The sequence below is a fragment of the Camellia sinensis genome, chromosome 3 (assembly GCF_055761805.1).
Source record: "Camellia sinensis isolate YWXY chromosome 3, ASM5576180v1, whole genome shotgun sequence".
Taxonomy (NCBI): Eukaryota; Viridiplantae; Streptophyta; class Magnoliopsida; order Ericales; family Theaceae; genus Camellia; species Camellia sinensis.
Genome location: NC_138963.1, coordinates 99,514,188 through 99,586,276, shown reverse-complemented (window position 1 = coordinate 99,586,276; position 72,089 = coordinate 99,514,188). Strand labels below are relative to the sequence as shown.

General features: G+C 36.6%; 1 protein-coding gene across 1 annotated transcript; it reads left to right on the top strand.

The window, feature by feature from the left end:
* The first annotated feature begins 49,836 nt into the window (after positions 1-49,836).
* Positions 49,837-66,564, top strand: LOC114262800 (glucan endo-1,3-beta-D-glucosidase). The gene is made up of 6 exons (XM_082920465.1): positions 49,837-50,690; positions 51,315-51,689; positions 53,653-53,942; positions 58,590-58,913; positions 64,235-64,526; positions 66,097-66,564. Exons 1-6 carry the CDS (start codon positions 50,615-50,617, stop codon positions 66,270-66,272), a joined length of 1,533 nt encoding a protein of 510 aa, XP_082776591.1. The 5' UTR covers positions 49,837-50,614; the 3' UTR covers positions 66,273-66,564.
* Positions 66,565-72,089: the final 5,525 nt, after the last annotated feature.

The window sequence follows — 72,089 nt, the reverse complement described above, 5'->3', positions numbered from 1 at the left end:
AACCACGGTCGCTCCAAAAGTAGGTTAAAGGTTGCGGGAACGTCCAAGATATGAAATTCAATGCTGTGTTGTCCTGGACCAACCTTGGTTTGAATTTTAACAGTCCCCATCACTTCTCTGCTGGTATTGTCGTATGCTCTGATCACTTGGGTAGTTGGGACGAAGTCCACGGGCTTCAACCCGATTGCATATGCCGTTCTGGTCGGGCAGACATTAATCGCAGACCCGGTATCAACAAGTACCACCGGTATCCACTTATCTCTACATTCCACAGAAATATAGAGAGGTTTGTTATGATTTGTGCCTTCAGGCGGTAGTTCCTTGTCCGAAAAGGTTAATGCCGGGGAACCTCCTCCCGGAAAAACCAGCCCAACCAGCTGTTCAGGCGTGGTGTCTATGGAGAGTTTGGACTTGTCCATAGCAGATAGGACAGCTTCCCTATGTACTCGTGATGCCATTAGCAGTCCCCAGATGGAGATGTCTGCTTGTATCTTTTTTAACTGTTTCAGCACAGCTTCCTCTTCAATCTGCTTCTCCTTCTGTTTCTCCGCTTCTCTATCCTTCCCGGATGCCTCGGGTTGGTCCAGGTGTGGGGGTTTGAAGTACCGCCCACTTCTCGTCATATGGTCAACCTCATCGAGGTACCAAGTGTCATCCGGTTGATTATTCCCCCAGTCTTCATCCGTGTGGGCAAGACATAAGTCATCGTCTTCCCACCACATTCCGTCGGCAGCCAACAGATACTTGTCTGGCTCCGATTTAGTTGTACTTGCAGTACTCTCTGTCCACATGCTCGCAGCATTCTCCATCTTCGTGCACACAGCACTTTCAGTCCCCTCAGGGTCCTTAGCTTTCCTAATTCTCTCGGCATCCTCAAACTTTTCTCGTTCCAGCTGCATCAGTACAGCTGGTTGTTCAACAATTCCTGTATCCATAATGCCCAAGTCTCGAGTGGAATTCTTAACACCGGCGCTCTCCGGCGATACAACTTGACTTTCGGCCATTCCGGCCACAGCTGATACCTCTGCCCCTGCCGGGCTCTGTTTTGGTTGGGCTTCCCCCACTTCATCTGGTTGATCCTCGAGCCATCCAGTGGCCTCTGCCGATTCCTCATAGTCGAACCAGTTGATTGCCGAATCCCCCGGTTCCTGGTCATCGAAAAATTGCAGGTTGGCAAAGTCCTCCTCTACGGCTGTCAGATCATCTGCCCCTGACCCAGATCCATCCCCCCGGATCATGCATAGCTCTCCTGTCTCTGGCAATTCTATACCTAGCCCAATTCGGCTCGTTGATAGGATGTACTCGCTTGGATCATAGGCTCCCCCAGCAAAACTTTGTCCGGTCCCGGATTCAACAACCCCATTCTCTCCCGAAATCTGCCCTGCCCCATCTTCGACGGTCACCACCATCGGCTCTGGTTGGGTTTTGGAGATGTCCACCATGCACAAGAAGTCAGTGCAATCGGGGAGGAACACCTCCGGCTTGGGTAGGTGGGCGGGAGTAATATAGATGCTAGGATCGTAAGACACGACCCCAGTCTGGATAAAATTGATTCTATTGGGAGGGGGAGCTTGGTTATGTGGTGAGAGAGGGTTGGTTGTGACATTGGGTTTATCGGAAGGCGCGATCACCTGTTTGTCGATAAGGTCTTGGATCTCATGATGCAATCTGAAACAACGGTCGGTGTCATGACCGTGTTGTTGGTGATACGCGCAGTACTTTGCTGGGTCATGAGAGGGAGGGAGTGGATTCGGTAGTGGCTTCGGCTCCAGGGGTTTCAAATGCTTTTTCCTGATCAATACCCCTAGAGCTTTGGACAGGGGCATATATAGTGGGGTAAAGGTTCTTTGGCCTCGCGGTTGGAATCTGTTGGTTTGTGTGTTGCTTCCGGACGCGCCGGAGAAAGATGTGGCAGCCATGGGCCTTGGAGGGGGAGGGGGAATGGTGGTGACCATACTGACTTCCGAGGCTCTTGTATTTGCAGCGCCACTCAGGCCCGCATTGTTGTTACGGTTGAAAGTCCTCCTCGGTTGTTCCCTGTCGTGGTCAAACAGACCTTGTTTCATTGCATCTTCGATTTGCACCCCTATCTCGTGTAAATCTGAGAAAGTAGGAAAGGGGATTACAATCATTCTCTGCATCAACTTTGGGTGGAGATTGCGCACAATCATCCGGATTTGGTCCTTATCCGCGGGCCTTAGAGTCATCATTGATGCCTTTGCCCTCCATCGGATTACAAAGTCCGAGAAAGTTTCCTTGGGCTCTTGCCTTGTCGTTTCAAGATCACGAGTTGTAATCTCGATCTGAGTGTTGTACGAATATTGCGCGACAAAGGCCTCAGCCATTTCATCCCAATTCTTCTTCACTTCATCCTCTAACTTTGCGTACCAGTGGGCGGCCACACCCGATAGGGTTCGGCCGAATAGTGAAAGCTTCTGTGGTCGTGTTAGGCCCATTGGCCGCAAGATGTTTGCGAACAGTCGGAGATGGACCATGGGGTCGCCAGACCCGTCAAAGCGGTCGATTTGTGGCATTTTGAACCTATCGGGGAGTGTCACGGCCTCCTCGGTATATCCGTCTTCGATATCCGGCATAGCCTTGACCCCTTGGGATTTCTTGAAGAGCTTCTCAAGTTTGCTCAATTTCAGAGCTGTATGATCAACCTCGAACTCGAAGGGAGAGTCGGGGCGATTCGGTGCATGGACCTTGGACAATTGTGGTAGAAGCGGGGGCGGAGCTGGCCCCGTTGGAAGATTCGTGTCCTCTTGTAAGTTTTGGAGATTTGGCACAGCGTTCTGGGTGTTTGGCGGAGCGTTCTGAACAGTAGGCGTTTGCTCAGGTAATGGAGCCCCTGCCGGAGGAGGAATTTGGTGTGAAGCAGATGCCGCATTCTGCTGTTGCAGTCTGGTGATTAGTTCGGCCTGTTGGGCCATGATCGCGGCCTGCTATTTGGAGAACTCCGTTTGACGGGCGGCATCATCATGCATCTGTCTCATGCTCTCCTGCATCTGGCGCATTAGAGCCTCCATCCCTGATGTATTTTGTTGATCCATCTGTCTAACTGGTATGTCTATTTCTACAGCAGTAATTAAGACCTCAGTCCTATAGTCCTCTGACGAAGTAAGCCACTGCTCTGACGACCTCTGTTCTGACACACTGCGTTTTTTCGGCTTTCTCTTGGTAACGGGGGGTAGAGAATGGAACACTGGCTGTCCGTCGATTAGATCCTCAGATCGATTGAGTCGACGACCTCGTGTCCAAAGTGCTTGGGGAATGCCTGCTGGGTTGGAAGCAATTGTGCTAGAACTGACCTAGTAAAAGATAAATAAAGCGAAAAGGAAATAAATAAACAGATAAACGGACAGCATAACAGCTTAAAATAAAATGCATGATACACAGCCGGGCATAACAACACACAGTCAATAAGCTAAATACACACTGTCCTCAAACACTGATTATTATCCTTGTATCACTGTCCCCTAAAACAGAATCTGATACCCGCAGATGACTAATTCTCAAATACTGGCTGATGCCCGCAGGCCTGATACCCATAATACTGAACTGATGCCGCAGGCCTGATGCCCAAACTCATATACTGAACTGATGCCCGCAGGCCTGATGCTGACAATACCGAACTGATGCCCGCAGGCCTGATGCCCAAACTCATATACTGATACATGCATTCCTGTAGAGACGCACTCTAAAGCACATAACAGATAAGTGAGAGCCAAAACACCCCTATGTTGGGGTAGGGTTTCCCTGTCCTATTTTGTCAGGAGCTAGGGTTTCACTACGCACACAGCGGTTTCAAACAACCTATAAACGGGTAAGCAACTTGTCCTAGTTTGGAATGGTCACTATGGATCCGAATATGCACTAGGTCGAATGGTCAAAGAGGGTGCCCCGGTAAAACCGGGGTTTGTGTTCCCATACTGGCAGAGCCCACAATCGGTCAGCCTTATGGTCATGCCTTGACAAGACAAGCCTCCGGCAAACCGTTCAGGAATAGCAGATGGCAAACACGGTGTCCTAGGCGCACCAATGCAAATGCAATGCAAAGAAACACACAAGTGTAGTCAAAAACAGATATCACGAGTTCGAGTCAAGTTCTCTAAATCCCCAGCAGAGTCGCCAGAAACTGTAACAAGCCCGCGGGGGACCTCGCTACAGCTCGGACTCGATTTGTGTCACGGTTCTAAGTCTGAACCAAAGAGTCCAAATCCGGCAAATCGTTTTGAGAAAAATAGATTTTTTTGAAAGAAGTGCCAAACATGGACTGCTTTGCCAGATACAGAGTCGCCACCTAAATGTTTTTTTTTAATGGGAAATTTAGGAAACCCTGACTCGATGCCAAAGGCCACGTGTCCGTCATCACCAAAGTTGCCTCGGCTCGGGAACTTGGGTACGATTGGGGAAGGTCACTTCGTTAGCACCCCCGCTCGCCCGATCAAAGATCGGCCTCTACTAACCATGATATCTATTTTTGAAAACATTGTGTGTTCTTATTCTGGTTATTAGCCTAGGTTACTATGTGATGCGCACAGCATACAAGTATAGACTGGGTTGCCTGAATTGGAACAAAACATTTCATGTTTGTTTTTTTGAAAGATGGTTTGCTACTCGCAAGTAGGCTTAAAATGCAGATTTTGCCACCCTCGGGTGGGCTTAGAAAAGATGGTTTTGCCACTATCTAGTGGGCTTAAAACAAATATTTGATGAATTGTCCCGGTCCAAACAACCCAACCTTCACCCACAGGCATTCAGGCAGTTATATCATATAAGCAATTAGCCTCATGGTAAGCATGCTATTCATGGCAGTCACTCACACGCATGCAAGGATGCTAAAGCATAAAACTCACCGAGTACTCCAAGCCAAAACAAAAACTCATTAGAAATCATGCATGAATCCTAAGTATACAGAAATGCCTAATGCAACACATGCAAGAATGCAAACTATAGTAGGCTCAGCTACTCTAAACATGGCATATGGAATGCTACAGCTAACACGTATTCAATTTTGAAATTGAAATACAATGCAGTTAGTATGATGCGCCGAGCCCGGTGCATGCAAAACAGATGAATGATGCAAACATGCTGTCATACTGTATGCTAATTAAAATATGCCCTAATCTAAACACCATAAGCGGGTAAATAAAAGGGAAGAAAGACGTGGGGTTGGAAGACATACAACACACACACGCACACTTATTACAATTGTGCCCTCGCGCAGAGGGTCCGAATAAATAATACAGTTCCAAATGAAAGAATATTACAGTCCAAATAATATACAAATTCCTAATTAATTAACAAATTAACTAAGAAAATAAATAAAACTGGCATGCAAGCCAGGGACTGCCTTGCTTCTGATGAATGATGTACATTTAGGCTGCCTTGCGCGGAAATCCACCGGGATGCCCCAATTAGCCTCTGTTTAGCAGTTATTCTTGAAAAGCGTGCCAAGTCCCGAAAAGTTACTGATTCTTCATTTTGCTGCAACAGAGAGCAGGAAAGGGGCATAGCAATGTATTTTCACAAATATATGCATGCCTCGATCCTCGTGCCACCAATCACGCATACCGAGGCATGATGGCCGAGGAGTCGAATTGCACAACTCAATATAGAATGAATGCACATGAAAACACAACAAGACCTAACTCCATCATGGATGATCCGGAGTGTCGGTGACTGGGGAATTGAGACACGTTCCGTCACTCGGAGTACGAAACGCACCTCGTTTCCCGTGCCCGGGCTAATTCCTATTCCGAACACAATGCAATATGCATGACATGCATGAAATGCGACTAAGATACAGCCTAACATGCACAATGCTATGAAAATGAGATGTCTCGAAATGCGTGCACACGGGCACGCAAACCGAGAAAATGACAGAATGCAATGCAAATGACATGGAAATAGGATATGGGCTTACACTAACATGAGAGAGCCTCAGCCGCACTCACATAAGAGGTCGATGGATGAAAATGAAGTGCCTCGAAATGCGTGCACACGGGCACGCAAACCGAGGCGATGACATACGCAATGCAATGGCATGGAAATGACATATAGAATGCAACATGGACTTATACTAACATGAGAGAGCCTCAGCCACACTCACATAAGAGGCCGATGGATGAAAATGAAGTGCCTCGAAATGCGTGCACACGGGCACGCAAACCGAGGCAATGGCATACGCAATGCACTATGGCTAAAATGGCATGGAAAATGCAACATGGACTTATACTAACATGAGAGAGCCTCAGCCGCACTCACATAAGAGGCCGATAGACGAAAATGAAGTGCCTCGAAATGCGTGCACACGGGCACGCATACCGAGGCAATGGCATACGCAATGCAATGGCATGGAAATGACATATGCAAACATGCTAATGGATTTTCAGCAATGAAAAGTGGGGGAAAACAGCCCCGAAATGAGGCGAAAACACACCCGATGCAGGGAATAGTCCCGAAATATGGATTTTGGCACCCGAAATGGCCTATAGCTATACCAAACATACAAAATTGGCACATACAATGAATAGACAGAAGCAAGGCAGCCCCTAAATATGCACTTTTCCAGTTTATAGCATGGCCAAACAGCAAACCAAGACAGGGCAAAACTAGCATGCAAGAAATGGCCCTAAACATGAGATTAAGAAGCAACTCACATCTGCTGTCCTCAAACAGGTTAGGGCCCTTCAACAAAGTTGAAGAGGGGCCCAAAATATGATGTTTTCCAGAACTGTAAAAACCCCAAAAACAAACACAGGTATGGCTGCACTCCCATGCAAGAAAAAGGGCCAAAAGGTGGCCAAAGAGGCAAGTGGTATATGCAAAGCCCAAACTGAAAAATTCCCTTCTACAACATTGAAGAGGGACCAAAAATATGACTATTTTCAGAACTGTAAAAACTCCAAAACAGTATACAAACATGCTAGAAATGCGATGCAAAATGAGGCTCAAAAGTGGCTATAACACAAAGTATGCAAAGCATTCACCAAAAATCCAAAGACCCTTAATAAAACATGTTAAGAAGGTCAAAATAAGACTATTTCTAGGCCTGTAAAAAGGCCAAAAACCGAAGCAAGATAGGCTAACAAATCATGCAAAAATGGGGATTAAAAGAGGGATATAACATGAAGTGTATAAAATATGCCTCAAACCATGAAAGGCCCTTAATGAAACATGAAGAATGGACCAAAATAATAACTTTTCTAGCTCTGTAAAATGACCAAAAATGGAACCAAGATAGGCTGCCAAGTCATACAAGAATAGGGGACCAAAGATGGATATAACATGAAGTAGCACATGGAAGTCCCAAACAAGGATGAGCCCTTCTTTAATGTTGAAGAGGGGCTCAAAATAAGCCTACTTACAGTTTACCTCATGCTCCAAAACAGATCATACACAAGCTAAAAATATCACGCAAGAAAATGACATTTTAGAGGGATAATGAAGCAAGTGCAAGATAGAGGGCTCAAACAGGGTTGAGCCCTTAATGAGACATGAAAATGAGCTCAAAAAAATGACCTTTTCAGTTTTGGTCGGAGCTCAAATATACAAGAAAGAGAGGCTAAGAAATGATACCAAAATAAGCTTAAAAAATGAGAAATGTTACTCACCCTTGAAGACTTGACTTTGGTTGCCTCTTGACTTGAGTTTGTGGCTCTTTAGGCCTTGGAGAATACCTTCAAACTTCTGGAATGGAGGATGGAAGGGTGGGGGGTGGTGGTGTAGAAGAAATGGTGGTGTAGGACTTGAAGGTTTTCAAGGAAATGAGAGAGATGGAGGAGGAATTTGTCTATCAAGCTTGAAGACCAAATTTTCTAACCCCTAAACTCTATGTTGCCTGCTGATTATATGGACCAAAAAGGGGGAGTAAAGGAGGGGCAAAAGGTGGGGGGAAAATAGGCAAGTTTTCCCCCACAAAATATCCCCCGGATTGGGATATTTTCTGGGGGAAACAGCTATACAGCTGTAAAGTGGATGTTGTAAGGATCATGGCCGGCTGGTTATTTTTGTTTCAGGTGGCCGGCCGGCCACATCCCCTAGCCGGCCGGCTAGGGGTCAAAAGGGTCAAGTTGATTTAGTGGCCGGCCACCACATAATGGTGTCCTCCCATGTGCCCTCAACACAACCCTGTGGTTAAAAGTCCAAGAAAGTGGCTCAAGGGTGTTCAACATTGGCCCGGAAGGAGGGGTTCAAAAGGGTCAAGCAACATTAGTGGCCGGCCACCAACTTTTAGGGTCCTCCCATGTGTGTACATCACAAGTATGTGGTTCAAAGTTCAAGAAAGTGGCCCCAAGGTATTCAACATTAGCCCGGAAGTGTGAAAAACGGGCATCGGAGGGCGTCGGAGGATATATAACTGGTTGCTGCAACAATTACTGGCCTCCCACCCTTCTACGGCCTTCCCAGTGATAAAACAGAGGTACCTGCCAAAAATGAACGAAAACCGTTGCAAAACGAATGTTCGGGGGCCAAAACGCGCAGTTCTGGGTCCCGAAAATGGGCTGTTAAGCACCGAAAGTGGCATTCGGCCACGAAGTGGGTTTCTCAGACCCCAGTGTCCCTCAAAAGGGAGAAAATAAGATGTATGCCAAAAATCGGAGCAAATGGAGATGGTTAAGCGGTCCCGAACCGGGGCACAGGACCAACGGTCCCGAAAAACCGGAAACCGGACTCCGAAATGGGCAAAATGGCCTACGGCCACCAAATGTAGCCCAAGGCCACTGAGAGATGGTCTACGGGACCTCTCCCTCCCCTCAGGAAAAGAAACAAAGAAAACCGAGCCTAGTTCGCAAACCGAGGCAAAGCACAAAAGAGGGTTCGGAAGTCCGGAGGCAGGGCTCACGGCCGCAACTCTGAAACTTCTGAACGAGCACATTATGCAACATCACCAAGCGCTCAATCAGTGACGTCTGAGTCTTAAGGTCGGTCAAAAATGGGGTGTCTACACACGGCCATAGCAAATGCACCACACTTATCTAAGGGTAATAATGATGTTTATGCAAATGTCGCAGGTTCGTGTAATCATCCCTTTATTAATTCTAAGTTCTCAAATTGCTGGATTTTAGACAGTGGTGCCACGAACCATATTACTTATGATTCTTTTTTATTTGTTAATTCTTATCCACCTCACATACCTTTTGTTAATTTACCCATTGGTTCCACCGTACCCATCAACTCTACTAGTACACTCCTATTCAATAAAGATGTTGTTTTAAAAGATGTTTTTTATGTGCCTTCTTTTTTATTAAATCTTTTGTCTGCCAGTAAGGTTACCAAATCCTTAAATTGTTGTGTGATTTTGTTTCTGGATTTCTGTGTTTTGCAGGACTTGGCTAAAAGGAAGATGATTGGTTGGGGTAAGCAAAGTGGTGGCCTCTATTACATGTCACCAGATCACACCTTGCCTACTACTTGCCATACTACCCATCCTGATGCTACCTGGCACTATTGCTTTGGCCACTCATCACCTGTCTGTCTGCATCTCATTTCTAAGTCAAATTCTAATGTTTATGTTCCTTTTGAAAATTTTTGTAATATTTGTCCTCTGGCCAAACAAACTAGATTACCATTTCCATCAAGTTCTATTTCTTCTACATTTCCTTTTCAATTAATTCATTGTAATATTTGGGGTCCACATAGACATCAAACACATTCTCGTGCTCGTTATTTTTTAACCATTGTGAATGATTTTACTTACTGTACTTGGTTATTTCTTATAAATATGATGCTCCTCTCTTACTTAAATCTTTTTTCACCTTTGTTCACAACCAATTTGACACACACATTACAATATTTCGAAGTGACAATGATAGTAAATTTCTTTCTCTACAATCATTTTTTATAACTCAAGGTGTTGAATTTCAAAGCTCTTGTGTCTCCACTCCACAACAAAATGGAGTTGTAGAGCATAAGCATGGTCATATCTTGCAAGTTGCTCGGGCTCTTCTTTTCCAGTCTAATCTGCCCATTCATTTTTGGTGTGACAGTGCTACCACAGCTGTTTATTTAATCAATCATTTGCTTACTCGACTCCTTTCTTTCGTTACACCTTTTGAATTTTTGTATGGTCATCCACCTACTTATGACCATCTTCGTGTTTTTGGATGTCTATATTATGCTACTATTGTCAAACATGTTTCTAAACTCGCTCCTCGAGCTAGGTGTTGCATTTTTTTGGGCTATCATACTGGACAAAAGGGTTACAAACTATTAGATCTAGATTCCCACAAAATTTTTGTTAGTAGGGATATCTGTTTTCATGAACATATTTTTCCCTATCAAGGGACTTCTTCTCTGGATTTTATCCCCATTTCTATACCAGTACCTAACCTCCACTACACTACACTTTTACCCAATTTTATTGACCCACTTACCCACAATAGACCAACCCCTCCACTAGCCCCAATCAATCTCCCCACCGATTCCGCAATCGATTCCTCATCCGATCAGTCTACCAATACTCCACCAATTATTCAACAACTTACAGTACCAGACCCACTCCTTTCTACTATTACTTCCACTCCAACCAATGCTCTTCGTCACTCAACCCAACCTTGTACCCAACCTGCGTGGCATGCCGACTATCAAATGCACTTTGCCTAGACTACTTCCCCACCATCATCCCTTCCGTCACTATTTCGAACCCAAGGTAGAAGGCACCCTCTCTCTAATTTTCTCTCTTATTCACGTATTTCTCTTGCTCATTATTCTTTTCTTGCTTTTATTTCTGGTCTCCATGAGCCTAACAACTATGATCAGGCCATTCTTGACCCGAAATGGAGAGATGCTATGCATGCTAAACTTGATGCCCTTGCTCGCAATAATACTTGGTCTATTGTTTCTTTACCTGTTGGTCATTGTAGACGCACCTCGAGGGCTTCATACTACTACAGTTTGGACTCAAATGTCACGGTTCTGAATCTAATCCCGCAAAGTGCAATGCGAGACCGATAAATCACCAAAGAGTCCAAATCCGACAAATCATTTTGGAAAACTGATTTTTAAGAAAGAAGTGCCAAACATGGACTGCTTTGCCAGATACAGAGTCGCCACCTAAATATTTTATTTTGGGGGAATTTAGGAAACCCTGACTCGTTGCCTAAGGCCACGTGTCTGTCATCACCAAAGTTGCCTCGGCTCGGGAACTTGGGTACGATTGGGGAAGGTCATCTATGAGCACCCCCGCTCGCCCAATCAAACATCGGCCTGTACTAAACTTGATATCTTATTTTTGAAAATACATGTGTTTTTATTCCGATTAATTAGCTAGAATTATTATGTGATGCACACAACACACAAGTATAGACTAGATCGCCTAATTTGGAACAAAGCATCGCATAATGGTTTGAATGTGCTACTCGCAAGTAGGCTAAGATGTGGATTTTTCCACCCTTGGGTGGGCTTAAGAAAACATGATTTTGCCACAATCAAGTGGGCTTAAAGCTCACATTTCAATGAATTGTTCCAATTCAAATAATCTAACCTTCACCCACAGGCATTCAGGCAGTTATATCATATAAGCAGTTAGCCTCATGGCGAGCATGCTGTCATATTAACACTCACACTCATGCAAGATGCTAAAACATAAAAGCTTACCTAGTACTCCGAGCCAAAACAATAGCTAGTTAGTAATCAATGCATGATCCTAGCTATGTTAAGATGGCTAATGCAACACATGCAAAATGCAACTAGAAATAGGCTCGGCTATTCTAAAATGGGATATGAAATGCAACACTTGATAACATGTATTCAAGTAGGAATTGAAATACGATGCAGTTAGTATGATGCGTCGAGCCCGGTGCATACGAATGAATGTATGCAAACATGCTATCATAAGTATGCTAATTGAAATATGACCTAGAACTAACCATTGAAAGCAGGTAAGTAAAAAGAAGAAAGATGTGGGGTTGGAAGACATTCACACACTCACGCACACTTATTACAAAATTCGCCCTTTTGACGGAGGGTCCGAATAAATAATACAAGCCCAAATGATTAATCAACTATCCTAGCTAATTAATTATTACAAACCCTTAATTAATTAACAAATTAATTACAAAAAAGAGGCCGCTGCAGCTCCACCTCAAAATGATTGAATGATGCATGCTCGATCGTCTCACTCGGAAACCCGTTGTCATGCCACATGTTGCCTCTGTTTGCACTGTTTTGCATCTCTGAAAATTGTGGAAATCCTTAAGATGCTTCTCAAACACTCCTTGAGCACTGTGGGAGGTCACCGGCCAAGAGATGAAGTCACCGGCAATGGGAAAATGATAATCAACCAAAAGTGGAGCTCTCGGCCAGGTTAAGTTAGCCGGCCGGCACTGAAGATGGTCGACCGATCATCCCTTCCTGTAGAATGCTGTTTTTGCTGCAGCAGAGGACAGACAGTGCATGGCAGGGCGTTTACAAGACAATGTGTGCACGACCACCCCCCTATCATACTATGAACTCAAGGGAGTATGGGGCTCGACCCTCGGGCCACCAATCACGCATTTCAATGCATGATGGCCAAAGGAGCCAAGTGTGCAAATTAATGTGGAATGAATGTAACAAAATGCATGAATGCCTAGAACTCTATCATGTTTGATCATGAGCGTCGACGATCGAGGATTGAGGTACGTTTCGTCACTTCAAGTACGAACGTCCCTCATTCCTCATGTTTGGTTTGACACCCCAAACCAAACACAATGTGTGGACGTGCCCCGAGGGCTTTATGCTTTTCCACAGTTCGGACTCAATATGTCACGGTTCTGAATTTAATCTCACAATGTGCGATGTGAGATTGATAAATCACCAAAGAGTCCAAATTCGGCAAATCATTTTGGAAAACTGATTTTTAAGAAAGAAGTGCCAAACATGAACTGCTTTGCCAGATACAGAGTCGCTACCTAAATATTTATTTTGGGAGAATTTAGGAAACCCTGACCCGTTGCCTAAGGCCACGTGTCCGTCATCACCAAAATTGCCTCGGCTCGGGAACTTGGGTACGATTGGAGAAGGTCAGCTATGAGAACCTCTACTCGCCCGATCAAAGATCGGCCTCTACTAACCATGATATCGAGTTTTGAAAACATTATGTGCTCTTATTCCGGTTATTAGCCTAGAATTACTATGTGATGCGCACAGCACACAAGTATAGACTAGATCGCCTAATTTGGAACAAAGCATCGCATATACGTTTTGTTTTGGAAAATGGTTTGAAGTTTGCTAGAATCATGTATAGCAATGCAATATTGTTAGAAACATATATAGCAACGCAAGTGAAAAGTGTGTGACAACACGAGTGAGAGGGTGCATGACAATGCGAGTGGAAGGGGTGCATAACAACGCAACTCGAGTGTGTGCATAACAATGCGATTTGAAACAAACATAACAATGCAAGGAGGGCATGCGCGACAACGCGAGCCGAGTAGTGCATAACAATGCAAACCGAGTAGTGTATAAACACATGTAAGTAAAGCATGCGTGACAACGCATACAATATGTGTAGGTGAGGAAAAGTATGAACACATGTAAGTAAAGCATACGTGACAACGTATACAATATGTAAAGCAAGGAATAAATATACACATGTAAGTAAAGCACGCGCGGAAACGGATGCAATGTGTACAGCAGGAAAGAACACATGCAAGTAAAGCATGCGCGCTAACGCAAGCAATATGTATAGCAGGAATGAACACATGTAAGTAAAGCAAGCGCGCTAACGCAAGCAATGTGTAACCTCCTAAAAAATGCATGAACATATGTATGTAAAGCACACGCGGAAACGCATGCAATGTGTAAAGCAAAACAAACATACACATGTAAGTAAAGCACACGCGAAAATGTATGCAATATGTATAGCAGGAATGAACACATGTAAGTAAAGCGAGCGCGCTAACGCAAGCAATGTGTAACCTCCTGAAAAATGCATGAACACATGTAAGTAAAGCACACACGAAAACGCATGCAATGTGTGTAACAATGCGAAAAGGGGAAAAAGGTGCATAAACACATGTAAGTAAAGCATACGCGAAAACGCATGCAATGTGTGTAACAATGTGAGAAGGGTGCATAAACACATGTAAGTAAAGCATACGCGAAAACGCATGCAATGTGTGTAACAATGCGAGAAGGTGAGAAAGGGGTTAGTAAGGGTTAGTTACGTCCATACGCGGCACGCAAATGGAGAAAAGTTAGATACGTCCACACCCGACATGCGAGTGGAGAAAAGTTAGATACGTCCACACGCGGCACGTGAGTGGAGAAAAGTTAGAGTTGTGTGAGACAATGCACATGAAATACATGACAATGCGAGAGATCGACGTGCATGATAATGCAAATGGAAGATGCATGACAATGCACGTTATTGGAATGCAAAACAATGAATATACTGAATTGCATAATAATGCAGAAGAGACATGCATGATAATGCGTAAACTGAAATGCATGACAATGCAAACTTTTGGAATGCATGACAATGCAAATAAGACATGCATGACAATGCATGAACGAGAATGCATGACAATGCATGAACTGAAATGTAGATGAAAGATGCATGACAATGCGTGTAATTGAAGTGTATGACAATGCATGACTTATTAAAATGTATGACAATGCATACTATTGGGATGCACGACAATGCAAATGAGACACGCATGACAATGCATGAACGAGAATGCATGACAATGCATGAACTAAAATGTAGATGAAAGATGCATGACAATGCGCGTAATTGAAGTGCATGACAATGCATGACTTATTGAAATGCATGACAATGCATACTATTGGGATGCACGACAATGCAAATGAGATACGCATGACAATGCATGAACAAGAATGCATGACAATGCATGAACTATTGGAATGCACGACAATGCAAATGAAACACGCATGACAATGCATGAATGAGAATGCATGACAATGCATGAACTATTGGAATGCATGACAATGCGAATGAGACACGCATGACAATGCATGAACGAGAATGCATGACAATGCATGAACTATTGGAATGCACGACAATGCGTGTAATTGAAGTGCATGACAATGCATGATTTATTGCAATGCATGACAATGCAAATGAATTCAAATGCGTGACAACGCACGTTTGTTTTTTGAAATGCATGACAATGCAAATGAACTCGAATGCGCGACAACGCTCGTTTTTTTTTGAAATGTATGACAATGCAAATGAACTCAAATGCGTGACAACGCACGTATTGTTTTTGAAATGCATGGCAATGCAAATGAACAGTGCATAACAATGCAAGTTGTGTGTGTTACAATGCGTGTAGTTGTACATAACGATACAGCCTATGTATGTTTATCGTAATCAAGGCAAAACATTGTAGTGCAACGCATTTAAAGCAGTTATTGAATCTCGCAAGATACCAAAGGATACGAAAATGATACACCTCGCGCACACTGAGCATCGCATACAGGGAGCATGGTTCGAGGTCAACACGAAGGCCGGTCAAGCTTCAAAAATGAACTTTCTTGCACTGTCTTGACTGTCTTGAGTAATGAAGGTGCCAAACCACATAATCGACCCAACCAAGGGTGTAGGAGATGCACCGGCCACCGGGGAAGACCATCGGCCATCCATTAGCCACAAAATGAGGTCACCGGCCAAATATTTGGCCGATCGGCTAACAATTTGGCCGACCGGCCAAAATTGCTATATCGGGACAGTTTTGTCCTTTGGCCACGGGTCTTTAAATATGGGGTTCCAAACCCCATATTTTCACTTCTAACAAGCTCAAAAACCCTTCCCCCTTCTCTCTAGGTGATTTTCTCGCCTTCGATCCATGTTTTTACAGTGTTTTAGCGCCCTTTTCATCGTTCGATTCGTGAAAACCTCCTCGTTTCGCACGTTTTGAACCGAACAAATCTCAGTTTCAGTGTACTTTTTTCGATTTCCACCACTTGGGGTTTGTTTCTCCCGAGTTTACCTTGATCTTTGTGCCTTTTTGGACTTCGACCTTTCTGTCCATTTTTCATCCTCTCGGGGTTGACTTTTGGGTTGACTTTTCACATTCTTGCCCGGTTTTCACACTTTCGGCCATTTTCACATTATTCTTGAGATGGCAGACGACATTCCAGGCAGTGGGGCTCCTCCGGAGTTGGACATGGACCCTGAGGCTGAGCTCCTGCCTCTTCACATCTGGCTGTTCGATTCGGCGGCCTACAGGCCGGCGATACACGTGCTTCTTCCTGACAGCCTCCGTCACTTTAGGAGCTATGAGCGACGCATGCCACTGGAGCTTTTGCTGCGCGAGCCAGAGTCACATCTGTCCTATGGCGCTTTTGAGGTACACTCTTCCCTGTTTCATTTTTCGCAAAGTAGAATACATAACTGCAATAGTTGATTCTGTTCTTTAACTGCTTGGCTCGGATACACTGATACATCGCATGTTGTAGTTCACTGCGAGCACACTCGCACCTGATATCTGTTTGAATTTGAACACGTGTACACACGCTGTATTTTCCACTGAACCACTCAAACACACTGATACATCACATGCTGTAGTTCACTGAGAGCACACCCGCACCTGATATCTGTTTAAATCTGAACACGTGTACACACGCTGTATTTTCATCAATTCTGAGTGCACTCAAACGCACTGCATTTGTAACACTGCTTCGCAAATGTTTGTTTTGACCATAGGGAGATTCCCATGCCTTCCGGGGGTATGGGAATGTTATCGCCAGAGGTTGGTACATGGAGCTACCTGATGCGGTTCGTCGCATTGTTGACCGAGCCGGATTTGGGACCTTTTGCATGGGACTCTCGCACCTCACTACGAGCAGGCCCCTTCTTGCTGTTCTGGTGGAGAGGTGGTGGGACACCACCAACTCCCTCCACCTTTCTGCCACCGGGGAGATGACGATGACTCCTTTCGACTTCTCCATGCTCACAGGCATCAAAATGGGGGGTGATCCGATCCCCTTTGATACAGACATGGACGAGTGGGACGCCACTCAGATGTACCTGCTCGGTGCTCAACCACCTCTCGCTCGGACAGGGTTCGTGCGATACTCATGGTTCGAGGATCATTTCTGGATCCAGGCGCCTACTACCCAGGAGGAGGAGGAGTAGTACGCTCGTGGCTTTATCATGTTTCTGCTAGGGACCACACTTTTCGCCGACCAAGCGAACACTGGCGCCCTCTACCTACTGAGCGCGCTCGTAGATGTGATGTGGATCCGCCTTTATGACTGGGGTGGCGCCGGCTTGGCCACTCTCTATGGGTACATGAGCTCATTTTCCTGCCTCAACGAGCAGTTACTTGGAAGCTATTGGCGAGCCTGGAAGGTACATGTTCCCTTTTCTGTCTTTTCAATTATGCATTTCATTATTTATACGCCATGCACACTGCGCACATGCAGTCTGTTTTACACCGACTGTACATTGCACACACTGCACAACACACCGCACACATTGCACAATACACTGCACACTGTTTTCTGATTTCTGCTTTTATTTGCATACCATTTTGTTTGATAAGCCTACTCCTGTCAGCTCTATTTCGTTCTGTAGTTGTGGGTATATGCCTACTTTCCGAGGCTTGCCCTAGGACCGGACGAGAAGATGCCCTCTATGGTCCAATTTTCTCACTATTTTGACGTGAGATGCGAGCGGAGGCCGCGGGAGCCCTTTATATTCTTCCACCGCTACTTTGACACCATCACTGCAGCCGAGATATGCCAAACATTTTAGTTTATTGGCTTTTCTTTGCAATGTACCTCAAATAACAGATAACGAACCGTATTTACTGCTATTTGCAGATCACTTGGCAGCCGTGGGCCTCGTTGCCCATTGTAGTTCGGGAGCGGTATGCCGGTGCTTAGGAGACTGCCCGATTCAGAGTCTTGTTAAAGGGCCTGGTTTGCCGTGCCTTGTACTTTGGGAAGCCCTTCTTGCGGTAGGCCTTGGGCATGCCAGAGCAGCCGGTTCCAGCACCTACTCCTACCTATACGAGGGACACTGAGAGGTATACCTTAGCGGAGATGATGAGTTACACCATCGGCTGGAGCCATGAGCGCTATGTAGACGAGGGCGACTACGCGGAGTTCATCCAGACCTATATCATGCGACCTCTGGCCGGTGCCGATCGAGTTGAGAGAGAGAGACCAGCGGTGCCCAACTGCGGGAGCAGGAGCATCGCGGGCACCTCGGGCCCGAGGTAAGAGTGGGCCCTGGAGAGGGCAGGGAGCTGGGTGGCCCGAGCTACCTACTATGATGACTTGCCGAGGGTAGGGTGGGGAGACTTACCAGATCCTCATCGCTTCCCCTCCGCTTGATCACGAGCTAGTCGGATTCTACGGCTTGCCTCCGGTATGCACTACTGCATTTTGCATCTTGTACAGTCATTTCATTTCATTTGTCTTGATGTTCTGCAGAATACTGATGTTTCTAACACTCTTGCAGACTTCCGTTGAGTACACTCGCCAGTCTTTAGAGTTGACTGCTTCCGTGATGGGGATGCTATAGCGGAGCCTCGACCTGCTGGCTATTTATAGTATCTCGGTAAGCTCTTTCAACCACAATCTTAAACTATGCATAATCTGTTTCACACATAATCTGATGCATCGCACTGTCAACATGGCACTTGATATGTGGCCCTCACGGCTTTGATACACTGTAACCATGGATTTGTTCACAGCATTGCTCATGGCATTCATACACTGCACTCATTCACTGCATTCTGTACTGACACACTACTCACAGCATTCATACCCTGCATTCTGTTCTGATACACTGCTCACAACATTCATACACTACATTCTGTATTCATACTCTGCTTTGCATAGCATAATTGATGTATCTACTATTTGTCCTTTTCAGCCCCCATTCTAGATCCCGACTGCAGGGGGTGCTCCAGCAGGACCATCCGTGTCTGCCCGCGGAGGAGGGAGAGCAGGGCGAGGGACCACAGTACCCCCTCACACCAAAGCAGGGCGCACCCATGTTGGGAGCAGCTCGCGGGCATCGATTCCAGATGATGATGAGTCTGAGACAGAGGCAGAGTCGTTTGAGGATGAGACTGGAGATGACTTGGGCTCAGGCTCAGATGGTGGGAACGGCGACGATGCTCCTGGACCTTCATCCAGGAAGAGGAAGAGGACGAGGACAGACTTTCATGCCTGAGACTAGTTGACATTGATCTAGACTTTTGCTGTTTTTCTTTCTTTTTGCTTTATTTTCCTTTTAGCTAGTAGTTTAAGCACTTTGTACTGCCTGAGGCAGGTTTTACTTTCCCAAAACTATGTATTTGAAAAGATGATGGAATGAAACAAGCTTTTTGCTGAAAAGTGTTGCATTTGTACATCGCATCACATCGCATCGCATCGTATCATACCATATCACATAACAATGTAATCGGATGGAAATTGAACATGCATGTACTACCAGGTCAGGTAGACCAACGTAACAAATAAAACAAATTAACTCAATAAGCAATAATGAGACCTTAACAAGTTTACAACTCGATAAGCAGGGAGCAACAACTCGATAAGCAAAATTGCGACAACTTGGTAATCAAATGAATAACAACTCAATAAGCAAATGAGTAACAATTTGATAAGCAAATGAGCAACAACTCGATAAGCAAATTGAAGTAATACAGGTGTGACTTTGCAAAATCAACACCGGAAGGCACTGGAAGTGGAACTAATCACAAGTTCTCAATATGTTCAACATATAGAGTGTTCGTTTTGAACACACAGCTCGTAACACAACACTCTATTTATTTTGGTCATATGGCTCATGCAGGACACTGTTGATTTTGAATACACAGCCCATTCTGAACATTGCTCATTCCGAACTCACAACCCATAACACAGCATTCGGTTTATTCAGCACATAGCTAATTCTGAACAAACAGTTCGATCCGAATAGACAGGATGCAAAGATGGGATTGGCAGAAGTTGAAACATACTTAGATGCTCCAAATGCAGAAGAACAAATGTGGAGAATGGCACAGCACTCTGAGCACAAAGCGATTCATTTTGAAAATTGAGAAATGAATTCTCAATCGGGTATTGAGCCTACGACTGTACACAGCGAAAAAAGGACTTAACAAAAGGTATACAACCTAAAAACAAACACAGACACCTGAAACAACTCAAGACAAGAATCGAGACAAACAAAACAAAAGACACGACACTCAGACGTGTTACAAAAGCGAGAGGCCTCTCAATTAGCGAGGGGCCAGTTTCTCCAGGTATTGTTTCCCACCCTTTCTCATTTGTGATTCTCATATCACTCTGGCACTCAATCTCTATTTTTTTTTTCTTCTAAAAAAACCCTTTTTCTCACTTTTTCTCAACGCACATCACTCTATTCTTCAATCTCTCATTTTTTTATCCCTTCCCTGGGTGGTTTGATGGATAAACAAAAGGTTGTGGGTTCATGCCCAACACTATTAGCTCGCGGCTATCTCCTCCGGTGTCATTTAGTCAAGGCCCCAGATGAGGGAGTGGAGTAACTTGATCCACTTGAATTTGTGCTTCGCACTTGGCTTGATACCTCATTGCTCGGAGGATGTTGAGAGCTTTTGGTCCTTTGTTGTTAGCTTCAGCTGTGCGCTTTTCTGGCAGGTAGAGTGCCCTTTCTGGCAAATGCATAGATAATGGAGAAAAGACAAGAAGCCTGACTCAAATGTGCCCTCTAGCTCATCATTTTGACCATTTTTTTTTTGGTTTTCTATTAAAAGAATTTTGACCAATATGAAAGTTAGATTAACACGCTTGTTCAATTTTCTGATTTGAAATCATGCAAGTTAGTTTGTGAGCACTGAAAATTTTCCTTTTTGGGTCCAAGAAAATGGTCCGATTTTTGGAAAAATTGGAATAATTTTTGAGAAAATTAGTCAACCTCAGTAAAAATTCTCAAAAACTGTTTTTACAAACGGTCACTGCTCAATGAGCACGGAACTTACTCTCAAGATGTGCAACCTCGAATCGGAAGCAATGAAAAATTGCCTCTTGTCCGAAGGACACTGCACGACAATGGCAAGTTGCCCCTTGTTTAAATGGCATTGCGGCGCATTGTATGGCAACGGAAAGTTGCCCCTTGTTTGGGTAACACCGCAGCACACTATAATCGGTCCTCAAAGTGACGATCACAACCAAACTCTCGGATACAGAGAAAACAAAGATGAGCAAAACCATTACATGGACATAATCAATTTGAAAGTGTTTGTGGCTAGACTTCGGAATAAAGTTGCCTACGTATCCCAAACATGGAAATCAAGCCATACGTAGTTCCGGCTAAGGTACACTCGGCTATTGACTTCTCCTTTTGCGTTCTAACTTTTGCCAAGGCCGCCCTTCTGGGTTTTCAACCTTGCGAGCTTTGTTCTTCTTTTCTTTTCAATTCTTTTTTTTTCTTCTTCTTTTTTCTGTTCATTTCTTTTCAGAATTTTTCATTTCTTTTTTTTTTCTTTTTTTTTGTTCTTGCTCTACCTTTTGCCTGGGTCGCCCTTCCGGATTTTCGGCCCAGCGAGCCTCTCAAGGGGAAAAATGTAGCTTTGTCCATGTCAAATGGTTTTGAGATCTCGAAGCCATCTGAATCCAGAAGAATGGCTGCTGTTTACTGATGATGTCGGAGTCCATCCAATGGGGGCTGAATTTGCCCCTAGTGTTGTGGATCAGAACTCAGTTGTTCTCCGGTAGTACTTTCTTTTTTCCTCCCTTTTGGGATTTGGCATTCTTGCCGATCTTCGTCTTGGACTCTTCAAGTGCATTATCTGACGTCTTTTGCCTCTTGTTCGAGAGGTGCTTCTGATCTGGCCATACAAGCCTCACATCGTGATTGACCGTTGAACATTCTGAACGCAGGTCTAACTGTTTGAAAGAAAAAGGGGGTCCAGTCTCAGGGCTGAGAGCGATCCTAAGCTGCACAATCTCAAGAGCGATTCCACATAGGTCTTCGCAGGACCACGCAAAACATTTTTTGAAATCTTTTAAGAAAGTGACTAGTCGCTTGCGCTGAAGACAGTGCGGAACCAATCTGGATCAAGCCAGGATCCTTCTCAGTACTCACATTAACGAACATGATTTCATTCATTAAGGGTTTAGCATGCCTCTCTTTCTCTCAATTTGATCAAATTTTACAAATCCCGAGGAATTCCTTCCTCTTCGTTTTCACTGCAGTGTTCGAAAAAGTTTTGAAAAAAACTTACGTCAATGCAACAATTTCAAGGCACAGAAGAGCAGGTGAAGAGCACTGCCGTTTCACTCAAATCTTCTGGCACAACTGATTCAACTGATTCAAGACAGAAATAAACACAAAACACGAAAACCACTACTGTTTCATTCAGATTTTCTGGTGTAACTGGCTCCCTGGCAGAAACAAACTCAAAAGAGTGTAAAAGACAAAAATCAAAACAAGCAAGTGATGTCCGAGGTAACACCTCCGAAATCACTCGACTCCAACGAAACAGGACTGACTCGATACAACAAGACAGACCTTAATAAAAAAGACTGACTCAAAACAAAGAGACAGACTCGGAATAAAACCACAGAGCTGACTCAACACTCGAGTTAGAAGCTACAAAAGTTAGCATTCGCAAACGCTCAAAATAGTGCGTGCCATACGCCACATCTGAAGTAAACCGAGCACCGCCTGTAGGTGGGCCAACCCCTGATCACATGCTTGTATATCTTCGAAGTCCACAAACTCAGTAGTAACGGACTTTGTTGAGCTAGGTGGGAGGATCACCTCATCATCGATCAAGTCTTGCATTTCGTGACGAAGACGAAAGCAATTGTCGGTGGTGTGACCAGCCTATTGATGGTACGCACAGTACTCAGTAGCATCATGTGAGAAAGGGAGACTACTAGGGAGAGGCTGAGGCTCAAGAGGTTTGAGACGACCTTTTTCAGTAAGGATTCGAAGAGCCTTGGACAAAGGCATGTAGAGGGCATGAAAAACCCTGCGCCCTCGGGGGCAGATACTTCGAAGTCTGTGGACCTTTGCTGGACGTGCTAGCAAAAGGATCGGCATGTGCTGCCTTGGCTCTCTGATCTTTTCCAGGTGCAGGATTAGGGTTGAAAGGAACGGTTCTGGTACGACGGTCCCTATCTCGATTTTCCCTTTGGCTAGAACTGCTCTTAGTCTGAGTGGGGAAGATGTCATCCACAGTCTTAGCCATAACTGCGAGTACTTGTTGCTTATTCAACCCCCCGGCTTTCAGAGCCTCGACAGCTTGCAAGAGTTGTTCGTAGGGATCAGCGTCCACCTTCATCTTGTTCTTTCCATTAGCCTTAGCTTGGTGGGAGGTTTGGGTTGTTACTTCAGTGCGAAGCCACGTTGTCGTTGATACGTCATTGCCGGAGTTTGAGACAGCATCAGGTTGGCTGAGCTCAATTACAATTCACCCCAGTAGTGGGGGCTCCTGCGGCATAAAGTTCCCGACATATGATGTGGTTGGTGGCGAAGTCGACATTCCATAGGCGGGGTTAGCACAGACCTTTGGAGGTCGCCAATCATTCCCATCAACTCAAACGTGGTGGGCTCACGAGTTTGAAACAACTGGGGCGTCCAGATCGGGTGCGCGACAGGCGACCTAGGCGGATGTGGTATTTCAACATTGGTCTCATCCTGCAAGATGATTCCTTGGTCCAATGCGACTGCTATAACCACAATTTCCTCTAAATTTTGTGTCATCATAAGTCTGCTGAACTGAACGGAGATGATGTAACCGGTGACTGAAGAAACAGGTGAATCGGTAAGCCTTGAGTGGTCTTGCCTCAACAAAGGAGAACGCTGGCTGCTCCAAACTGAATCTCTGAACTGAAAGAGAAAGTAGGCAACATCTCAGCCCAATTTTACTAGAACAGACATAAGTATAGCTAAATAACTGCACTTGACCACTGATCACTGTTCCTCAAAATTACTGCCCCGAATCTAAATCTGATACCCACAGATATAACTGATTCTCAAAACATTGATGCCCGCAGGCTTGATACCGAAACTTGCAAACTGATATGTGCATTCCTGTAGAGGTCAACTCAAAAAGCACATAACAAGCAAGTGAGAGCCAAAACACCCCTATGTTAGGGTAGCATTTCCCTGTCCAATTGGCAGGAGCTAGGGTTTTCACTACGCATACAGCGGTTTCAAACAACCTATAATCGGGTAAGCAACTTGTCCTAGTTTGAAATGGTCACTATGGATTCCGAATATGCACTAGCTCGAATGGTCAAAAGGGTGCCCCAATAAAAACCGGGGTTTGTGCTCCCATCGTGGCAGAGCCCGCAACCGGTCAGCCTTATAGCACGCTTTTCAAAGCGAGCCTCTAGCAAACCGTTCAAGAATAGCAGATGGCAAACACGGTGTCCTAGGCGCACCAATGCAAATGTAATGCAAAGAAACCCATCAGTGTAATCAAAACAAGATATCATGAGTTCGAGTCAAGTTCTCTAACTCCCCAGCGGAGTCACCAGAAACTGTGGACGCGCCCCGAGGGCTTTATGCTTTTCCACAGTTCGGACTTAATATGTCATGGTTCTGAATCTAATCTCACAATGTGCGATGTGAGATTGATAAATCACCAAAGAGTCCAAATTTGGCAAATCGTTTTGGAAAACTAATTTTTAAGAAAGAAGTGCCAAGCATGGACTGCTTTGCTAGATACAGAGTCGCCACCTAAATATTTATTTTGGAAGAATTTAGGAAACCCTGACTTGTTGCCTAAGGCCACGTGTCCGTCATCACCAAAGTTGCCTTGGCTCGGGAATTTGAGTACGATTGGGGAAGGTCAGCTATGAGCACCCCTGCTCGCCCGATCAAAGATCGGCCTCTACTAACCATGATATCGAGTTTTGAAAACATTGTGTGCTCTTATTCCGGTTATTAGCCTAGAATTATTATGTGATGCGCACAACACACAAGTATAGACTAAATCGCCTAATTTGGAACAAAGCATCGCATATCCGTTTTGTTTTGGAAAATGGTTTGAAGTTTGCTACTCGCAAATAGGCTAAAATGCGGATTTCATTGAATTGTCCCAATTCAAGTAATCCAACCTTCACCCACAGGCATTCAGGCAGTTATATCACATAAGCAATTAGCCTCATGGCAAGTATGCTGTCATGTTAACACTCACATACATGCAAGATGCTAAAGCATAAACACTCACAGTGTACTCTGAGCCAAAACAAGGAACATGTTAGTAATCAAATGCATGATCCAAGTCCATGTTAGGATGGCTAATGCAACGTATACAAAATGCAACTAGAATAGGCTTGGCCAAACTAAGAATGGCATGTGGAATGCGACAACTCGATACACGTATTCAAGTTGGAATCGAAATACTATGCAGTTAGTATGATGCGCCGAGCCCGGTGCATGCAATACAAATGAATGATGCAAACATGCGAGCATAAGTATGTTAATTGAAACATGCCCTAAACTAACCATCAAAAGCTAGTAAATAAAAAGGGAGAAAGACGTGGGGTTGGAAGACATTCACACATGTACGCACACTTATTACACAATTGCGCCCTCTCGAGGGAGGGACCGAAAGAATAATACAAATTAATTAACTAACAAGCTAACTAAATATTACACAATACTGAACTAATTAAATGAATTAATTAAGCTAGTAAAGCGGTAAAGCAGCCTCGGGAAGAGGGATGAATGCGTGCACGCTCGGTTCCGCTCATAAATCCATCGCCATACTCATGCTGCCTCTGTTTACACTGATTTGAACTTCTAAAAACTTCACAAGCCCCAAGGAAGCTTCAGAATCACTCCCTGAGCACTGTGGGATGTCACCGGCCATGGAAGTATGGTCATCGACCAAAAATGGGATCACCGGCACTATTTTGGTAGTCGGCCAGCACTGAAAGTTGCCGACCGGCCATTTCCTCCTGCAGGACACTGATTTGCTGCAACAGAGGGCAGACAAAACATGACGATGCATTTTCAAAGCAATTTATGCACCACCACCCTCATCAGTATGTTTGAGACTTAGAGGAGCATGGTTCTCGACCCTCGGGCCATCAATCACGCATTTCAATGCATGATGGCCCAAGGTGCCAAGTGTGCATTTCAATATGGAATGAAATGCAGATAACACATAAGGGACCCCAACCTCTATCATGATTGATTAAGAGGCAAGGGATGCATGCTCGATGCTATGCAACCTAAACAAGCATGCAAGATGCGACATGGACGTTCAAACATGCAAAGTGAACATGTGACAACATGTGAGGATAGGCAAGCATGTAACAATATGTTAGGCAACTTAATGAGAGGTGCATGCCAAATGCAATATCGCTTAAACATGCAACAACATGTTAATAGGCCAAGTATGCAATAACATGTCATGGATTAAGTACACAACGAGGCACAATTAAACTAGCATGCTACAACATGCAATTTACCAAATATGTAACAAGTATGTGACAACATACAAGGCAAGCATGCAATAACATGCGGGGATGGTCTTAAACCAAGATGGGCAGCTCTCGAATAAGCCTAAATCAGCGGCCAAAGTCAAGAATTGGAGGCATGAAAATATAAAACATTCATGCGCAAGTGAGTGGTCCAACACTTAGGCAATCATGCATAATCCTCAAGCATGAGCAAGATGTGATAAATGTGAGAAAATGACATCGCATTAAGCTCTGAAAATATGTGAGGAATGATGCCAAATCAACCAAATAAAGCAAGCAAAGCATGCAAGAAGGTCCAAGGCCTAAGGATAACCAAAGGGCTTAAACCATGGCCATACATGGGAAGTCCCAAAGGGTCAAAGGGACTCAAAATAGTCCCAATGCAGGTTGAGAGAAGGCCAAGAACACACCTAGATGGCATCCAAATGGCCTAAGCATGGAAGTATATGCAATGATCCGTTCAAGAAGCGTAAAACACAAACTTTTTAAGACATTAAAGGAGTGATAAGTGTAAGTTTATAGGCGTGAAATATGGACTGAAATAACATTCTAAGTGATGCCAAACCACTGAAATGATCCACATAGAGCATGCTAGCAACTTGGACACTCAAAGCTAACAAGCTAGATTGCATGGTGGCCATACAAAACAATGCAAGCATGACCAAGAAGACCAAAATCAGAGCTCAAGCATGCTATAACAAGCCTAAAAGCTTCATGGAGTTAGGCCAAAACATGTAAGCATAGTAGTCTAAATGCTAGGTACATATTAAGGCAAATCATGGGTTTACAAGACAAGTATACAAAGCAAGCATGGCATGTCTAAACCAAGGCAAAATAGTGCTATATCATGGCAAAACAAAGCCTAATATATACTGAAATGAAGCTAAAACAAGCTAGGCAAACATGCTACAACATAAGCCATTTATGCAAGCATTAAAGACAACAAGGAGAGGGGAAGACCCTCTCCTTTTTAGGACCTCAAAACCACCTCTCCACCACTGAAAATCCTCTGGATTTCAGTGGTAGAGAGGCCATGCAAAGACCAAAACAATGGCCAAAAGGTATGGCCTAAAACAAGGCCTAACAAGGCCTTGGAGGGGGGAGACAACGCCAAACCTCAAAGTGACCTTAAACAAAGTTCTAAAACACACAAAATCAGAACTTTTATCAGTTATAGTCGAAGCTTAAAACAATAAGCAAGATAGGCTAAAAGCTTGTGCAAAAATGGGGAATAAAAAAGTATGTTCTCACCTTTGAAGAACCTCTTCAAGAACACCACCCCAGCACCTTCCTTAGATCAAAACCAGCCTAAGAACCCTAACAACAACTCCTTAGAGCCTCAGCAACCAAGGATGGTGTAACACTAGGTGTTTGTGTGCAATAGTGTGAACAAAAGTCACTTTAGGGCACAAAACACACACACACAAAGGCAAAGAGAATGAATTATAGAGTTAGATAGATACAAACTTTCTAACCCTAATTCTCTGAACCTGGAGGAGAGAGGAGGGGCTCCCTCTTTATAGAGGTTCAAATCCTCAAGCTTCCAAGAGAAGCTAAACAAGAGGCAAATCCCTCCATACACGTGTATGGAGGGGGGGAAATGTGGATGCCAGATGTCATAGCTGGCATAAAATATCTGCCAAAAGCAGATGGAAAGGGGTCGGCTGGAAACTATGGCCGATTGACCAACAAAAATGGCCGGCCGACCAAAAACATTGCCGACCGACCAAAATATTTGGCCGGTAGCAAGAAAAAAGTGCCGGTGGCCTCAAGCCAAGGCCGGTGAGATGTGGGGGTGGCCAACAAGCCATTCCCTGCCCTCAGAAGTAAAAACACAAGTGTTTGGTATACAACCAAGCACAAAACAAACAAGTCGAGAGGTCTTGAGGCAAGGCGCGTGACCGAAGCCTCCGAGAACTCAAGACGAACACGAACATGGATGATCATCGAATGTTCAAATGATGACGTCCAAGTCTTAAGGACGGTCAAAAATGAGGTGTCTACACAATGCAATGCATGCATGTCAAACACAATGTGACTCAAGTATGCACACAAAGCTTAAGGTAGCAAACATGCCAAATGTAATGCAACCTAAATGTGTAAACATGCAACGTGCAAGACAAGCATGCAACAACATACGGAGATGGACTTAAACCGACATGGGGAGACCTCAGTCATACCCAAAACAGTGGCCAAAGTCATGAATTGAGAGCATGGAAATGCAAAATGAACATGCACATGCAAATGGTCCAACACTTAGGCAACAATGCACGATCTTCAAGCATGAGCAAGATATGATAAACATGAGAGTATGGCAATGCATTAAGCTCTAAAATCATGTGAGGAGTGATGCCAAACCATCCAAACAAAACAAATGTAGCATGCAAGGAGGCCTAAAGCTTAAGGCTAGTAAAGGGACTTGAACCAAAGCTACACAAAACAAAGGGCATATGACAAGCATGACCCAAAATAGTCCTAAAGCATGGCAAAGTAAGCCTAAAACATGCAATGACCAAAGCCAAAACAAGCTAAGACAAAGGGGCAAGAACATGAGGCATGTAAGGCTACCAAAGAGGTATTACACTACACTTAAGACAACCAAACATAACATGTTTTAAGACAATAAAAACAGAGTTATGGCATGTCAAAATGAGCCCAAAAATCCGCTTAGATGGCAACCCAAAGGCCTAAGCATGATGGCATACACAACGACACATTCACGAGGCACAACATTCCAACTCTTTAAACCATTAAAGGAGTCACAAGTGCAAGCATAGGAGCATACTATATGGACTAAAATATCATGACAAGTGATGCCAAACCACTGAAATGGTCGAAATAGAGCATGCTAATGACTTGAACACCCAAAGCTAACAAGTTAGATTGCATGGTGGCTATACAAAGCACGGCATATGTGACCCAAGCAACCAAAATCAGACCTCAAGCATGGTAAAACAAAGCTAAAAGCTTCTCAAAGTTAAGCCAAAACATGTAAGCATGGTGCTATAAACACAAGGTGCACGTTAAGGCCAATGAGGGGATTGCAAAGCAAGTATATGAAGCATGTAAGAGCCAACTAAACCCACCCAAAACAGAGTCATGGCATGCTAAAACAACACCAAAAATCCACTGAAATGAGGTCAACATAGGCTAGAAAGACATGCTCAAACATGAAGCATATAAGACTAGTTTGCAAAATTTTACACTACAAGTGTATAGACCATGCATGGAATGACCAAGATAGGCAAAAACAGTGGTATATCACAGCAAAATAACCACAAATACCAGCTAAGACATGGCCAACATGAACTTAACAAAGGTGCTCACATATGAGGCAAATATGACAAGTATTGAAGACAACAAGGAGAGGGGGTGACCCTTTCCTTCTTAGGACCTCAAAACAGGGATTTTAGTGGTGAGAAGACCAATATAAGGTGGTCCCGGAGCTCACAAAAAAGACACAAAAATGAGGCCAAACAAGGCCTAAGAGGGGGTAAATGACCCCAAACACAAAAGTGATCTTAAACAAAGATCAAAAGCATGTAAAAACAGAACTTTTTTCAGTTGGACACTAAGCTTAAAACAGTATGAAAGTATTGCTAAAAGCTTAAGCAAAAATGGGAATAAAAGAATAGTTTCTCACCCTTGAAGAACACTTCAAAGACACCAATTCCAGCACCTCCTTTTGATCAAAACCAATTAAAAAACTCTAAAATCAACTCCTTAGCACCTCAGTAACTAAAGGAAAGTGTAACACTAGGTGCCTTAATGCAAAAATATGAACAAAAACACTCTTTAGAACACTATTACACACAAATATAGAGAGAGAAGGAGATATAGAGAGAGAGTGATATATCTCTCATATATCAGATTGATCAACCTCTGGAAAAGGAGAGGAGGCCCTCTTCTTATAGGAAATCCAATTCCAAGCTTCCAAGGGAAGCTAAGTGTAAGGATGAATTCCCTCCATACACGTGTATGGAGGGCAGAGTCTGTGCTCATCAGCTGGCACAGCTGGCATGCATAATGCCTGAAAAAGGCAAAGAAAAGGCCTCGGCCAGAAAATGTGGCTGATCGACCAAAACAATGGCCGGCCGACCAAATACAGTGCCGATCGACCAATACATTTGGCCGGTGGCAAGAAAACAAGGCCGGTGGCCTCAGGCCATGGCCGATGGGTTGAGGGATGGCCAACAAGCCACTTTCTACCCTTAGGTGCAAAAATCACAAGTCCTTGGTCCTCAACGAAGCACAAAACAGTCAAGTTAAGAGATCCTAAGGCAAGGCGCACAACCGAGACTTTCGAGAACTCAAAACGAATACAAACATGGATGATCATCGAGTGTTCAAACGATAACGTCCAAGTCTTGAGGACGGTCAAAAATAGGGTGTCTACAATCACAAACCCATTGGATGCAAATGGGCCTACAAGATCAAATACAACTCTGATGGGTCTATTGAACGTTACAAGGCCTGCCTCGTTGCTAAAGGTTGCACTCAAATTGAAGGAGTTGATTATTTGGAGACTTTCTCTCATACTGCCAAGCTAACCACTATACGTTGTCCCTTCGCGGTGGCTACTTCCCGCAATTGGATCCTTCATCAAATGGATGTTCATAATGCCTTTCTACAAGGAAACCTTGATGAGATTGTCTATATGGCTATTCCTCATAGTCTTCGCCGCCAGGAGAGAATATGGTATGTCGGCTCAATAAGTCATTAGATGGTTTAAAGCAAACTTCCTGTAATTGGTTTGCCAAATTTTCTTGAGCTATTCAAAAGGCGGGCTTCACTCAACCAAAGACTGACTATTCTCCATTTACCAAATCCAAAGGCAATACATTCATTGCAGTACTTATTTATGTGAATGACATTCTTGTCACCGACAATAATGAACAGGCAATCAAGTCTCTCAAAGACTTCATTTTCCAACAATTTCACATCAAAGATCTTAGCAATCTAAAATATTTTCTTGGCATTGAAGTCTCCTGGTCCAAAAATGGAATTTTCATTTCCCAACGAAAATATGCATTGGATATTCTGAATGATGTGGGATTATTAGGATCTCGTCCTAATTCTTTCCCAATTGAGACATATTTGAAACTGAATCCTGACGATGGCGATCCATTACATGATCCAACCAAATACAAAAGATTGGTTGGGAGATTGATTTACTTAATAGTAACAACGCTAGATTTAGTATACTCTATGCAAATCCTAAGTCAATTGATGCAGAATCCTTGGAAACCACATTGGGAAGCTACTCTAAGAGTTTTACGTTTCATTAAAGGGAATCCTGGTCAAGGATTACTCATTCCTTCTTTCAATGATCCTATATTAAAGGCTTATTGTGATTCAGATCGGGTGGGTTGTGAGACAACTTGATGGTCAATTACAGGATTCTGTGTATTTTTGGGAAAAGAAACAAACCAATGTGGCTTGTTCTTCCGCCGAAGCCAAATATCGAGCCATGGCAGCAACATGTTTTAGAAATTAAATGCATATGGCACATTTTGGAAGATCTCAAAGTTCCACAAAGTCAACTAGCATCTTTATTTTGTGACAACCAAGCAGCTCTCCACATTGCAAAAAATCTCGTCTTTCACGAATGCACAAAACATATAGAGATTGATTGCCACATTGTTCGTGAAAAATTGCAAGCCGGAGTAATTGCACCATCCTATGTTCAGTCAAGATCTCAATTTGCAGACATCTTCACCAAACCTTTGGGAAATGAACAATTTCAATATTTAAGTGACAAGTTGAGACTTCATGATATTCACTCTCCAACTTGAGGGGGAGTATTAAAGGAAAATCTTGTTGATTAAATTGATTAAAGATCCTTGATTATTGATTGATTGAAGATCATTGATTATAGCATAGGAATATTTTCTAAGTTTAACATCTTAGTTTAGCTTCTTTGTACATAATATCCTAGTTTAGCTCTTTAGTATAAAATGGACTCTATCTTTGTATATAACATTGATAAAGGATTTTCTCCATATTTTTTTCTCCTAAAGTTCGACGGTTTGTTTACTTTTGTGTGTGTGTGTGTGTGTGTGTGTTTTTATATTTAAATTAAGGTCATGTTTGATTCTCTTTTAAAATCACAATTTTAATAAAAAAATTTCAAAACTTATAACTAAATACATAATTCAAAATTACTCAAAATTTAATTCAAAAATTATTTTCAAAACTTATAACCAAACACGCAACTCAAGACTCAATTCAAAACTCAAAACTAAACTCTTTTTAAAACTCTATTTTAAAAGAAAAAATTCAAAAAAATATTTTTTCATTTTAAAATTATTTTTAGAATCATGATTTGAATGTGGAGTCGTATTTTGAATTATGAGTTTTGAATTAGGTTTTAAAAAGAGAAAATTTGTTTAGTTATGAGTTTTGAAAAAAGTTTTGAATTGTATTTTGAATTTTGAGTTATATTTTGAATTTTTTTGGATTTATTTTTTTTAATATTTAAAAATTTTCTTAATTTTATTTTTTTAGGGTAAATATTTTATATTTTAAAAATTTATTTATTTATTTTAATATGCACTATATTTCATACATTTATGTGTTGTATTTTTTTTTAAATATTAAAAAAATTATTTTTTTATTTTTTGTTTTAAATAGTTTATTTTATTTTATTTTATAAATATATTTTTAAATAGTTTAATTTTATTTGGTTATGTGTTTGGTTATGATTTGAGTGTAGAGTTTTGAAAGTAGTGTGGAGTTTCGAGTTATATGTTTGATTATGAGTTTTGAAAATAATTTTTAAATTAAGTTTTGAGTTATGTATTTGGTTACGATTTGAGTGAAGAGTTGTATTTTAAGTTTAAAATATTAAAATTAAAAAAATTAAAATATTTACAAAATAAAATAAAATATTTTAAAAAAATTATATGTTTAAAATAAAAAACTAAAATTTTCTTAAACATTTTTTAATGTTTTAAAAAATAAATCCAAAAAGTTCAAAATACAACTCAAAACTCAAAATGTAACTCAAAAGTCTTTTCAAAATTCAAAAAATATTTTCAAATTTGTTTTTAAAACTCGTTTCAAAACTCATAACCAAATAAATTTTTTTTTTTCAAAACTCAACTCACAATTCCACACTTAAATCATAACTCCACACTCAAATCATAATTTCAAAACTAAACCAAACAGAGCCTTAAACTACATGTGTTATACAGTAATGCTACATTTATTAGTATATTATGTGGATGTTTGGGAAGTTACTATCTTAGTAGATTAAAAATTTTTTATGTGGGAAGATGATTGAATTTTTTTTATAGTTGGATGTGATATTTGTGAGAAAAAAATTAAAATAAGTATAAATTTGATATAACATTTTATCTTATTAACTATTTTAATTTATTTTATTTTTTTGTAAATTTTAACCTAAAATTTTAAAAATATGAATTTTATATCTACCGACAAAACAGGGCTGGGCTGAAATAGAACTTTCCTATGCCAATTCTCTCTCTCTCTCTCTCTCTCCCTCTCCCTCTCCCTCTCCCTCTCCTTCTCCTTCTCCTTCTCCTGTCCTGTTCTTGCACAAATGCTTTCCCTCTCTCCTGTTTTTCATAAATGGGAAAAAGTTTAGACCTTTTTAACATTATTATCTAAATATATATATTCTTTAATTTTTTATAAAAAAAAAAGGTATGAAAGAAATTAATAAATAATGTGATAAAAAATTAAAAAAAAATGCTAATATACATAATGCCAAACAATATCTTAGAGTATCTCAAACGTTTAATATTTTTTTTTATTAAATTTGAGTAAAAATTCCATTTAATATCGTACGTTTCAACGGAACAATCTAAGATTTTATTAAACCACCGGTCGACTAGGAGGATGATCTAGGGATGTCCGGCGAGTGTCATTTTTTTAGATTCTGAAACAGATTTTTACAATGAGGTGGTCTGTTACGCCCCACTTTTTATTACTCAGATTACTATTACCAAGCCTTTATTATACATTCAATTTCAGAGTTAGCATGCAGAAGCTCATAATATTCTCAAGGAATATATATATACAGAATTCTCTCAGTTGGATAAAATGAATGCAACTTGAATATACAATTAAAGAAGTCGCCTGTAGGCTTACGTCATTCAAAAATCAAAAGAAGGATGTAACCCTTTTACATCAATGGCATTCTGCCTACACATAAAGAGGCCCCGTGGCCAACAAATAAGGAAGATCAGAAATCTTGTAGCACATCTTGATTATCACCTGAAAAAGATTTAACAACGTGGGATGAACATATAGTCCAGTAGGGATCTCAACATGATCCTCAACAATAACAATTTATAGATAGCTATGATCATGAGTGCTAATCTCATACCATATAAATAATGTGACATTTTATAACTAAAGTATATATATATATATATGTACTATTCTCAAAATCATTCAGTTATTTAACAACATCAATTTCTACTTTTACTATCCTTTTCCCCAATGAACAACTCTTACCCATTTCCATGTTTCCATTTGTAACAAATACCCATAATACTCACTTTATATTTTTGAAACACGTTCACCAAAACCAATGCCTTCATATATTTATCAATTCAAAATAGAAACCCAAGTGTGACTCCACACATTCATTGCTTCTCAACCTTACGTTCAAGTAAAAGAGATGTTATCAATAATTCATTTCTGGTAGGTAACTCCCTCAGCCACTCTCAACATGTCCAAACATATCCAAACACATCTACACTACATATAAGACAATTCTTTCTCACTGAATCATGATCATCACAACACATAATACACATAACCAAGTAAGACAACAACAACAACAGTTCTCCGCTCTACTTGCCTCAAGCACAGTAAGCCAATGGTTTCACCTCTTAACAATAACATGCCAATTTACCAGACACCAGCTGGAAGGGAATGATACCTTTGCTCCATTTTACCAGGCGCTAGCTGGAAGGGAATGGTACCTCTGATTCTCAGCGCAACCAATTCTCCAGGCGCTAGCTGGGAGATAATGGTATCTCTGATTCTCAGCGCATTACACCCCTTTCGATCATCACAACATGACAAGGTACAACCAACAAATGCAATGCATACACGTAACCACAACAGAGTGCAACCAACTCAAGCGTAAAACATACATGCAACCATTCAACACAATAATGTCATCCACCACCGACGACCAAGAACAAAACCCTTAAGTGTTTGCATTTTCAACGCATGAGTTTTAACAATTTTCAATTCTCAAGAGGTTCTAAATCTAACAATCACAACAAGGAAGTAAAGCATTAGTGATCTAAACTCAAATAAATCTTTGGGACTCATATTGTTTTTACATCTCATTCCTTTCATTTCAAAACCAATTACCTTTTTCTTTCTACAATAACATTCTTCACCTTATGTCTTAATCCAATTTTTACTTTATTTCACACAAAAAAAAAAACATGTCCAATTCACTTTCCATCATTTTGAATAGGAAATCTCTACCGTGGCGGCAAGTTATGATACACATCATTTCTATTTAATGAGAATGTAATTCTTTAAATAAATCCAATTTCACGGTTGTGTTCCCTTTCTTTTTGTACAATTAACAATTTATTAATTTATTGGAATAAAACATAGTCAAATCCAACACCAAGATAATACCCAAATCGTAAAGTCCAATTTAAAATCTTAAATCCAATTCCAATACACTAACCTCATTTCATAAGTTCATACCATAATCATCTCACAATTTCCATCCATTTTTATCCATTAGACATCACTATAAAAATTTAGGGCTTTGATTCTTTACTCATGAATATAATAAATCACACCCCAAATTTAACCCAACATTCCCCACCTCATGAAATTTCAATCTCTACACCCATATCTTGTACTCTCTAACATGATTTTCGAAAATGAATCCATACCACATGGTTTTTATGCAATAAAAACATACCACATATCTATCTATAGCAGAGGCATTGAAAAGAATCAAAGAAATCCCTACTTCTTGAAGTGAAGGGAAAACAACCCAAAAACCATCGGGGACGAAACCACGAACTACTTGGATCAAGATGAAGCTCTCGACAAGATCTACAACCTTTCTCAAAGAAGCTAGGCAAGGAGATGCTTCCAAGTGAGTAGATCTAAAGATCTTTGAGCAAAAAATGGTTTTGGAGAGAGAGAGAGAGAGACCCACGCTTTAGAGGGAGAAAAGAGAGAAATAAAATAAAGAAAAGGGTCAAGTGAGAGCCTATTTATAGCACTAGGTAAAATTAGAAATAAGCCCCAAAGTCAACCCAAAATATCAAGTCAAAACCCCTAAAAAGTAGGGCCAAAAGTCAGACTAAAATCTGAAAAAAAATCTGCAGGGGTCGACCCTTGCAATAGTGGTGTCGACACTAGAGGAAAATCTGGGAAAACCAAGCTTGACTGCACTACTGGTGTCAACCCTACCCCAGACTGGTGTCTACCCTATGTTCCAGCAACCAACACACAGACAGAAGAGAGTCGACCCTCTCCTAGTCTGGTGTCTACCTTATTTTCCAGCAACACCTCCAGAACTTCACCAACAGGTAAGGGTCGACCCTAGGAAGGCTGGTGTCGACCCTAGAATGGAATTTCTAAGTTTTCAAGGAACTTTTGACAAGAATAAATGCGAGCAACCAAACCCAACAAGTTTAAATTAGATTATACTCCTCCAAAACCAACCCATAACAACGCCAAAGGTTTTCCAAAACATAATAATGATTCAAATATACTTCCCAAAAGTTTTAAAGGACACAAATGCTATAATGGTCGACTGGGGAGAAAATCGACCGGTCGTCCGGAGATGGTGCATGCTTTACATCTCCAATGACTATGTATAGTAAATTGATGAAAAGTTCACACATCCTGAATTTGATAAAAAAATTTAAGATATCCTAGATTTGGTTTGATGTAAATGTTAGAGCAACAAAAGTCTACTTTTTTCATCAAATTTAAATTTGATAAAAGAAAAGATTAAAGTGTTCTTAAAAAAAATATGTTCTAAGAGTTTTGAATTTATATTTTTTTATGTAATATTATTAATTAAAATTTGGGAGACTTATTTATAAATCCTTTTTCAGACACTTGTGCTAAGCTAAGTCCTGTGTAATTTCTTATAGAGTCTCAAGTGTTATTTAGATAGGAATGTATTCCATAAGATCCTGCATGAACGTAACGTGACGTGACACTTACATAAACGTAACGTAACGTGACACCTACATAAACGTAACGTAACGTGACACCTTCATAAACGTAACGTAACGTGTCACATTACGTTTCGCAAACTTAATGAGTTTTTATTTTTTTAAATTGAATGTGAAAATGTTGCTGGTTTATGTTGGTGTCACGTTACGTTTCATATAAATATGATCTATGGCAACATTGAAATTGAATGTTGCCATAGATCATAGATGTCACGTTACGTTTATGTAGGTGTCACGTTACGTTACGTTTATATAGATATGATCTATGTTAGCATTCAATTTCTTATATAGGAAATTGAATGTTGCCATAGATTATAGGTGTCACGTTACATTTATGTAGGTGTCACGTTACGTTACGTTTATGTAGGTGTCACGTTACGTTATGTTTATATAGATATGATCTATGGTAACATTCAGGCGGAAGCAGCATCATTAAAGGCGGAAGCAGCATATATGAATGAAGGAGATGATTACGATATCAAAATTCAACACATCAGATAAGAACTAAGCATGGAAAATAATTAAATTAAATTAATAAAACCATTTAATTAAAATATTCAAACTAATTATCAATCAAAACATTTTAAATAACAAAAAATAACTTACAATTACAATTGTAGCAACTGCAAGGATCTTAAATAGGTACAACGAGGAAGCTTGTAAGGCTCTCAAAACACTCTGGTTTTCTTACAACAATGATGGAGAAGAAAATTGAAGAATGCCTGAATGCTTACAATTTGATTACAATATAAAGAAATAAAAAGCAAAACAGTAAACATGTGACTTCTGAAAGCAGCTGGCTGAGCGTGTGAAAAGGAGATGCTGTCGGTTGCTTTCGGCGGATTCATTGAATATTTGAACAGCTTTAAACCAAAGTTGACTGGGTGAATAGTGACAGTGAACAGTAAAAGTGAACAGTAACTTTTACTATTCATCACTTTCGGTGAATTATGTGAATAATGGAATCAATATAAATACAAATTGGCAGCTTTTCTCAAAAGAGTATTGATTGAAGCTAATTTGTATCTATATGGAATCCAAGGTTGATTAAACAAATGGATCCTGAGCATCTTGAAACTCGGGTCCTGAATACTGATTGGTTGATTCTTCAGAGGAATAGATCTGGGCTGAACCGTCTGAATTGTCTGAATCGGTGGATTGAGCTTTAGCTTGATTCAACAGTTGATGGGCTAACTGGATCATGTCTTCTTTGGATGATTGGGCTTTACCTTTGGATTTGCCTTTGGGCTGAACAGGAGGTGGAATGGGCTTTGATCTGACTTTGGATTTTGATTTGGGCTTTGATTGGACTGGCTGAGCAGCAATGGCTTTGGTCTTTGATTTGGATGATTTGGGCTTGGAGCCACTAGATGAGGGGCTTCCAAGATTGACTGGAGGAAGACTGGGCTGACTTCCTTGAGTAAATGTAGCAGTTGGGTTCTGCTGGGCTTGAGCAAGAGCAGGAGTTGGAGCACATTGATCAGGTGGAAATTCTTCTTGAACAATTTCAAGAATTCTGGGAACATTGAACTTAACCCACCATTTAACTGTGTGTTGGCGGATGATGATATTATCATCAATCCCATAATTCCATTTGAATATCCATGGAATCTTGTATTTGGCAATGAATATGAGTAATAAGGGAAATTGCTTCTGGTGAGCAGAAAATGGGTAAACAGAGTTGAAATAATGAATTATATTTTTGAGATCATCAGGAAGGATAGCTGAAATGGCGCCATAGTGAGACCACCATCTCAGAAACCAAGTTGGTAACTCAGATTTGAATTTTTGATCAAATGAGATGAACCAGGAATGACTAAAAGTTTCATTTTGGTACAAGAAAATCTTGAACCAAGCATCAACGTAATCATGATAATTATATGGAATAGAATGGCCAGGTAGATCACGAAGTTGATTAGGATTACCCCATTCAGCCATGGAAACAATGTGGTGAATATAAAGTGAATGGTATAGGACCTTATAGGCATAGGTGCGGTCCTGAATTGGCTTGATTAAGATGGAATGATGGTTGATTAAAATATCCTTGTAATAGGCTAGGGTTTTCTCTGGATGGGAAAGGGTGAAATGGCATCCAGAGCCAAAATGGAATTTAGCAATGTCATTGATGGTTTGATTTCTTGGGTGACTGGGTTCTTTATAGAACAGGTTGGTAACATGTGAATTGGTATATTCAGACCGAGATGATTTAATAGGGTTAACTGGGAATGGAGTAACTGAAACCGATCGGCTAGATTCAAAAGGATCAGAGGCCAATGCAGATGAATAATCAGGGCGTTGAATAGTACCAAGGGTTTGGTAACGGTTAATGAGGTCAAGTGAATAAGAGGGGGTAACTGACTCCAAAGGAGGAGGGACAATGAGTTGATTTGGTTTAGTGGAAGAGGAGGCCAAAGCCTTGGAAGGAGGCCTTGGACGAGACATCTATGAAATAATAAACAGTAATTAGCAACCAGAAAGGAGATCAAGATAATCTTGATGACGATGTAAACAATTGTAGTTGTGAGCAAGTAAATTGCGGCGAGCTAGAATTTGGTGGTAATTGATGTATTGGGCTCTTTTGGTAGTGGGTTTAGCTGATTTGAGGCGGTGAATGCGATGGGTAAGCTGTTTAATAAGGGTTTTGAAATAGGTAATTCGGGATTTATGGTAAGCAGTAAATGGTGCAGTCATCCCTTACCCCCCTGTAAAAATTCCCGGGTAAGAAAATCAGGGAGGGAATTTTGACAACCAAGTATATAGGTAATATCAAAATCAAAAATACTTAAAATAGCTTGCCAACGGGCAAAAATCTGTTTACTAGCAAGATTTTCAACATCTTTTTCTAAAATAAATTTAGCAGATTTGCAGTCAACGCGAAGTAAGAATTTTTGATTTAAAATATCGTCTTGAAATTTTTGAATACATAAAACAGTAGATAAAATTTCTTTTTTAATAGTACTATAATTGAATTGTGCTTTATTCCAGACACCAGAATGATAACGAACAATTTGTTCAGATGAGTGAGGAGTAAGTTGCTGAAGAAGAATGCCACCATAACCAATATCGGAGGCATCAGTTTGAATAATTTTGAATGAATTTTTAGTGGGAATACCAAGACAAGGAAGGGACTTAACATATTGTTTGACCTGTTTAACAATAGAAGTATGAACAGAAGACCAAGGAGGAGGATTATCCTTTAACCTATCAAAGAGAGGTTGACAAGTTTTCCTAAGGTCTTTATAAAATTCAGCAATATAATTGAGGGAACCTAAGAACCTTTGTAATTGAGTTTTATCAAGAATTTCATCAGGAAATTTGGATGCAAATTCAATAGAGCGACTAATAGGTAGAATAGTATTATGATGAATATTATAACCTAAAAAGCGGACTGTAGTTTGAAATAATTTAATTTTAGGAGCAGAAATAACAAGACCATGACTTTTAATTGTATAAAAGAAGGCAGTTAAATGTTTCCAATGTTCACTAATTGATTTTGAGAAGATTAAAATGTCATCAATGTAGACAATGGAAAAATGACTAAATGGGTTGAATATGTCATTCATAATATGTTGAAATTCACTAGGAGCATTTTTTAAACCAAATGGCATTACATTCCATTCATATTGACCAAAGGGTGTGTTGAATGCAGTTTTATATCGATCGTTAGGATGAATTTGGATTTGCCAAAAACCACTTTTTAAATCGAACTTACTAAAAATAACAGCTTGACTGAGTCGTTTAATTAAATCTTTTTTATTAGGAATAGGATATCTAATCCATTCTAACACAGAATTTAATGGTTTGTAATTAATAACAAGTCAAGGGACACCTCGTTCTAATTCAGCATTTTTATTAACATAGAAAGCAGGACAAGACCAAGGCGATTTACTAGGGCTAATTATACGATTTCGTAATAATTCATTAATTTCTTTTTTGCATAGTTCAAGTAATTCATGATTCATTTGAATAGGTCGAGATTTAGTAGGAATTTGTGATTCATGAAAATTTTTAATATATGGTAGAGTAACAACATGTTTTTTCCTATGCCAGAAAGCAGTAGGTAAGGTAGAACAAACAGTTGATTCAAGTTTTAATTGAAAATCATGGATTTGGGAAATAAGAATTGGATCAGTCAATTGTTGGTCAATACGTTTATGATTTATTTCTTCTTTAAGAAATTTTAAATGTCGAGTCAGGCGACTGATTTGGTGAGAAATGGAACAGTCTTTTAATTGGTTTAAGTGTAATAGTTCAGGAGGAGATAAAAATTTGAATGTAACAGGTTGTCCTAAAACATGTGTAGTGATGCCTGTACTGGATGTAGTAAAGGGATATAATAAATAAATAAATGGGGAACCTAAAATGATTTTATCAGTCATGTTAGTGACTAAAACAAAAGAGGTTTTGAAACATACATTATCTTGGCAAACATGTACTTTTGGTAATTTATATTTGATATGCATTTTAGTACCATTAGCAGAAGTTAATTTTTCTTGACATTTTTCATAATATGTAGTAGGAAGTAATCCTTCTTGAATACAATTTAAATCAGCACCAGTATCAATTAAGGCAATTAATTCTAATTCAAAATCATTAACAATTATTTTAATTTTAGAATACCATTTTTGAAAGTAAAGTTTGTTGATTAGACTTAATCGTTTTTCTTCAGGATTATTAGATGGGGATTGGTGTGATCGGTTATCAAATATTAAATTATCCGGATTAGGATCAGATTCATGTTCAGATTCATGTGGGGATTCATGTTCATTGGTTTGGAAATTGTCTAAACTTTTATCAAGTTTTAAAGTAATAATTTCATCTTCTAATTTTTTATCTTTATGTTGTAAGTCTTTGATTGTTTGTTTAATCTGATTAATTTCTTGTTGTAAATCTTGTAATGTGACTTCTTTTTGTTTATTTTTAAATCTTTCTAAAGTTTTTGATAGACTAATTATAGGTTTATCAAATTTAGGTTTGGAATCTGAATGAATTAATAGGGATTTTAATTTATCAGTATATTTTTGTTTTAACTTGGGATCATCTAATTTACTAATTAGGTCAATTAAAGCAGATTCTTCTTGAGTAGTTTTGGTAAGGACAGTAATTTGTTTAACTGGTTTACAACAAACATTATTACAACCTATTTTAATATCATTATCAGAATCATCACTGGGTGATGGGGAATCAGAGGAGGTAGTAGGATGATCAGAAGAGGAACTACTAAGGGAGTGATTTAATTGAAAGATTTCATATAATTGATTTTTAGAGGTATCATCAATTTGGAGTTGATTAACTCTATCTTTTAATTTTTGTTTGTCTTTACATTTATTTGAATAATGTCCTTTTTGACCACAATTATAACAAGTAACATCTTTAGTTGATTTAGATTTTGGATGGGATTTGGATTTATAATATTTCTTTTTGGGTTTAGTATAGAATTTATCATTGGATTTGGAAGGTGAATAGTTCTTCTTATATTTATATTTATTGGAATGTTTATAGGATGATTTATGTTTGGAGTATTTGTGTGATTTTCTACGAGAGGGTGCAACAGGAGGTAAACCATATTGTTCACAGAAATTTCCTAATTCGTACTTAGCTTTATGCTTATCTTTATTAGCTTTTTGAGTAAGTTTAAGGTCAATACACATTTTTAATCATTCTTTTTGAATAGTGCTAATTATATCGCCATATGTTAGATTATCATATTCAATAACACCAGTGGGTTGACTAAGAACATCCCTAATTTTATGGGCAAATAAGCTAGGTAATCCATTAATAAATTTTTCTTTCCAAAATGATTTAGTACAGTCTTCTCTTAACATGACTCGTGAGGTAAACACATCTTTATACCATCGAAAATCACTTAAGGTTGGACAATTAAGATTACTAAGTTGATCATGTATGCGAGAATATATATTTGTAGGAGTACCAATAAAGTGTCGAACTATGGTATAGATTAGTTGATTAATACCATCAGGATGACAACATCCTAGAGATTCATCAAAAAGAGGGAGACCATTTTCATCAGTTTGATTGGCATAAATAACAGAGTCACGGTCTGTTTCAGTGAGATATTTTTCCCACCAAGATTTGAGCATACCAGTAAAGCCAGAGGTAAGTAAGGAAACAATTTCAGGTTGAGAGTATTGGGGATAATTACTAAGATAACTATTTGCAACCATAGATAAATGATTTAATTTTTGAAGGATTTGATCTTCACTAAGACCATCAATATTCCATTCGTATAATCGTTTAGCAGAAACAGAAAATTGATTACTAATATTTGTGTCTTCAAATTGGAGATCAACAGGAGTTGGTTTAGAATACCAGTTTTTGGTATTGTGAGGATTAACTTTGGGATAGTGGATTTTATTCAGATGAGAGGGTTGAAATTGTTGAGCTAATTGATGTATTTCATTATCAGTGGTGTCAGTTTCAGATTGATCAGACTGATCAGATACAGTATTAGTAATGGGTAGTTGATTCAAAACAGTAAGACCTTTATCTTTAGATGTAGAAGTATCATTGGGAGTTAATTTAGTAAATAATTGTTCAATAGCTTTGACAGTAGATTGATCATTAGTAACCAGGCTAGTTCGTTTAGAGCGATGACTGGGTAGATTAAGCAATGGTTGATCTAGAGTTTTAGCTGATTTGGCAGATTGGTCATCTAAATTAGTTTCTAATTTATCTAATTGTTTACCAATTGTTTTGAGACATTGATTAGTATAATTGTTTTGTTCAATAACTTTTTTAATTTCAGGATCAGTACCAGGTAACTTAAAAGGAGAGGCTGGAACTTCAGAACCTTGGTGATCAATAATTATATTTTCTAAAGGAGGATGATTAGAACTAACAGAAGTATTTGGAGAAGTTTTCCATTTATGTTTTGTGATTGTATTAACCTTTTTGTAATATTGATCCATATAATCAAAGAAAGATAATTCAAAACCATATTGAACCATAAAATTATACCATTCTCTAGTTATTCTGGATTGTTGAACAGAATTATATTTAGCACTATAAGTATGTCGTTTAGTTTTATTTTCTTTAGATCGGAATTCAATAAGTAATTTATTTAAATCAGGAGTAAAATCTTTTTTGATTGTCATTAGCTGGGGATTCACAGGTTGTATAAATTCGTCGAAATCAGTTTGAGTTGGGGAATTATTTGAAGCAATGTCTTCTTCAGGTAACTGTGTTTGAGTAGTGTAAACAGGTTTACTAGTTTGGGAAGTGGTAGAATTATCAATTCCTTTTAATTTATTTTTTGAAGTTGGATTAGTTGGACCAAGATGGATTTGACTGTTTTTCCTAAATAGAGGAGTGTTAAATATTTCGTCTTCAGTCGATATTTCAGAAGGGACACTAGATGTACTATGTCTAGAAGACTGGCTTCGATTAAATTTGATATTAACTGATCCATCATTGTTTTGCTGGATATGTTGAATGTCTTGGATTGAAGATTGTTGTTGATTATATTTGTAATTTTCATTGACAGTAACCCATTGATCAGGTAAATTAATATCTTTCCATTCAATCATGTGAGGAATATTAATGTTTGATTCATTAGTACTACTGCTTTGTATTAGTAAAGTTTTATCTTTGGGACTTTTATGTAAAGCATGAACATTTAAATTAGTTTGCATACATTTATAATGAACACGATAAATTAAAGCAATATTATGAGAAGAATCTAACATTTCAGTATATTCACCATGTAATTGAATGTTTAGTGTTAATGCCTTGAGAATATGTGGATCTCTTAAACTTAATGTAAAATCAGGAAAACAGTTAAAATGTACGGGACCTTTATTAAGACCAGTTTCCATCATTCCCATTAAACTAGCATTGTAATTAAGAAAACGAGCATCTCTTAAACAGAGTAAAACAGAAGTATTTTGTCCTATCATAGTTAATGGATTGACACCAATTTGAATTAAACCAATATGCATAAAATTGTAACCACGATCCAAATGTCGTTTGATTAATTTTTTATCAAATAACTGACAGGTTTCTCTGGGTTTTTCTAAAGCATAAACTTGTTCAATAGTTTTAACATGGAGAGTAACTTTAAAAACATCCTGTATAAAAGAAGTTTTATAAATCTCTTTAATAGGTAGTTTTGGAATATTCCATCCAGAATTAATTTGATCATTTTGTATTTCAACATCTTCTTCATTAATTATGATGCCTGGATTAGGTATGGAAGGCAAGGTAGTTGACCTAGAACTGACTGATGAGTTACTTCTAAATAATCGATTCATTGTTTTGATTTAATTAACCAGTTTTACAGATATCTTAATACATACCCTATTCTTGTCAATTTTACCACATACATAGTGTACATACATACCCTATCTTTAAACCCCAAAGTCTGACTCTGCCTAAACCGAAGGACTTACAGAAGATTGGGAAGAAGTGGGTGACTTAAACTAGGTGGATAAAAGAGACTGATCTTGTGGGTGATTAAGATGAACTGAAAACAGGATTAATTAAACAAACAAGGAAGACGATTGAACAGAAGTAGCTAAACAGTTAGAAACAGGATACAACATCACTTGGCTCTGATACCGTTGAAGGCGGAAGCAGCATCATTAAAGGCGGAAGCAGCATATATGAATGAAGGAGATGATTACGATATCAAAATTCAACACATCAGATAAGAACTAAGCATGGAAAATAATTAAATTAAATTAATAAAACCATTTAATTAAAATATTCAAACTAATTATCAATCAAAACATTTTAAATAACAAAAAATAACTTACAATTACAATTGTAGCAACTGCAAGGATCTTAAATAGGTACAACGAGGAAGCTTGTAAGGCTCTCAAAATTACATGTTACCATAGATCATAAGTGTCACGTTACGTTTATGTAGGTGTCACGTTACGTTACGTTTATATAGAAATGATATATAGTAACATTCAATTTCCTATATATGGCTTTACTATTATTTATGATATTAACAATTAATATTGAGGGTAAATGTGTCAACAAACTTCACACAGGACTTATGGGAATATAAGTTTTTTTGTAGGACCATATGTAACATAAGTCTCCCTAATAGGACTTATAAATAATTTTCCCTTAAAATTTCAATAGAAAATATAATTAACACCTTCCGACCATCACGTGTGTGTTTTATTTTTAAATTGTGAAGTAGAAAATGTTTTCTTCTTCATATTTTTGGGCAGGCTTCTTTGAACACTTTGGTACCATGACGTGTGCGCGTAATTTTTTATACTTAGACTTAAACGGTCTAGAATTTTTTTTCTTCATTTATAAACAGTTTTTATATTAATCCTACTATTATTTTTCTTTGTGCCTATAAATCTTTTTGAAGTGTTCCAAGAGTATGGATTTTAATTTTGGTATTTTGTGCACACTATTGTTAATTATAGTTTTTATGTCTATCTAATCTTTTTGACTGTATGTCATGACCTAAATCCGCCAATATTGATTTAGCGTCGTAACCGGTCAGTAATCTTAAGATTACCGAAGGCCTCTAAAACATATTAGCAAAATAAAGGACTAGCGAAAGCAAATATCAAAATATAAGGTCCAAAGAGCTATGCAGACTTATATAAGACATAAAATTTAAACTTATATTTGCATGTATTATGATGCCATCACATGTACAGATAAACAACAAGGGGCTTAGCCTTATATATGAAGTAAACAAAAGTTGTCCAACCAAAACAAAAGAGAATAGAACTTGAAACTTTGAACACAAAACATTGACCACGAGACTTGATCACAAAAGATTTTTGAAACCTCCTCGTGAGGTGCACATGTTGGCTAACAGAATAGAATTCAAACTGGAAGTCTTAAGCCTAGTTACGCACCTAGTCACCTACATACATATAAATAATGAGCTGGAGCCTAATGAATGACAATAGAGTAAAAGTTTTATGAATGATGTCCATAACAAATTCAAAAATTAGAATTTAGATCAGAAATAAATTCATATACATATTCAGATTCATAAATAGTCATACATGATACATCCATTAGCTCTAACAGATCAGACTAGTCATAAAGACCCACATGCAGAGTAAGTGGTCATAAAGACCCATATTCACATGAGATGATCATTAAGACCCACGTGCAGATCAAATAATTGATTATACATAATCAGTTCCATGAATGGAACCTACATGAAACCCTGGTACCAGGTAATATATAGCACATGATAGATACACATGATGCTAAGGATGCCACAAATACATTTCAGAAAAATGGACAATCATTTACCTATAACAAAATATCATTTCAAAAAATAGAGTATATCATATCATTCAGAAAATACTTATAATCAAACATAGCTTTACAGAGTTGTTACTCACAGATAGCTCCAGAAAGCAGAACAGACGGATCAGACAGACGGTAACGCGTGACTTACACAAACACATAACAGATACACATTGAAACACACATTTTGTATGCGCTTAACATATTTCACTTCTTTCTTAGTGTGTTTCAAATTTGGTTCCTCATTATTATGGCTTAAACCATGGCTTAAAAATGTCTAAGATAGAATGATGATGCAATTATGCACTTTGAAACACATAACAAAATTTCAAAAAACAGGAAAGTTCGTTCAAGCAAAGCTTTGGTCACTCCAGCAGACCCCTTGGTCTGCAAAAGTACCGGATGCTCTCATTTTATGCTCGAGCTAAGATTGAAAATAAAGGGTGGTTGCTCGAGCCAACTATCAATCTCTGCAAAACTTCTGAGAGCTTGCAAAATACACTCGAGCAAAGGAACCATCGCTTAAGTGAACCCTACGAATTCTAGAACTTTCGTATTTCAGTTCCAAGTTCGAAACTCACTTCCTTTGCATAAAAACACATTCTTTTGAGTCAAAAGTTAAGAAAACATTTAGAAACTCATATATCATCATGAATTGAAGATCATTCTACAAAATCAAAAGCCAAAAACAAGTCAATTCTTGAAAACTATGCCCTTCTTTACATCTTCTGAATATGCATGTAACAATCTAATAATAATTATGGATTAGTTGTTAATCACAGAGTGGGGTTGTTACACTACCAGTGTTCGAAGTGTCTAGAGTTTGTATTTTTCTATTTTGTCTACTTCTATATTTTTATATTCAATTTAAAAAAAAAAATTGCCAAGCGAAAAATATTTTATTGTTGATATTTGTGCAGGCTTCTTTGAATAGTTCAGCACCATCATGTGTGTGTGCAATTTTTTAGATTAGACTTAGACTTAGGGGGCATTTGATAATATAATTTAGCACTTACAACTGAATTGATTAAGTGATAATCAATTAAACCCGTTTGATAACCATAATTGATAGCACTTAAAAATTTAAGTGCATCATAAAATGTAGGCTAAAACTTAAAAAAAAAAACTAAGTTATATAAAACTTACTTAATTCTGATTAAATTTATAAATATTAAACATAAATATTGATATACACTATTATAAACTCACTACCACCACCACCATCATGCCACCGCCACCACTACTACCATGCCACCACCACCGCCACCACTACAACCATCATGCTACCACCATCGCTACCACTACCACCACCACAACCATTTCCATCATGTCACCACCACTACCACCGCCACCACCACCATCGCCACCACAACCATCACGCCACCACCATCGCTACCACTACCACCACCACAATTATTTCCATCATGTCACCACCACCGCCACCGCCACCACCACCACCACCACCACCACAACCATCACGCCACCACCATCGCTACCACCACCACCACCACCACCACCATCATTATCGCTATTACTACTATCACCACTATGCCACCGCTACTACTACCACTACCACTATCACCGCCACCATCATGCCTTCGCTGCCACCACCACCACTACCATCACCTTCATCACCATTGTCATTATTACCATGAACATTACCATCATTTTACTATTATTATTATCATTACCACCACCACCATGTCACCGCCACCACTACCACTACCGCTACCATCCTAATATAAAAATTAAAATATACAATTTAAAAAAATATCTTACACATATCAAACAACTTTTTTAAATTCAGCACTTAAATTTTTATCAAACAACTTTTCGGCTTAAAAAATTTAACATTCAATTTTCAATTTTTAACTATATCAAATACCACCTTAAACACTTTGGGGTGTGCGTGTGTGCACTTTTTTAAGATTAGTAAACATTTCGGGATTTTTTCCTATTTTACATTTGTAAGCATTTGTTTATTTTTTGTGTATAAACTTTGTTTTTAAAATTTTGGTTTGTTTGTTACTTAATTGTGTTTGTTTTTTAAAAAATATTCAGTGTCAGTGCTGTAAGTGTCTTGAATTTGTATTTTTATATTTTTGTTTAATACTGTTAATTATATTTTTTTATAGAAAATGAAATGCTTCATTATGTTAAAAAAAAATAATTGAGTATTATTTTTCTTTCTTTAATATCCTAATTTATTGCAACATCACTAAGTACGAAAATTGGGCCTAATTTTAGTCTTGAATAAAAATAACAATGATCTCTCAAAAAATTAATTTGTTTGTTTATTTAATTTCATGTGTAAGTATTTTTTTAAAAAAATTTGTATATATTTTAATATATATATATATATATATATATATATGCGCATTAGTAACAAAAGAATATATCAATTGCATATTGTACCTTCAAATGAGTTTGCACACATCACGTGTATCCGGATACTGGTTATAATCATTATATTTGATTTTAATTTTTTAAAATTTAAACTATTTATTTTTAGTAAATTTTTTGAAAAGCAAATTCTAGAGAAATTTGGAAAAAAAAAGGACTTGAAACTTGAGACCTTTGAGGCAAGTTCTGGTTCAACATTTTTTACTCAAGAAAACTCCAAGGCAAGCCAATTTTTACCGTTTACAGTAAGTGCGGTTCAATTTCTATCACTCAATCATATCAGGCTTATAAAGTCTGCGGTCGGTTGAGATAGATAATCACAACTTGGGAGCTATTCAGCCATGGCGACCAAGACAATCATACACTCCTTAATCTTCCTCTTTATGTGCCTATCCCTGCACTCCTTTCACCTTGCAAGTAAGTCCTATTCTCTTCTCTTCTCTTCTCTGTTTCATTTCAGTTTCCCAGATCTCCCATTCTATTTTTTCTCCGATTTTGATTTTCTTGCTTGATAATCCTTTTTGTTTGTGTGTATGTGTGTGTGTGTGTGTTTTGTGACTCGTCTCGAATTTTCGTTGAATCGAAGTTCACTCAGTGAGTGGGCAGTTTTCGGTGATTTGATTTTACTGACTACTTCACGCCGGTAAAGGCGTCCTTTTCATTTGTATTATTAACGATCTCGAGAAGGACGTATTTTTCCCTGTAGTTTAGTTTTTAAAAAAATTGGGTCAATCTGAGTCTACTCAGTTCGAGTCATGTAATTGTGTCTTTTTCAATTGTATATTCAAGACTTGGAGAAGGACGTCTTCCCCCCATAATTACCAGTAATTTTTTATTCTGAATCTATCTGAGTCGACTCAGTTTGAATCATGTAAAGTGACTGGAAAATGTATACTTTTTGATTTGTATATTGAATGAAGACTTCGGGGAAAGGCCTTTTATTTATTTTTTATTATTATAATATTATTTGCCGGTTATGGGTAAAATTTTTGTGAGTGGACTCAGTCCGACCCAACTCAACCCATTGTGTTTTATTGGCAGGAGCGCAGTCGTTCATCGGCGTCAACTACGGGGAAGTGGCGGACAACCTGCCGCCGCCGACGGAGACAGTAAAGCTTCTCCAGTCGACCACCATACAGAAGGTCAGGCTTTACGGCGCTGATCCGGCGATAATCAAGGCGTTGGCCAACACCAACATAGGAATAGTCATCGGCGCCGGAAACGGAGACATCCCGGCTCTGGCTTCCGACCCTAACTTCGCGGGTCAGTGGGTCAGCACCAACGTATTGGCGTATTACCCGGGGAGCAAGATCATCGTCGTCACGGTGGGTAACGAGGTCATGACGTCCAAAGATCAGGGCCTAATCTCCCAAATCTTGCCCGCGATGCAAAATCTCCAAAATGCCCTCAATGCAGGTCCGTATTCTTCCAATTTCTACAAATTTTGTTTCATTGTAGTAAAAAATATTATAAATCTCCAAAGTTTTTGGATCAACATTTACATTAATGAGACGTGTTGTTGATTCTCTCTTTTATTTTTGCGTTTAGCATTGTGTTTTAGTTAATGTCTCTTTCAATGGCAAAAATTATTATATTAATTTGGAATGCTACTTGTTTTATCAAAGGTGTTTCATCATATTTTTAAATTTTATTATTATTTTTTTATTTTTTTAGATCATGTAAATACATAACCTCTTGTTATTTGGCATATACACCACCAACTTGGGGTTTTGAGAAGATTGCATAGTGTTTCATTTCATAGAGACTAACCTTGTGTTGAGTTAAAAGATTTGGGAAGTGATTTAAAAAAGAAAAGAAAAAATACGTGTAAACATAAGTGAAATGTAAATATGTTTTATTTACATTCTATTTACATTTTTCTTTTTCTTTTCTAAATCTCTTTTCAAATCTTCTAACTAAACATAGTGTAAAAATTATTCAAATAGTCAATAGTGTTTTAGTTGGGATATATGTAAGGGCAGTGGCTTCCCTCCAGTCTCAGATCGGACTGGAAAGTGTTGTTGGGTCTGTGGGGGTCCACCACGGGTCCCGTTTCGATAATCCAAACCGTTAAGTAGAACTCGTCAAGTAATATATACCTGTAAAAAATCATGTTGATCGGATATCGATAGATATATCATCGGATCAATTTTTTGTTAACTGTTTATCTTTTCACCGTCTATATTTTTTTTTTAATACAAAACTGATTGATCACGTAGCTATCGATATTTGATCAACGTGATTTTTTACAGACATATACTACTCGATAAGTTCTACACATTAAACGGTTTGAATTATCGAAACGAGACTTATAGTAGACTTTTACTGGTCCAGCACTCTCCAATCAGATCGGACTGAAGAGAAGCCAGCATATGTAATTTGATTAATGAATCACATCAATGCATTTTATTTTTTTTTTGCTTTTTTGGGATTACGTATACAAATGTGAGGATTGGTGGATTGTGGATTTTACTTTTGAGTATATAAGCTAATTATTGAAGTGAAAAGTATATGGCAATAACTTTTGTGTTGTTAAATCCGTTGTTGTTCTGTTGTGTTGTTGAATCTGTTATTGAATTTGTTAATGAAGCTCTTTTTTTTTGTTTTTTGGCCGGGGACTCTTCGGGGTCGGGGGAACCCGATCCCCGTTAGGGGACGGGGGCGAGGGTGGTGACAGGTTCCCCGTCGGGGATCGGGGAAATTTCACTGTCGGGGATCGGGGAAGGGGAGGGGGAGGGCGATCCCCGGCCCCGTCCTGCTCCGTTGCCACTCCTAATACTATGTGGGTGTTTGAGAAGTGGATTTTTTTGTAGGTTTTTTTAGTTGTAGGATATTATTGGAGAATTTTTTTTTTGTGTTTGGAAAGATAGTTGGGTTTTTTTGTGGTTGGATGTGATGTTTGTGAGAAAAAAAATGAAATGATTATAGAGTTTGATGTGATATTTTGTTTGCATTTGTTTTTTTTTATTTTGTAACCAATTTGTCTTTCAGTGAAAAAAAAAAAAACCAAATTTCCAAAACACCGCCTATATGTATTTATTGGTATATCAATTCGTGTATTAATAGATGATGTAACATAATTTTAGAGATTTTGAGTATCTATAATTTATATAATAGGTGGGGTCAGTAATAATATCACAACATATTTTGATACATTAATTTGTATACTAATTGATATATGTAATATCATCGTAAATTTTTTTTTTATAAATGGTTGTATATGGCAATAACTTAAGCTAGTGTTCATTGTAAAATTTAAAAAATAAAAATAAATAAATAAATAAAATAAAAACAAACAAACCCTCAAATCTAACTGTTTAAATAAATCATGAAAATTGTGCCTAATGTGAAGTGAATTCCAATATTTTATGACTTGCAGCTTCCTTAGGTGGTAAGATTAAGGTCTCAACGGTACACTCAATGGCTGTGTTGACTCAGTCTGACCCGCCATCCTCTGGTGCTTTCAACCCGAGTTTCGGTGACACAATGAGAGCAATGCTGGCATTCATGAGGGCAACTGGTTCGCCTTTTATGATCAATCCGTACCCTTTTTTTGCGTACACAAGCGACACGAGGGCTGAAACGCTGGCATTTTGTCTTTTCCAACCCAACGCTGGACGAGTCGACTCAGGGACTGGTATCAAATACATGAACATGTTTGATGCCCAGGTGAGTTTTACTGACTTTGGCTCCCAATCATGAAAAAGCCTAGTATGTTAATCTTCGTGTAATACTGTGCACTTACAAAATGCATTTTAGAGATTTTCCGAAAATGAAACGGTCACATTTAGGGGTTGTTTGGGGTGTTTTAAATAAGGGTACTTTTTGTCTTTTTGGATTAAAAAATTGAGAAAAAAAATATGAATGTTTGGGTTAGAGGAAAAAAATATGAATGCTTGGATTAACTTTTTTGATTTTTTATGAAAAAATATGTATTAAAAAATTGTATAAATTAGTGTGTAGAGAAAAATTAGGATTGGAAGTTGTGCAGCCGCAATTTTTGACTTTTGGTGAATAATGTTAATTTTTTAACTTTTTGAATAACTTTTTGAATTTTTATAAACTTGTCAAACTTGACCTTATTATGAAGTGCCACTCAAACCATATCAAAATTAAATTTATATTTACACAATTTTAAAATATATTTCAATTCATAACTTATTTGGTTATGTTTTCACTTTTTCCAAAAACATATAAAACTTGTTTCTAAAAATTATTTTCAGAAAAAGTTTTCTATGAATGACTCACTTTTTAAAATATCAAAAAATTATTAAAAAAATGATGAGTATTTTAAATTTTCAGTTTATATATATATATATATATATTTAAAATCACAAAGAAACGTAAACATAATCAAATGGGACCACTTCTTTTTCTTTTTTTTTGAACTGAATGGGACCACTTTTCCTCAATCTTTTAAATTCTGTGTGGCAAGTTCCATGTGTGCAGCAGTGCCTTATACGGTTTTTGTAGTCAAACTCTTATCTATCTTAGACCTTGGTTTTTATTATTATTATTTTTGTTAAATTTTTTAACCCTTCTGAATCAATTCCACTCATATATTAAAGTTTTATAGTGACAAGTCTTGTCCAATTATGGAAGGTAAAAATTATAACAAAAGTAACACCTGTTATTTATTTATTTATTGATAATGACATACTAATACGTGTAAATGTGTCTTGCACAGTCAATTTGGAGAAATTTTTATATGTGAATGGAATATTACATGGTATTATTTCTTACCAATTATAAATATATACATATATATATCTTTTTTTTATTTTCGAGACACGTAACATAAATATGATAAATTTCACTATCAAATCTAACCATAATAATAGAAGGTACTATATAATATATATATTTCATCTGCATATAAAAATTACTAGTCAATATGAAAACAAAACTTTGTCCGATTCAAGTGCATTTTCTGAATTAGAATGTTTCTAAAATTCATTACATTTGACTTTTGTTTTAATATATATGTATCATAATGAATGATATAGGTGTAAAGAAATATTTATTATGTATAAACTCCCTATGTTTCTTTTAAGGGCTAAATTGGTGTAGACTTGAGGATTGGAAATATTTAGGAAAACAATTCCATGTTATGATAGGTAGGGATAACATGATTAGTTTAATTAGTTCTAAGACGGGTCTTCATGTTATGATAGGTAGGGATAACATGATTAGTTTAATTAGTTCTAACACGGGTCTTCATGTTATGATAGGTAAGACGGGTCTCCAAGTGATAGACGAACCGTATTCAGTGTTTGAGTGTGGAGTAAAATCCTAACAGCTGCGCGTTATGACTTAAATGATATGTACGTTGTAGAGTTAGTATACACACTCGAAGTTTCTCCCTCGTCCTAGTCCAGTTAAACCGACTTTAAATATGTGATTTTAAAATCTACGAAAGACAGACAATTTTGACTTCGTTTAGAAAGCGGGTTGACTTTTTAATTTTTTTGACTTTTTGTGAGAGAAATAATTTAATAATTATGAGTTGGATGTGATGTTTTGTTTTATTGAATTAAAAAATCTACTATATCTTTTTATGGCTAAAATAATCTCAAATCCAACCCAACCCGTCTTTCAAAACGAAACCTTTAAGAGTTTATTTGTTATCTAAAAGAAAAATTATTAGTTTAATGGAGGATAAGACTCATTTACTTAATTTTATTTATGATTTTTTTATTGACTAATAACTTCCCGTAAAATAGTATTAAAGTAATACTTAATTTTTTTTTATTATTTTGTTTTTTTAGAAAAATTACTTATGGTCGGTGAAAAAAATAATAACAGAAAGGGCATTTTTGGTCTCATAGCCACAATAGTAATCCCCCCAACTACTTATATTTTATTTTGAAATGATGGGACCTGGATAATATTTGAACAATTATATGTGGGCTATGTACGTTGGTGACAGGCTGGCCATTACAATAACTTGCAGACTTGGAATTTTTGTACATATGCCATGAGTTTGGTAGTTTAGAAAACTTTTTAAAAAAATGTTATAAGTTTTAAATTTTTTATTAAATAAATAATTAAATGTCTTGTATGAGTATAGACCTCACACTTTTATAGATTACACACCCATGTGAGATATTTAGTCATTTATTTAATTGAAAATTTGATATCTTTAGTATTACTTAACTTTCTCTAACTTTAGATACCATAGCATGTGATCCTTCTATTATTATGTTAGGTAAATTACACTGACATTCTTGAGATTTGGTCTAATTATATTTTACTTTCTGACGTTTTGAAAATTTTATTTATATTAATGTGATTAATAGTCTTATTTCATAAATTCCTACTTATGTAAAAAGTAACAACTCTTAATAGAAAAACAGAAGAAATGACATTGAAAAAAAAAATAAAGCAAAGGAAAGACAGAAAAAAAAATAGAGGAAAAAGAGAGAGTATATTAGTTTAATATCTTAATTCCGTTTAAATAATTACAATGATAGGGAGGTTAGTGTAATTTCGCAAATGTCAGGAGTGATATGTATTAAATACAAATCTCATGGGTGTAAGTATAATTTATCCTATTATGTATCCATTGCATATGTGCTGGTGTGTCACCATTTGATTTTGCTTCCAATATTTCGACCAAAAAAAAAAATAAAAATCATTAATTGGAAAACAAAAACAATTATTAAGATTTTTAGTCTATTTATCTATTTATTAAACAATCATTATTTGTTTAATTACATAATAAGCTATAAATATAAAAAAAAAAAATTGAGCAATATATGTGTTTGTTTTTAGGGTTAAAATTAAAACATTTGTTTAAAGCCTCAAATTATTTATAATTAGATTTTCTTAATAGCCTAAATTCAAAGAAACATTAAAAGAGATAAATTTATTTAATAATTCTCCAAAAAATAAAAATAAAAATAAAAATAATAGTCCATATATCGGGTTAAGTGAGTGGATTTGAGACTTATAAATTCTTTTAGAGCCAATTTTGAAATGGTTATATTAGGCTTGACCGACATCAAATTTAGCCATCAAATTTAGCCAAATCCTGGAACGACACATGTTTTTTTGTATGTAGTGCATGTCCAATCTAATGTGGTATATGTTCATTCCCTTTCGAAAAACTCTCATTAAAAGGGTCAATGTAATATGTGATGTACATGTCACATTCGAACAACCTTAGTCATTATTTTCATGTCATTTTCATTTTTATGCAAAATTAGATAGACAAATTTTCATATCAATTTTTGTTTTTTATATTATTTTGGAGAATGGAGAATGGAAATAAAATGTGAATGTGAATGTAGTTGGCATAATGAATTGTGTGAGCTCCATTTGCGCAAAAGGCTCATGAATTTGGGTTACAAATATATTTATATATATGTATACACACACTAGGTAGGGAGGCTTGTCCAAGGCATGGGTGAGTTGTATATTTATTAATTAAAATTTGATTTTTTGATTTTATAGTAGTGTTTGTTTGATGGAAGAAAAATATAGTGGAGTAGACCTTATATATTTATATACAATCATTTTATTTCACCTATAATATATTTTTATGAAGTCTTATGTTGTATTTGGTTAATTAGAATGAGATGAAATTTAATGATTATGTGCCTTTATTACAATTTTAGTTATGAGTTCGGATTCTCTAAAGTAATTTTAGATTATTTTTAGCTGATTAGTATTTAATTTTACAAAAATTAAAGATACAATAGTCAAAAGTTAAGAGTATAACAATCATACAAATAATCACTCTAACATCATTTTTTTTAAAAAAAATGGTAAATTATAAATACACGATTTGTTTAAAATACGGCTTGCCCTTTGTGATTTACAAAATTACAAATACTTTATTATTAAAATATTTTATTTAATAAAATTAATTGAAAAAATAAATTATCTAGCTGCTCTCATATATTATAATAAAATTATTTAAATTATTAATTGAAATAAATTTTTGACATTAATAGAATTTTTTAATTGACTTAATGATTTATTAATAAAAAAAACTATTTGTTGTGAAATTTGAAAGGGCATAATGTAATTTTCAAAACTATAAAAAATAATTTATATTTAAAACAAACTTCAAGGTGTGTTTGTAATTTATCACAAAAAAAAAAAACCTTAAAAAAATCCCAACTTTTGGACTATTAAGCTAGCTACAATTAATCCAAATTTCTTACATAATTTTTAAAAGCCCTCCATCCAAATTAATTCACCAACCAAAAATAAAAAAATTCAAAAATAAACTTAAGGGCAAAATGAGAAATAATACAAGCTACCAACACCAAAGCTCTTCTTATACAGATAGATATATGTTGGGTGCAGGTTGATGCAATACGATCGGCATTGAATGCAATGGGATTCAAGGACATTGAGATAGTGGTTGCAGAGACCGGGTGGCCATACAAGGGTGACCCGAATGAAGTCGGACCCAGCATTGATAATGCTAAAGCCTACAATGGGAATCTCATCAACCACCTCCGATCCATGGTTGGCACTCCACTCATGCCCGGAAAATCCGTGGATACTTATATATTTGCACTCTATAATGAGGATTTGAAGCCCGGACCCGGATCCGAACGCTCTTTCGGACTTTTCAACTCCGATCTGTCCTTGACTTATGATGCTGGTCTTTCCAAGAGCAGTCAGGTCAGAATTTCTATCTACCAATTAATAATCCGCTTTAACAAATTAACAGTTTAAAAAAAAATTTGGGAAAATAATTTTTGCAGTCCACTATTTATTTTAATTGGAGGGTGTTATTTGGACCTTGCATGTATAAGTTTAGTGATTCAAACACTTTATTTTATAGGTTTCTACCCAAAAAAAAAAACACTTTATTTTATAGGGTTTTACTTGTAGATCATGTATGATTTGATAAATGTAATCATATGATTTTTTTTTTTTTTTTGTACTTTTCTTAAAAAAAAAAAAAATAGACATGATTTTGAAGGAAAATTATACATACTTTTTGAGTACCATATGATAGGGTAATGAGAAATCACAACACAGAATAAGGGAGTCATCTTTTACCTTCTAATTACTTAACAAAATTAAGTTAGCATGTCTTATCCCATAAAATTTTGCGTTACGTGATTAGTTCATAGTACTGCTAAAGCAATGTCACTTGGTGCTTCAGGTCTACCGATTATTACCCAATTTTTGAAAAATAAACCGTCCATTTATTTGAACTGATGTATGATGAAATCATGAGATGTTTGAAAAGGTTTACGATGAAATCATGAGATTATGATCATTGGATCCAATTTGATTTTTTATAAATGATCTACATATATTGAGACGTTTGAGACGTGTGAGCTCTATGGGTCCAAACACCGTCCAAATATACAAAAAAAAAAAGAAAAAGAAAAAGAAAAAAACTAACAGAAATATTTTAAAGAATAATGTGGCAGATTGTGATCTTTTGATTTGAAAATGTAATGCCGTCATTTGAGTCATAATTGTAAGGATGTCACTATTACATAATTTTTGTAATAAATTTTATATGAATTTTTTTTTTGTAATTTAACTTTTTTTTATAAATATAATATGAAAGGGTAACATTGTAAAAAAATAATAATAATAACGCTCAATTAGTACATATTAATGTGTATTTGGGAGGAGAAATATTAGACATAAACTTAATCTTTGGTATAGTGCAAAAAATAGGTATAGTACACAAAATGATTGCCTTGTGCATAAAGTAGTTGTTCTATGATTTAAACTTATAAACTCAAAGTTATAAAGCTAAAATTTTACTAATAAAAAGAAAACATTGTTGAATTTTTTTTTTTTTTATAGAGTTTGTTAGTTTTGTGATTGACTATTATATCATTACATTATCACAGTTAAAAAAACTTCCAATTTACAGGGGTTGTTGGGGTCAGTCTTGCAGGACTAATAATGGGTCACTCATGGTGACCAGGTGCATGTGAACACTGGGAATTTGGTGATGTTTACGATGATTTGATGAAAGAATTTAATAAGCTGTCCATGCTTCAACTTTGACATCCCAAGTCTTCAAAGATTTGAGAAGACTTGAGAATAATGACAAAGACTCCAGGTCTTCGTCTTCTCCATTTAATAATGACCAAGTAAAAAGGTTTACCATTAAGGCCCTGTTTGATTGGGGGATATAAAGATTGGGATTGGATATTATATCCGGTGGGGTCCATATATCTCATGTTTGCAATTTTTTTTTGAAGGGGATATAATATCCGGTGGGATTGTATATCCCCAAAAGTGGAGGATATACAATACCACACCCCCCCCCATTATATCATATCCCCTTGGTGGGGATATGATGTAAAAAGTCCAATTTACCCTTTTTTTCTATCTAACATAATATAATTTAATATATATTTTTGAATTTAATATAATATAATTATTGAATTTAATTTAATATTATTGAATTTAATATAATATAAATATTATTGAATTTAATATAATATAATATTATTGAATTTAATTTAATATATATAATTTAATATAAAATTTTGAATTTAATATAATATAATATTATTTAATTTAATATAATATAATTATTGAATTTAATTTAATATAAATATTATTGAATTTAATTTACTTTAATATAATATTATTTAATTTAATACAAATTTTGAATATAATATAATATAATATAATTATTGAATTTAATTTAATTTAATATTATTGAATTTAATTTAATTTAATTTAATATTATTTAAGTTAAACCAAATTTTGAATATAATATAATATAATATAATATTATTTAATTTAATTTAATTTAATATAATATTATTGAATTTAATTTAATATAATATAATATTACGAGGGCAATCTTGGAAATTACTTGTTATATCCCACAATATATTTTGTAAAACAAACATGCATAACATATATCCAATCTTATATATCAAGTCAACAAACATGACTTGGGGGATATACTATCCAATACTTATATCCTATTCATTATATATCCTGACTAAATCCCACATCATATTATATCCTCCATTTTATATCCAACGAAACAAACGGGGCCTAAGGGTTAATGGTCCATTTAATAACGACCAAGTAAAAAGGTATACCATCAAGGGTTAATGGTGACAATTTTCTACATATGATATGAAATTACCATAGTTAGTAGAGTTGGGTTGAATTTGTATAGTAAATGGGTCGATAAGTTTAACACCTATATTAAATTATATTAAATAAGTTTACGAATGGGATATAACTGTTTTATAAGAGGTGGGACTCACTCTTTATAAGAAGATTATGTCACATTCTGTATTTGATTTTTATGTTTCTAATGTTACTGATATTAAATAAGTCTGTTTATAATAATAAATCTCTACCCATATTGTGATACAATTTGATTTGTTTAATTAAAATGTGTCGTATTGACGTATGTAATCTTAAACCCTTTTAATATAACATTTTATTTTTTTTTATATTTTATAGTTGCTACATTTTTTTACTTTTTTTTCTTCATTTTGAAAATTTGAAATCATTTTAATTGCAATGTCTTATTTTTTTTTTTTAATTATATTGTAATGATTGAAGTTTGATATCATTATAATTTCTTTTTAAGTACTAATTTCTTTCGGTCCAAATATACAAATAGAAAAAACTAACATAAATATTTTATAGAACAATGTGACAGATTGTGATTTTTTGATTTGAAGAGTAATGCCATCATTTGAGTCATAATTTATAAGGACGTCACTGTTACATAATTTTTGTAATAAATTTTATAAGAAAATTTTAGTAATTTAATTATTTTTTATGAAAGGACAGCATTGTAAAAAAAAATTATAGAATTTATTAGTTTTATGATTGATTATTATTTTGAAAAGTATGTTAACAGTTAATTTTTTCGTTTTTAATTTATTTTAAATCACATCATGCATCTCTTTATTTTTTTACATGTTTTTTTTTTATTTTTAAAAAAGGTGAAAAAAACTAAAAAAATTAACTTTTACCCTCTTTCCAAAAGAGATCAGTTAAAAATCTTTCACTTTCCCGTGGTTGTTGGGGTCAGTCTTGCAGGATTAATAACGGAATAATGTTAGGAATACTAATTTTTTTATTAAATTAATAATTAAATGTCTCATGTGTATGAAATTTCTACTTTTTTGAATCTCATACTTACGTGAGATATTTAATTATATTTAATTATTTATTTAGTAAAAAATTTAAAGCTCATAACATTTTAAATAACGGGTCGGTCACTTATGGTGACAAGGTGCATGTGAACACTGGGAATTTGGTAATGTTTATGATGATTTGATGAAATGCTTCAACTTTAATATCCCAAGTCTTCAAAGACTTGATAATAATGACAAAAACTCAAGGGTTTCGTTTTCTCCATTTAATAATGACCAAGTAAAAAGGTGTACTATTAAGGGTTAATGGTGACAATTTTCCACATATGATAAGAAATGTCTATAATCAGTGGAGTTCGGTTGAATTTGTATAGTAAATGGGTTGACAAGTTTTACACTTATATTAAATTATATTAAATAAGTCTGTATGTATGTAAATTAAATATAAAATGAGATATAATCTTCTCATAAGGAGTGGAGTCTAGATGTGTAAGACTACATATAGGACTTATCCCTTGTAAGAGGATTTTATTTCATTTTGTATTTGATTTCTTTGTTCCTAGCGTTACTGATATTAAATAAGTCTAATAAATCTCTACACATATAGCCCTCGTTTGGCATGGGATTATCAGGTTAAAATAGTCATAAAAAGACAAAATAAGTTAAAAAGTCAATAAGACAAAATGTCACATTCAAATCATAATCATTTTATTTTTTCTCTTATAAAAATAAAACTTAAAAAAATAAAAATAAAAAATCAACCTACTTCCCAAATAAGGTCATAGTAATACAATTTGACTTGTTTAATTAAAATATGTCGTATCGACGTATATAATTCTAAACCCATTTAAAATAACACTATTTTTTATTTATTTTTAGTTACTACATTTTATTACTTTTTTCCTTCATTTTGAAAATTGAAATCATTTCAATTGCAATGCCTTATTTTTTAATTATATTGTAAATGAGTGAAGTTGATATCATTATATTTTCTTTTAAGTGCTAATTATTATAAACATTTGATAAATAAGTTTTATATAAATTGGCATGTGATAATCACTTCATCATTACATCTGTCAAATTAAGTGAGTTACACGTATTCATTAAAAATAAATAAATAATATGCATACATCATTTATATATAGAATTTTAGGTAAGAATGATGTAATAATGATATAGTTTCAATTATGAATTAAAATGATAAACAATTATGACTCCAATACATAAATATAAATGAGATACATTATTTCTGTATGAATTACACAAATCATGTCATGTAAGAATAAGGTTAGCCAAGTTAAAAATCTTCATACAAATAGTAATAAACAAGGGGAGTTTAAGTTAGCCCATTTAGTAACTAGTACTGTTAGTGTCGAGATTGGAGTAAAAAATGTTTAGAAAATAGGTGTAAAGGTAAATATATATATATATATATATATTTTTTTTTTATTTCAATAAAAAGTCTCATATTCTCAATTTTATTTTTCTTGTACCATGCATATTTGTTAGCAAGACTCTTAGGCCATGTTTGTTTGGGCGGACTGGATTAGCATTCCCATGACTAATAAATCCGTTGGATTATGTATCCTATCTTAACTAATAGTCAAGTTTAAAATAATTAGAGCGTACTTCAATTGTTTAACCAAACATCGGATTAATAATTTTATTGGACTATTAGTCTAATCCCACGCTCATGTCCACCCAAACAAACATAGCCTTAGTATAATACTCACGTATATGGACGCAACAAAAAATACACAAAACTTGTTTTGAAAAAAAAAATTGAAAGCACTTTTTTTTCTAAAATTTTGAAAATTTTAGAATTGATTCCACTTATATGTGAACTGAAGTAGTATACAAAACATGCCTTTCTTGGTATGCTTGTAGACTCCCACAACTCCATCTAGTCCAGTAGTGACTCCATCACCAAAACCATCAGGAGGTGGGTGGTGTGTTCCAAAGGCCGGTGTTTCTGATGACCAACTGCAGGCAAACCTAGACTATGCCTGTGGCCATGGCGTCGACTGTAGCTCCATTCAACCTGGCGGTGCCTGTTTCGAACCAAACACCATTGCTTGCCACGCTGCTTTCGCCATGAATCTCCTCTATCAAACTTCTGGCAGGAATCCCTGGAACTGTGATTTCTCACAGACGGCAACACTTACCTCCACAAATCCTAGTAAGCTTTCTTTCATTCTACTTTAATCTTGAATTTTTTGGTAAATTCTAACAAATGACAAGAAAAAGAAATAGAAGAGAAAAAAAGAAAGAAAGAAAGATATTCATTCCCTCCCACATATTGTGCGTGTAATGTTGAACTAATAATAGTTGTTGATTCACTTTGGAGCTATTTCTGCAGGAAAACAATAATAATTCTGAGACCATATATTGGTAGCTTGTTAAATTGAAACTATAAGTGAAATGGGTCTGATTTCACATTAGTGAAGTGGAATCCAGTTGTGAGAAGCCGGTGAGACTCTTAGACCATGTTTGTTTGGTGGATTAGGTTAGATGAGATTGTTACTGAGGAGATGGTTAGTGAAAAGATTGTTAATATGTGGATTGTTAGTAAGGAGATTAGTTGAAAGTGTGCTTGTTTTGATGATATAATGTTGAAGATGGTTAGTGATGAGATTGTTAAATTATTTTTATAAAAAATCTAAAAAAAATAATTTCTATATTAAAAAAATATCCAAAACAAATATAATTTTTTTTTTAAATAACATGTTGCAATTGAAAAAAAAAAAAAAAAAAAAAAAAAAAAAAAACTGTTTTGGTCAACTGGCCGGACGTTCGGGAGGATGACAGCCGGATAAACCTAATCCACTCACTATTTTCCTAATCCCATACTTTTCTTAGCTAAGTTAATCCATTTACTGAGAGGATTACAAAGTCGCTCACGCTAGCACGCTGACGTCCTAAATCAACACCAAACATGCTATCCGTGGGACCCATAGCATCCTACTCCAGTCCGGCGTCCGGCCGCTTCAACGGAACCTTTGACTCTGTCAAGTATCCCTTTTGGAATGACTTTTCTTTAAAAAATTCAAAAAATTAAATAAAAACTAATTTGGTAATATAAAAAAGACACATTATTTTTAAATGATTTTTTTTTTTTCTCTTATGAGCAAAAACAACTTTCAATCTAGTTCCTTTTTTAAAAAAAATAAAATTAGTAACTTTGAAAATGATACAAAAATGGTGTCAGCTTCCTGGACATGAGAGAGAGAGAGAGAGGACTGCACTGTGGGACATGTTTGAGAGCAGCTTCATTTGTCCCCATTGAACCTGACAGGAAACGAGGACATCATGTGCATTCTGACTTGGGTGTTTCTAAGCGTTGCTATAACTTCTTGTATGCAGTGGGGGTTTTGAGAAGATAATAAAAAGTTAATTTTTATTATTATTTAATGTGAGAGGTGATGTTATTTAAAATTAATAAAAAATTAATTTTTAGCTTTTTTGGTCCCTTCCAAAAACACCCCGTAATTAATTACTTAACTTTTCACAAGGAAAAAAAGAAAAATATGTTTGGTAATTGGTAGTGTTTTTATTTTTGTTTTTCATTTTATTTTTTTATGTTTTCGGAAAAGAAATAATGAAAAGTTCGAAAATGTCACTGTTTTCATATCGTTTTTCAACAACTTTTTGATATTTCTAAAAATTATAAGAAAAATTCTGAAAAAAATTCACTAAACAAATTTATGTTTTTTGAAAAATGTTCTCATGGATTCCTTTTTGTGTGGTAGGTTATAATGGTTGCATTTATCCTGGTGGTAGTACCCCAAGTGACCGACTTGTGGGGCAAGAGCTCACCAAAAATGCCTTGACAGCAGGGGCGCCTCCAAATAACTTATACAATCTTCTTACGTATATGTTTATGTTTATGTTTGTAAATATAGTTTTTATGCCTCAGCTACTCTAAAAATAATCATGTTTACTAGAAGCTCAAACATGCTTAGTTCATTTTTGGGGCGAAAAAAATCCCATTTAGTTTTAAGATAAACTGGTTTTAAGGGATGCCTATGATAATAGACAGAAAATAAAAATAATAATGTCTTGAGGTAGCCTGGTTGCGATTGTGAGTGGTTTATGCATTGACATGTTAAATATATATATCAGTGTTTCCGGGAAAATATATATGTAGGTTATAACTAGAAGGAGCAACAGTTTTATGTGAAACTTCATATGATTTAGTGGTTAACTATTCTCTTAAATTTTGATGTGTTACAAGTTTTTTTCTTTTTCTTTTTCTTTCTTATATAATAATTTTTATATTATTTTCGAGTGGATACAAAATTTAATATATCCCATATTTACAATCGTTGAGTATATATTGCTTTTATGAGAATTTTTATAATATACACCTCAAAAAATGTGTGTATGATATGCTTTTAGTTATGACCTTTATGATATGAGTCATGATAGAGACACTAAGAAAATTATTAAAAAAATTACTAGACACTCACATAGGTATGAGGTCTAACACCCATATGAGTGCTTGGTAATTTTTTTTGGTAAAATCCTTAGTGTCACTAGCATTTTGTTATGGTATTTAGTTACAATCTATTATGGAGTTAGTTATGACTTGGTTATTATTATAAAGATAATCTGCAAATGTTTGAAATGCAGCACAAATCTTTGTTTTAAAAGCGCATGTGTTTTTCTATGTTTAGATTCGAACGAATGCATACAACTTTAAGATTCAACCAAAAATATTCACAGTAATTTAATCCATGATAGACACTTGTAAATATTATGTATATAAGTATAGAAGCAAACACCAAATATAAGAAAAAATAAATATTTTTTCTTTGTCAATCATTATCAATGTAAAAAATAAGGAGACATTTTTTATTTTTTATTTTATAAGAAAGGAGACAGTTTGTTTATATTTATATAGGACTTTTAGAAGTAAACATATCGTTTTTGAGTATTCAACCCTAAAAATAAAGAAGTAATTGGTTTATATAAGATTGTTCTTGACTTTTAAAAAGTATAATAAATTTGAAAGGATAAAATTGGGATTTAAAAAAAGTAGAAAACATGGTATACTCTTCATTTTGAGTGTGTAACTCTAAAAATAAAGAGATAATTGGTTTATTTAGGATTCTTTATGACTTTTAAAAAAATATAATATATTTAAAAGGATAAAATTAAAATTTAAAAAAGTAAAATATGACAGACTTTTCATACTTTTATGACATGCCCCAAAAATTTACGCAATAAAGATTCATCGACTTCCATTAGTTAATATAAATGTAAGTATGTCTCAATATTAATATCATCTTTAAATCTGTTCATTAACCATCAAGAGATTTACAAAAGATAATCCACATAAGAATATTCATTCAACATTCCTAGTATATGAATTTATAACATGTGTCATAATAAATCAAGTGTAAATAAATGCCCTCAAGGGTTACAAGTTCCAAGACTTAAACCCAGTTACATTTCGAAGCTACATACATATAAAGCTCTTGGCTTGTCAAAAATAATTACAACAAAGAAAAGAGCCTTATGCTCTCAAAACATATTCCCACGCCTCTAACTTGGCGGGATCACTACATCTTTTCCTGCATAAAATCCCATAGAGTGAGCACAAAACCTAGTAGGAAAATCTTCACAAAGTATATACATTTTATACAAATTCATGAGATGAATGCATATGCCATGCCATATTCAAAATTATATATCTCTATTTTGTTAAACTTTTGTGCAAAATGAAATCACGAGAGTTTAACAATTCAATAATTCCAATATAGTTCAAAGGGGGCGGCAAATACGACTCAGGTAATTTCTAGAATGTGTCTACAAGTAGGCATAACAACACTACAAGAAAATACAGTTTTGGCGGCCACTTTTGCCGACTAAAAATATTTTGGTTGCCAAAAGTTGTGAAATTGGCGACCAAAAATTATGTTAGTCGGTAAAAGTACAATATTTAGCTACTAAATTTTTTTAGTCGAGGTATATTAATTTTTAGTGACTAAAAAAATATTTAGTCACTAAAAATCTCACAATTGGTGACTAAAAAAAATTTAGTTGCTAAATTTGCCACATTGGCGACTAAAAAAATATTTTTATCGCTGTATAGTTAGTTTTGGCAACTAAAATAATTTAGTTGCTGAAAGAAAAATAAAAATTTACTTTTTATCTTTGGCGACCAAAATTTTGGTCGACAAAAATGTAATTTCAGCGACTAAAAAATATTTTAGTGGTTGTATAGATAGTTTTGGCAACTAAAATAATTTAGTCGCTGAAAGAAAAATAAAAATTTACATTTTATCTTTGGCGACCAAAATTTTGGTTGGCAAAAATGTAAGATAGTTTTGGCAACTAAAATAATTTAGTTGCTGAATGAAAAATAAAAATTTACTTTTTATCTTTGGCGACCAAAATTTTGGTCGGTAAAAATTTAATTTCAGCGACTAAAAAATATTTTAGTCGCTGTATAGATAGTTTTGGCAACTAAAATAATTTAGTCGCTGAATGAAAAATAAAAATTTACTTTTTATCTTTGGCGACCAAAATTTTGGTCAGCAAAAATTTAATTTCAGCGACTAAAAAATATTTTAGTCGTTGTATAGATAGTTTTGGCAACTAAAATAATTTAGTCGCTGAATGAAAAATAAAAATTTATTGTTTATCTTTGGCGACCAAAAGTTTGGTCGGCAAAAATTTAATTTCAACGACTAAAAAATATTTTAGTAGCTGTATAGATAGTTTTGGCAACTAAAATAATTTAGTCGCTGAATGAAAAATAAAAATTTACTTTTTATCTTTGGTGACCAAAAGTTTGGTCGGCAAAAATTTAATTTTAGCGACTAAAAAATATTTTAGTCGCTGTATAGATAGTTTTGGCAACTAAAATAATTTAGTCACTGAATGAAAAATAAAAATTTATTTTTTATCTTTGGCGACCAAAAATTTGGTCGGCAAAAATGTAATTTCAGCGACTAAAAAATATTTTAGTCGATGTATAGATAGTTTTGGCAACTAAAATAATTTAGTCGTTGAAAGAAAAATAAAAATTTACGTTTTATCCTTGGCGACCAAAATTTTCGTCAGCAAAAATGTAATTTCAAAGACTACAAAATATTTTAGTCGCTATATAGATAGTTTTGGCAACTAAAATAATTTAGTTGCTGAATGAAAAATAAAAATTTACTTTTTATCTTTGGCGACCAAAATTTTGGTCGGCAAAAATGTAATTTCAGCGACTAAAAAATATTTTAGTCGTTGTATAGATAGTTTTGGCAACTAAAATAATTTAGTTGCTGAATGAAAAATAAAAATTTACTTTTTATCTTTGGCAACCAAAATTTTGGTCGGCAAAAATTTAATTTTAGTCACTGCATAGATAGTTTTGGCAACTAAAATAATTTAGTCGCTGAATGAAAAATAAAAATTTATTGTTTATCTTTGGCGACCAAAAGTTTGGTCGGCAAAAAATTAATTTCTTTTTAGTCGCTGTATAGATAGTTTTGGCAACTAAAATAATTTAGTCGCTGAATGAAAAATAAAAATTTATTTTTTATCTTTGGCGACCAAAAGTTTGGTCGGCAAAAATTTAATTTCAACGACTAAAAAATATTTTAGCCTCTGTATAGATAGTTTTGGCAACTAAAATAATTTAGTCGCTGAATGAAAAATAAAAATTTAATTTTTATCTTTGGTGACCAAAAGTTTGTTCGGCAAAAATTTAATTTCAGCGACTAAAAAATATTTTAGTCGCTGTATAGATAGTTTTGGTAACTAAAATAATTTAGTCGCTGAAAGAAAAATAAAAATTTACTTTTTATCTTTGGCGACCATAATTTTGGTTGGCAAACATTTAATTTTAGCGACTAAAAAATATTTTAGTCGCTGTATAGATAGTTTTGACAACTAAAATAATTTAGTCGCTGAATGAAAAATAAAAATTTACTTTTTATCTTTGGCGACCAAAAGTTTGGTCGGCAAAAATTTAATTTCAGCGACTAAAAATTATTTTAGTCGCTGTACAGATAGTTTTTACAACTAAAATAATTTCGTCGTTGAAAGAAAAATAAAAATTTACTTTCACTCATCACTCTTTCTCTCTCTTTCTGTCTGTCTGTCTCTCTCTTTCTCTCTGTGTCTCTGTTTCTCTTCTCTTTCTCTTTCTCTCTCTCTCACTCATCACTCTTCTCTGTCTGTCTGTCTCTTTCTTTCTCTCTCTCACTCATCACTCTTCTCTGTCTGTCTGTCTGTCTCTCTCTATCTGTCTCTCGCTTATCTCTCTTTTCTCTATCTCTCTCATCTCTCTCTGTCTCTCTTCTCTTTATCTCTCTCGCTCTCTCGCTCATCTCTCCCTGTATCTCTCTCGTTTATCTCTTTTCGCTCTTTTTCTCTTTCTCTCTTTGTTTGTCTCTTTTCACCCATTTTTTCATCTTCCTCTCTCTTACTCATCATTCTTCTCTATCTGTTTTTCTGTCTGTCTGTCTCTCTGTGTCTCTCACTCATCTATCTCTTTTCTCATCTCTTTTCTCTCTCTGTCTCTTTCGTTCATCTCTCTTCTCTCTTTCTTTCTTGCTCATCTCTCTTCTCTCACTCTCTTTCATCTCTCTTCTCTTTCTGTCTCTCTCGCTATCTCTCTTATCTCTCTCTGTCTCTCTCATTCATCTCTCTTCTCTCTATGTCTCTCTCGCTCATCTCTCTTCTCTCTATCTCTCTCTCTGTCTCTCTCGTTCATCTCTCCTCTCTCTCTGTCTCTTTTTTTGTCTCTCACTCTCTATCTCTTTCTCTCTATGTCTCTATCTCTTTCTCTCTCTCTTCATTTTCTCTCTCTCACTCATCACTCTTCTCTGTCTGTCTGTCTATCTTTGTCTCTCTCTGTCTCTTTTTCTCTTTGTCTCTCACTCATCTTTCTTCTCTCTCTATCTCTCTCTTTTTCTATGTCTTTCTCTCGATCATCTCTTTTCGCTCTCTTTCTCTCTCTCTCTCTCTTTTTGTCTATCTCTCACTCATCTCTTGTTTCTCTCTGTCTCTGTCTCTATCTCTTTCTTTCTCTGTCTCTCTCTATCTCTTTTTCTCTCTGTTTCTCTCTCACTCATCATTCTTCTCTCTTTATTTCTGTCTGTCACTCTTCTCTCTCTTTTTCTCTCTGTGTGTCTGTCTGTCTGTCTCTCTCCCCTATTGTGTTTACTTTGCTCACTCTCTCATTCCCCTCTTCTCTATTTACCGAGCTCTTCACTACAAGAAAATGCACTTTTAGCGACCACTTTGTCTCTCTCTCTCTCTCTCTCACTTATCACTCTGTCTCTGTCTCTGTCTCTGTCTCTCTCTCTCTCTCTCTCACTCATCTCTCTCTCACCACCCATCTCCTCTACCACATTCACTACTACTGCAAATGTCATTCCACTACTAGCATTATTACCATTGTTTCCACTCCACCTCTACAACTTCCATTACTACCACCATCGTTGCCACTCCATTACCACTACCACCACTACTGCTACTATTACCTCTCCTCTACCACTGCCACTCCATCTCCTCTACCATTACCACAATTTCACCACTAATCTCATTCGCTATTACTACTCCACTACCACTACCACCAGTCTCGCCATCACAACTCCACCTCTCTGTTTCTCGCTCATTTCTCCTCTCTCTCTCTTTCACTCATCCCTCTTCTCTATCTCTCTCATCTCTTTTCAAATATTTTTTTTTCAATTATTTTTTTTTCAATTGTAATGTGTATGATCCCATCGTTATAAAT

Excerpts from the sequence above, each read along its gene's own strand:
- LOC114262800 (XM_082920465.1), top strand. The coding sequence starts at position 50,615 with ATGGCGACCAAGACAATCATACACTCCTTAATCTTCCTCTTTATGTGC. Across the intron at positions 53,943-58,589 it reads TGAACATGTTTGATGCCCAG|GTTGATGCAATACGATCGGC; the intron begins GTGAGTTTTACT and ends TGTTGGGTGCAG. Across the intron at positions 58,914-64,234 it reads GTCTTTCCAAGAGCAGTCAG|ACTCCCACAACTCCATCTAG; the intron begins GTCAGAATTTCT and ends GTATGCTTGTAG.